Here is a 72,089-nt window from a genome sequence, read left to right as displayed (position 1 = left end):
GCATATTTTTTACCACTGAACCACAAGGGAAGCCCCTATTTTATTCTTTTTTTTTTTTTTGGACCTAATCAAATTTATAAGCTTTTGCAAAGCAAGGGAAACTATAAACAAAATGAAGACAACATATGAACTGGGAGAAGTTATTTTCAAACAAGGCGATGGACAAGGGCTTAATTTCCAAAATATACAAATAGCTCATACAACTTAACGAAAAAATAAACAGTCCAATTAAAAAAAATAAGCATACGGTATAAACGGACATTTCTACAAAAAAGGTATACTGATGGCCAGTGTTCTTGCCTGGAGAATCCCAGGGACGGGGAAGCCTGGTGGGCTGCTGTCTATGGGGTCGCACAGAGTCTGACATGACTGAAGTAACTTAGCAGCAGCAGCAGCAGCAGCAGCAGCAGTAGGTACATGAAAAGATGCTCAATGTCACTAACCATTAGAAAAATGCAAATCAAAACCACATTGAGGTACCACCTTACACCAGTGAAAATGGCCATCATTATAAAGGCTACAAATAATAAATGCTGGAGGGGGTATGGAGCAAAGGGAAAAGGGAACCCTCCCACGCTACTGGTGGGAATACAAACCGGTGCAGCCACCATGGAAAACAGTATGAAGGTTCCTTAAAAAACTAGAATTGCCATGTGAAATAGCAATCCCACTCCCGGCTATATATTTTGAACGCATCCTCCAATTCCATGGATAGGAGATCCCCATCAAAAGGAATAAGAACTAGGCTATACTCCTCCCTATGAATAAAGAATCCCAAAACACCCAGATCCTTCAACCGCTGTTCGCACAATAAGCTACGTCGTGGCACGAACAAAAGGTGGAAATCTCTTGCTGGGCCACGTCTGTCTTCACTGAGCACATTTTCAGCAACGATATCCATCAATTCTAGCCTGGGTCTGACAAAAAAAGTTATATTCTTGACATCGGCTGCTGGCAAACGACTTCCTTTAAACGTAAACATTTTTTCCACTTCATGTTCCTTCAACAGTGAATACTGTGCAATCAGGCCAAAGGGTCCAGTGAGATACTCATCCCAAACTATTGCCTTGCTTCCCACGCACTTGTCCAGGAACTCGCGCAGCTCGCAACGCACTGCCTCGCGCAGCACGTTGAGGTTCACTCGCCGGTAGGACAAGTGTGCCGCCATCTTGCCCCACCGCCCCTTTAACCCCCTACTCGAACCAGATCTACATTCCCCTACGTGTCCTATTTTGTTCTTTTTTATTATTGAGTAGTAGACCATTGTATATATGTACCACATCTTCTTCATCCATTCATCTATTGATGGACATTTAGGTATTTCCATGTTTTCTGAATAGTGCTGCTAGGAACATCTGGGTGCATGCATCTTTTTGACTTACAGTTTTGTGTGCAGAGGAGTAAGATTGCTGGATGACATGGTAATTCTGTTTTCATTTTTCTGAGGAACCTCCATACTGTTTGCCACAGTGGCTGTACCAACTTACATTCCCACCAACAGTGTAGGAGGGTTCCCTTTTTTCCCATATCCTCTCCAGCATTTGTTATTTGTGGAGTTTTCGTTTTTATTTATTTGGCTGTGCTGCACAACCTGTGGGATCTTAGTTCCCTGACCAGGGATTGAACTCAGGACCCTGGCAGTGAGAGTGTGGAATCTTAATCACTGGCCCACCAAGGAATTCCTTGTAGTTTTTATTATTTTATTATTTTATTTTTATTTTTTTAAATTTTATTTTATTTTTAAACTTTACATAATTGTATTAGTTTTGCCAAATTTTTAATGATGGCCATTTTGACTGATGTGAAGTGGTACCTCATTGCAGTTTTGATTTGCATTTCTCTAATAATTAATGACGTTGACCATCTTTTCACGTGCCTATTAGCCTCTGTATTTCTTCTTTGGAGAAATGTCTAGTTAGGTATTCTACCCATTTTTTGGTTGGGTCTTTTTTTGTTGTTGTTGTTGAGTTGTATGAGCTGTTTGTATAGTTTGGAAATTAAACCCTTGTCAGGCAGATTGATTGCAAATATTTTCTCCCATTCCATAAGTTGTCTGTTTTGTTTATGGTTTCCTTTGCTGTGCAAAAGCTTGCAAATTTGATTAGGTCTGATTTGTTTATTTTTGTTTTTCTTTCTTTTTTTTTTTTTTTTTTCTATTGCCTTGGGAAATTGACCTAAGGAAACATTAGCACATATTACGTCAGATAATGTTTTGCTTATGATCTCTTTTAGTTTTATGGTGTCCTGTCTTATGTTTAAGTCTTTAAACCATTTTGAGTTTGTTTTGTGCACGGTGAGAGAGTGTTAACTCCAGTGGTTTACATGCAGGTATCTGTCCAACTTTCCCAGCACCACTTGTTGAAGAGACTTTCTTTTTCCAATTGTATATTCTTGCTTCTTTTGTCAAAGATAATTTACTGTAGGTGTGTGGGCTTATTTCTGGACTCTGTCCTGTTCCATTCATCCATAATGTCTGTTTTTATGCCAAGATCACACTGTTTTTTCTTCCTTTCAGATTTTTTGGGGGGGGATGTAGATAATTTTTAAAGTCTTTATCGAATTTGTTACAATATTCCTCCTGTTTTATATTTTGGTTTTTTGACTGCCTGGCATATAGGGTCTTACTCCTCAATCAGGGATCAAACCTGCACCCCCTGGATTGGAACTCAAAGTCTTAACTACTGAACCACCAGGGAAGTCCCTGTCACACTGTTTTAATTACTGTAGCTTTGTAGTATTGTTTGCAGTCTGGGAGGGTTATGCCTCCTGTTTTGTTCTTTTTCTTCAGGATTGCTTTGGCAATCCTGATTTGGTTCCATGTAAATTTTGGATTGTTTGTTCTAGTTCTGTGAAAAATGCCATGGGTAATTTGATAGGGATCACATTAAATCTGTAGATTGCTTTGGGTAGTATGTCCATTTTAACCATCTTACTTCTTCCAACCCAAGAGCATGGACATCTTTCCATTTCTTTGAATAATCTTCAATTTCTTTTATTAATGTCTTATATTTCTCAGCATATAAATCTTTCACCTCCTTGGAAACATTTATTCCTAATTATTTTATTTTGGGGGGAGCAATTTTAAAAGGTATTGGTTTTGGAAATGAACAAATGTTTAATTCAATTAAAAGTATAACATCATTTATTCTATTACTTGTTAAATTTCTTTTATTTATTTATTTTAATTGGAGGCTAATTACTTTACAATACTGTAGTGGTTTTGCCATACATTGACATGAATCAGCCATGGGTGTACATGTGTCCCCCATCCTGAATCCCCCTTCCACCACCCTCCCAATCCCATCCCTCAGGGTCATCCCAATGCACCATATTTATTTATTTTTAATTGAAGGATAATTACTTTACAATATTGCTTTGGTTTCTGCCACACATTAACATGAATTAGCCATAGGTATACATATGCTCAGGCTTCCCTGGTAGCTCAGATGGTAAAGAATCTGCCTGCAATGCTGGAGACCTGGGTTCAATTTCTGGGTTGGGAAGATCCCCTGGAGGAGGGCATGGCAACATACTCCAGTGTTCTTGCCTGCCTGGAGAATCCCCATGTTCAGAGGAGCCTGGTGGGCTACAGTCCATGGGGTTGCAAAGAGTCAGACATGACTGAGTGACTAAGCACAGCATAGCACATACATATGTCTCGACTTCCCAGGCAGCGCTAGTGGTAAAGAACCTACTTGCCAGTGCAGGAGACATAAGAGAAGTGGGTTTGATCCCTGGGTCAGGAGGAGGGCACGGCAACCCACTCCATTATTCTTGCTTGGAGAATCCCATGGACAGAGGAGCCTGGTGGGTCCCATAGGGTCACAAAGAGTCAGACACGACTGAAGCAACTTAGCATGCATGCTGCACATACATATGTCCCCTCCCTCTTGAACCTCCCTCCTACCCCCCGACCTTTTCCCAACCCCTCTAGGTTGTTACAGAGCCTTAGTTTGAGTTTGCTGAGTCATACAGCAAATTTCCATTGATTATCTATTTTACATATTGTAGCGTATATGCTTCCATGCTACTCTCTGCATTCATATCGCCCTCTCCTTCTTTCCCTGTACCTGTGTCAATAAATCTATTCTCTATGTCTGCATCTCCATTGCTGTCCTGCAAATAGGTTCATCAGTACCATCTTTCTAGATTCCATATATATGTGTTAATATATGATATTTGTTTTTCTATTTCTTACTTACTTCACTCTGTATAATAGGTTGTAGGCTCATCCACATCATTAGAACTGACTCAAATGTGTTTCTTTTTATGGCTGAGTAGTATTCCATTTTATATATGTACCACAGCTTCTTTATCCATTCATCTGTCGATGGACATCTAGTTTGCTTCCATTTCCTAGCTATTGTAAATAGGGCTGCAATGAACATTGTGGTACATGTGTCTTTTTCAATTTTGGTTTCCTCAGGGTATATGCCTTAAAGTGGCATTGCTGGGTTGTATGGTAGTTTTATTCCTAGTTTTTAAAAGAAATCTCCATACTGTCTTCCATAGTGGATGTATCAATTTATATTTCCACCAACAGTGCAAGAGGATTCTAAAAGGTATTTTTTTTTACATTCCCTTTTTGATATTTTATTATTAAAGAAATGCAATCAATTTTTGTATGTTAATCTTATACCCTGCTACTTTGCTGAATTAGTTTATCAGTTCTAATAGTTTTTGTGTAGATTCTTTAGGACTTTCTATATATATACTAGCATGTCATCTGCATAAATTACAATTTTGCCTCTTCCCTTCCAATTTGAATACTATCTATTTCTTTTTCTTGTCTGATTATTGTGGCTAGGACTTCCAATACTATGTTAATAGAAAAGGTGAGAGTGGGAACCCTTGTCTTATTCCAGATTTTAGTGAGAAGTCTTTCATCTTTTCACCATTAAGTATTATATTGGCTGTGGGTTTGTCATAAATAGCTTTTACTATGTTGTGATATGTTCTCTCCATATCCACACTGGTAAGAGTTTTTTGCATGAATTGACTTTGAATATTCAGATAAAATAGACCTTAAATCAAAAAAAAGTTACAAGAGAAAAAGAAAGACATTCTATAGTAATAAAAGGCTCAATACATCAAGAAAATATATTAACTATAAAAATTTTCACGTGTACTAACAGATGCAAGCTATATGAAGCAAAAGCTGACAGAACTGATGGTAGAAATAGATAGTTCTTCAATAGTAGCTGAAGACTTCAATACCCTACTCCCAATAATGGATAAACAACCCAACAGAAGATAAAAAAATAGATTACTTAACACTATAAACCAACTAGATCTAACAGACATCTATAGAACACTCTGCCAAAGAATAATGGCATACATATTCTTCCCATTCTTCCCACCTGGACATTTTCTAGGGTAGACCATTTGTTAGGCCACCAATTAAGTCACAATCGACTAAAAAGATAGACATCATAAAAAGTACCTTCACCAGTCACAACAGGATAAAGTTAGAAATCAGTAACAGAAAAATATCAGAACTTGTAGAAATGAAGCCACACTTTGAAACAAGCAATAGATCAAAGAAATAAGCAAAGTCAGAAAATGCTTACAGATGAATGAAAATGAAAATTCAATACACCAAAACTTATGTGATGCTGTGAAGGTAGTGCTAAGGGGGAAAATTACAGCCTCAAATCCTTATGTTAAAAATCAAGAAAGATTTGAAATCAACAACCTACCTTTGCAACTTAAGAAACTAGAAACAAAGAACAATTGAACTCAAAACTATCAGAAGGAATGAAATATTATATTACAGGAGAGATAAAGAAATGGAGATAAACAGTGAAGATAAACAGTGGAGAAAACCAGTGAATCCAAAACTGGTTCTTCAAAAACACTGACAAAATTAACAATGTTTTAGCTAGAGGGACTAAGGGGGAAAAAAAGAAGACTAAATTACTAAATCAGAAACAATACTGCAGACATTAATTACCACCAATTTTATAGTAATAAAAAAATAATGTGAGTACTGTGAAAAAACTGTATACCAACAAGTTGGCTAACCTAGATGAAATGGACAAATTCTTAGAAACACAAAATGTACCAAGACTAAATCTTGAAGGAATAGATAATCCAAATACACATATAACCAGCAAGGAGATTAAATCAGTAAACAAAAATCTTCTAGTAAAGAGAAACTCTGGATCTGATGGCTTCACTGGTGAATACTACAAACACTTGAAGAAAACAAATACCAATGCTACTCAAAAATTTCCAAAAACTGAAAGAAAAAGCACCACATCCTAATCTATCCTACAAGGCCAACATTATCCTGATACCAAAGTCAGATTCTGCAATGAAAAAAACAAAACAGAACAAAAACCCTACCGTCCAATATCCCTTATGATCATGGATATAGAAATCCTCAACAAAATACCAGAAATTGAATTCAGCAGCACATTAAAAAGACTCTATAACATAACCAAATGAGATTAATTTCTGGAATGCAAGAATTATTTGAAATATGAAAATTGATGAATTAGTTACTCCACAGGAAAAGAATGATTGGAATAAAATGCACATGCTTATCCTCAATGATACAGAAAATGTATCTGGAAAACTTAACACCCTTTCATGATAAAAAAACTTTCAACTAGGAACAGAAGGAAAGTGCCTCTACGTAATTAAAACTATATATGAAAAACCCAACAGTAACATTGAGTATAGTGTTACTATACTAACTATACTCAAAAATGAAAAACTCAAAGCTTTCCCTCCAAGATCTGGAATAAGATTCCCACCAGAAACCATAAAACTCCTAGAAGAAAACATACTCAGTAAACTTGATATTGATCTTAGCAATATCTTTCTAGATATTCCCAGGCAAGGGACACAATAGCAAAATTAAACAAATGGGACTACATTAAACTAAAAAGCTTCTGCACAGCAAGAGAAATCATGAATAAAATGAAGAGACAACCTACTAAAAGAAAGAAAATATTTGTAAATTATATATTGAATAGGGATTAATATCCAAAATCTATAAAGCCTCACAAACTCAATAGCAAATAAAAGAGGTGGGGGAGAGAAGATCTAAATAGATATTTTTCCAAAGAAGAAATATACATGCCTAATAAGTACACGAAAAGGTGCTCAGAAATTCTAATCAGAGAAATGCAAATCAAAACCACAGTGAATATCACATCACACCTGTTAGAATGCCTATTAGAAGAAGCCAAGAGGCTTCCTGATCTGATGGTCTGGTGGTTAAGAATCAGCCTTGTAATGCAAGGGACACCGGTTCATTTTCTGGTCTGGGAAGATCCCACACTGTGGTAACAACTAAGTCCCCACAGCCAAACTACTGAGCCCATGTCTGCAAGTAAAGAAGCCCGTACCTTGAGAGCACATGCTCTGCAACAAGTGTTCACTTGGTAAAACAGGGATGGGCTCAGAGGAGAATGGTTTTATGTCTCATAGTAAGAGACTCTAGACTTAAAAAAAAAAAAAAAAAGAACAAAACCCTAGGGTTAACCTTCCTTTCCTTGTCTCATTACTGGAAACTTTGATGGGGAAACCAATTCTGCATGTTAAATAAAATGTCTCTGAAATGTGTGAGCTCACAATTTTGAAATCGGTTGAAAGCTGCGCTACCTAAGTAGGTCTGGTTTCTCGGCTGACTGGGACTAGAGTCCTATAATAGCATAGAGACTGGCTGGTAAATCTGCCACAGTAAATTAATTTCCATTATTTAACAAACATTGGGTGAGTGCCACCTGGTGTGCAACACACTCTGCTATGTTTCAAAGGAAGGACTTGGGGTTTTGTTTGTCAATTTGTTTTTGAACCTTGCCCCAGCTCAGCATCAGCACACCTTAGAAATTCAGAGTACTTGATGGATGAGTTATCTTAATCCCTCTCTATCTGGACAGACTGACTTTTCAAGAAAAGCTGGACTTGCTGGAGGCTGTGTTAGCACCCTCTTGGAGCGGACCTTGAAGATTTCAAGAGTGGAGAATGAATGTGAGCTTGGAAGACTGACAGTACACGTGGAAGCCAGGAGTAGAGTTCTGAGCCCACATAGTCACAGCGTTATAAATTTGGCTTTTGAAGTCCTCCTTTCTTAACCATTTTGCATCACCATTGCACTGGTGAAGACAATGGTTCTCTCCATAGGAAAAGGCAATCCAAGAACACCCATACTTAGAAATGACTTCAGATCAGAAACCTCGGGTCTTGGAAGTCATTTTGGCAAAACTGTTTTCCACCTGAGTTTTAAAGCCTTTCCTACAACAGTCTTAAGTGGCAGAGCCCACTTAAATGCCGCAAAACATCTGCATTGCCGCGGTCGTCAATTTGGTCTTGGGGCCGAGCCCCCAACCCCCTGTCTGGGTGTCAGCCCACGATTTCTGCTTCTAGACACCAGGATAGAAGGAGCCCGCGGTCCGCCATCCTGAATCCTTCCCTTGCACATCTTCCCTTTCCCGGCTCTGTGTCCAATCGCACTCGCGCGCTTCTGACTGGTTAAGCCCCTACTGCTGCAATCCTGCCAGAGGAGAGCTAGTTTCAGACACCCAGTTCCCCTGCCCCAAGACTTTATTCCCTTGTACCAGTGCCACCCCTGGGTTTAAGAAGCAGAAAATTGGAATAAGGGCATCTTGGAAGTTGGATGTCCTGAACCTTGAGAGCACCAACCTGAAGGGGAAGAGATGTGCCGCGAGGCAGGCGTGTCGAATGGAACACTGAAGCTTGACACTGAGGTCTGGGGTGTGAACCTGTGGCTCGGTCACTCGTGTCTCATTTCAGCTAGTATCAGTTCTCCCCGAGAAAAGAAGCTACCTGGGATCTGTGTCCCCCCACCCCCTCCCTCCCCCCGCCACGCTCTGCAATGCCGCTGCAGTGCTTGCGGCGCTGGAGGGTCTCTACAGGCTGCTTGGATCATCTGCTGTGTGTTCAGACCCAGCGATCCTGTGTACAGGGAGAAGCGTCTTTCTCTGCGTTCCACCTGCTGAGGACAGCAAGTCAGGACCTCAGACCTTCCTGGAAGGCTTAGAGCAGTCGCTCCAACAGAGAGATCCAGAAACCTGTTGAGCAGGGTGTAGGAGGGTCGAGGTGCTGGGCAATCGGGTTTTACAGAGCACGTTTATTCCAGAGAGTCATGGAAGCAGGGCGTAATTCTGCTCCTGTGTGCTGCACGCTTGCTGCCGGACTGTGAACATCACCTGGATGCCCCGGTGCACCAGTGTCATTTTGTGAGTGCCTGTGGTTAGGGAGCGCGCACCTGTTTGGAGTCAGTACTGAGTTTGTGAGTGTGTAAGAGTAGACAGAAGCCAGCATGGGATTACACTCCTGCAGGACTCTTCAGCACCATCAATCTTGGCGGGCTTTCTAGCAGAGGACTGAATTGCAGTAGATGAGGGTGCAGGGTCACTGGAACATCTTGGCAAACAGCAGCCGGAAGCAAGGGGCAGCTGGGCAAATGGTTGGGAAAGGAGGGTGAGCATTAGGTGATGAATGGTAGGGGAGGAAGCGTGGGGCTAGAGGTCCGCTTGGAAGCTGGGAGGCATCTAAGCCTTGCACTTCCCTGCTCATGCTCAGCGGGGCATCCAGCCTCTCCTTACCCAGTGACGGACCACCCAGCATGACTCCAGGTAGCTGCGGAGGGTGTTGATTGGGAATGTGTATCATGATCCCACGGAATCTCCTATGAATTTCCCTGGTAAGCTCTTATAGATCCCTAACTGGGAGGAAAACGGGTACATGGTTAGTAATGATAGCATTCCTTCAAGACTGGAATATGATTCCCATTGCAGAGATAAGTATGTTGAGACTTTACTAGTTTCTAGCCCACAGTTCTACCACCTGGCAAACTTATAGCTGGAACAGAGTTGAAATCTGACAAAGTTCCTGGACTTCTATCCTTTTATCTCCACACGCCCTCTCTTCTGTGTGCGCTTCCTGCCGACTGAATCCGACTCCCCGCTTGGGCACAGAATCATCAACTCTGCTGCGCATTAACCCTGAAGCGCTCTTGGACGGGGGTCTATGGTCAAATCTAGGGGAGTCAGGGTTCTCTCTAATGCTGGATTCTATTCTACAGAATAGCACGGCTGGGGATGGAGTGGGACACGTGCCTGTTCAAAACCCTTGAAAGCAAACAGGTAAAACTGTCCTCAAATTTCAACTTACTTTTCCTGTGTTTTTCTTTTGTCCTCACCAACCCCCCTCTGTGCCTCCCTCCCACCCCCGCCATCAATGACCTCAATGCAAATACAAGTGGGGTGGTACTTCTGGATGCTCCATGTTCTGGACGCAAGTGGTGACACAATCCTTCTGGGGCTCACATCCTTCCCCTCATTGGTTGCCCGGAGCTCCTGGAACCCCCCTGGACCCAGAGCAGCGGGAATAAAAGCAGCTGCTCATGCTGGGAGGATTCAGAGGCATTCAAGTGTCTCTGCCACTTCTGCCAGATTGCCACTGCCTGCTGCCAAAGCTACTGCTGCTGCTCCTTCCTCTGCTCCCAGCCACCTGGTGCCGGCTGTCAGGTAAGCCCGGAGATTCCTGCTTAGCTGAGATTCTGTTTCTCTCCCCTCCTTTTTCTCTCTGTCTCTCGAGTACTTTTTCTTAGCGGATCTCTTCCCGTCTGAATGGCTCTGTCCACTCCTGTCCTGGTGTCTTCACACAAGCTGAGTTACTCTGCAAGGCTCCTTCCACAGGTAACACTGGATGGTCTCAGTTTGCAAACTCTCTTCACTCTTCTTGTGCCCAGGCGGGCTCCAGTCTCTTTCCCACGGCTTACGTGCTTAGGTCAGTTTGGGATGCTGGAGCTTCCGGGTACAGCAGGCTGATCCTGATGCAGGAATAGCTTTGTGCGGCCAGTGCTGTCACAGGTCACATCTCATGCCTAGGGGACCGGGGGAAATGTGTTTGGAACCCAGGACAGTGCAGGCAGGTGGGAAATAGGCACAATGACTGAAGGGCAGACAGTCATTAAATGAAACCCCCTGTTGTGGGTTCTGGGAACTTTTCCCCCAGTTTTTGTCCTGGGTCCCAATTTGAGGCTCTCCCAGCTTGCTTCTTACAGGGTCCTCTTTGCAAAGTGTGGAGTGACTGACCGGTAGAATTTGGTTCTTTAATTTCTCAAGGATTCCAACTTCAGTGATAAATCATCTCTAACCCCCTCCCCCAATCAGGTATGAGGGAAAACCCAGCACTGGGATGACAGCTTTGAGTTGTACAAGGGGAAAAGGTGTGGTGACAGGTACAGACAGACCCAGTCTGTCTTCCAGGAGTCCTGGCCAACAGGTTGTATGTGAGAGTGTGTGGGGTGCTGGGGAGGGGGCTATGGTCAGAGATTTCCTCACCCAGTTCTCCTGGAAGGTTTCTTTTTCTAAACCACGCATCCTACAGGCTTACTGGATCATCCAGAAGTCCACTTCGCCAAGGAGGTGAAGGGGAGTGAAATGACCCGCCTGAAGCCAGGATGCAAGGGAATTAGAGGCACAGGCAGGAGCAGAGCCCAGATCTGTGGGCTCAGGGAATTTGGACCTGCCACAGGTGCTGACATTATTCTTCCTTTACAGAGAGGTGTCATGGGCTTCTGGAAGTTCCCCCCATTCTTGGTCCTCAGCATCCTGGTCTTGTACCAGGCAGGCATGTTTCATGCAGCACCATTCAGGTAAGACAGCCCTGCTAGGATTCTCTCACCCCCCCTGGCCCCTGGTTCATAAAATTCTGTGTTCCCAGTTGTACCATGCTGTATCTGGCTTTCACGGAGGGGTTGGTAATGTATGAATGTAAACTATATATAAATTTATCATTTTTATGAGGCAAAGATATGTAGCACGCAGTTACAAATAGACATGACATATACGTTACACTGTTATTGTAAACTTCATATAACTTATTTCTTCTTATCAAATATTTGCATCTTTAGGAAGTCTATTTATTAATTTAACCATAATTTGAGAAATGGATCGCATCCTAATCTGCTAATTATTTTGCCAACAAATTTGTTATTTAGATGTATGGGACCTATACATCTAATTTCTCGTCTTCATTTAGAATACACTAAACTGAAACCATTTTCAGATTTAAACTATCATTATCATTTAATTTTTAATAATGGCTGTATTTAACACTAAGTTCATAAAATTCCTGAAAATCTAACCATCAGTTTTCCCAAGCCTAGATAATCCACTAGAGGTTTGGAGCAAACCACTTCTTTGAGGTGACACCAGAGCCTAAATTCTGGAGAAGCCGCAGTTTTGGATGGATTACTGGCCTCTTGCCCTCTCCATTGAGAGATGGGGCAGTCACATCCTCAGGGGAAGTCGCAGAAACCAGGAGACCTAGCTGCTTATCCTGGACGTGGGGGTATCGGGCGGCGAGGCTCAGAGCTGGTGTTGAGCTTGCTTCTCCTCCCTAGGTCTGTCTTTGATGGGCGTTTTGATCCTGCTACCCTGGATGAGGAGGAATCGCGCCTCCTACTGGCTGCGATGGTGAATGACTACGAGCAGATGAGGGCCCGGGAGTCGGAGAAGGCTCAGAAGACCGAGGGCTCCCGGTGAGACGCCCTGCCCCACCCAGCACAGGGCATCCTCTGCCTCCTGTCCTGCCCAGAAAGGCATATCCTGGAGCCACCTTTGGGTTTTCTGACACCCCTAAAAATGTCTATGGGAAGTGATTGTGGCCCTTTCTCTAACGGCCTGTGGTATTCTGCTGTCATGACCATTTCTAGCAGAAATACTTAAGGTTTATTGGTGCCTCTCAGAGCAGTAATTTTCCATGATGATTCTGAGGGGCAGCACCCACTTTCATTAATAGCCCTTTTCTTTTCCTCTATGCTGCAAATCAGCATCCAGAAGAGAGCCTGCAACACTGCCACCTGCATGACCCATCGCCTGGCAGGCTGGCTGAGCAGATCTGGGAGTATGGTGAGGAGCAACTTGCTGCCGACCAAGATGGGTTTCAAGATCTTCAATGGGCCCCGCAGGAACTCCTGGTTTTAAACAGTGAAATGACTCTGGGAATAAGGTGACTGCTCTTTGTACTACTAGATGGGAGGATAACCGACTGGGTACTTCAGGGTACAGTCCACACTCTAACCCTTCATGGGTTCCCATGGGTGAAAAATCCACAGGGGAAGGAGCCCACACCAGTGTCTGGAGAAAGAACATAGAGTCCCAATAGCTGAAAACCCTAAAACTTGGGTTCATTTTTCTCTATTTTTTCAGTCTCTTCTTGTGACACTGAGATCCTCTGCCAGGAAATATCAATTGTGTTTATTTAAAACATGGGTCTCTGGATTATAACTGTGACTATTCTAGCATTTGAGTTTGAAAGGCAATTATTCTTTCCTTTTAGAGTATGCCCTACTATGTCACGTACATCTGAATTCAGAGTATAGACTTGGGTTCAAGTCTGTCTGTCTGTCCCCTACTAACCATATGATTATGGTCCTGACCCACTCTGAGCCTCAGCTTTCATCTAACTTGAATGCAACAACAGTATCATCAATATAAAAAAATAATTGTGATAATACATGACAAGAGCCTCTTAACTAATAAGTAATATTTGTTACATTTTTCCCCCCTCCTAGGTCACCAGGAAGCTGAACTCTCCTTTTAGTTTGCATGAAGGCACCTTACAAAAAAAGAAAATAGCATGGAAGATACCCATGTATGCATGCTTCTCGATATTGAAAACATTCTTCTTTTCCCTGAAATAAACTAAATGCAGAATAAAATAATTAAAGTTATCTAGTGTGCATCTTTTTTTTATATCAATATATTTGATTCTGTATTCAATAAGTATGACACATATCTCATTGGCTTATCTGGTAGCAAATCTGGGCCCTGTCAGCCAACCTGTCAGCTGTTCTGCTAAACCTCAGGGGCATATGAGGTCACTGCCTTCTGGGTATCTGGGGGTACATAGTAATGCTGAGCCTCAGTGGGTCTCTTTGTTTAAAGAAATGTTCTCATTTGTACACTTCATCAAGATAAAAAATATATTTTCAATACACTTAAAAGGAGTGATGCTGTTTTTCCCATGAGAACCTCAGAGACCTGTGAACAGTTTGTGACCAGGCTGGCTCAAATGAAGCAATGATCCCATGCTTGGGGTACGCTCAGTGTCTAGAGACACACCCTTATTAGAATCAGAATACTCTGCATCTCAAGAAGATATTCACATTTATTTTCAGAGAGTGCCCTAGTCCCCTGCCCCAGGAGTTACCTGTTCTCTTCTCCTTGACTCAGGTTTGTCCTTACTCATCCCTGTCTTCCCTCCCAACAGCACCCCTTCATTCACTTCATAGCCTGCAAAGCCCTTAAGAATAAGGGCTCACAGTTTACAAGGGGATCACAGACTGGCAGACCTGGAAAGACCATCAGATACCATCTAATCCAACTTTTTACTCAGAGATGCAGAGAAGACCCTTGCATTCACAGAGCTCATATTCTAATGGGGTCGGGGGGAGATTTAGGTGATACATGCTCTAGAATCGGAGATACTTAGTATTGGAAGGAATATGGGATGTCATAGGAGGTAAAGGCTTATTCTATATAGAAATTTTCAGCATTAACATCCCTAGTATCTGTTGGAAATGCTGGTGACAAGCTGTTGACTATAACATTCAAGGTTACCAGGGAAGCCAATTCTACCGGTGGGCAGTCGGTTAAGTGGGATTCTTTGGTTGGAAAAATCATCCCCTCTTACCCAATTGACTATTATTTCTTCAGAAGCACACAGAATTATGACTCTTGCTCCCATTCAGTCTGTACTCAGCCAAGTAGCCCAGTGTTAGCTGCAAAGGTAGATCAGACCATGTCTCCCTTTGGTACAGAATACTCCACTGAGTCCCCATCTCACAGAGAAGAGACCTGGGACATCGCAATGGCTTACAAGGCTCAAGTTCATCTGCCCTTCCTCTCCCCTCACCAATAGTCTCACTACCACCTGGTCTCACATCCTACTTCTCCCTCGCACTAGCCTTCTTATGATTCCTCATTTTATATCCATCAACAACAATCCCCTCAAGTATTTGCACCTGCTGGTACCTCTCTGCAGAATGCTCTTAACCTGTGGCCCTAACTCCTCTGGATATTTATTCAAATATCACCTATCCTGGCTATCTTTTCTGATATTGTCCCTCACCTGCCCACCCTAACACTCTTTGCCTCTTTCTTTTTACTTCTTTACTACTTATTACCTAACATCATAACATGTATTTTATTTAGCTAACTTATTATGTATATTCCATCCTTTGTAAACAATTTAAGTTCCACCTATATAGGAATATGGCTATTTCATTAATTGCTGAAATGCCTGGCACGAGGCAGCATTCAGTAAATATTTGTTAAATGAAAAGTCAAATCCTCTTGTCTTTTGCGCTTGTTGTCAGCTCTCTGGTTCCCTTTCAGTCTGAGGTGCTCAGGATCTGACCCTTATCATGCCTCTGCCCTTGTAAACTAACCCATTGCTTGTTTTACTCCCAACTTTCTCAGGGTTTTTGCACTTATTTATTTTGATTTTTTGCTTCAAATATTGTTCCCCAAAAGTCTGCATGCTTGATTCCCTCTCTTCCTTTAGAACTCTGATGAATTATCTCAGAGAAGACTTTATTATTATTATTATCACAGAGAACCCACCATACACAAAATTACACTCCTTCCTCAGATTATTCTCTGTCACCTGATTATTCAACTTAATTTTTTTAATTCATAGAACTTACCAGTAGCTACGATATATTTATTATTTTTCTGTTTTTGTTTATGTCATCCCACAGCATGTAACACTCTGAGGAAAGTTACATGTATCCTTGGAGCTTAGAAAATTCTGTAGAACATTATAAGCCCTCAATAAATATTGGTTGAAAGTGAAGTGAAAATCTCTCAGTCGTGTCCAATTCCTTGCCGCCCCATGGACTATACAGTCCATGGAATTCTCCAGGCCAGGATACTGGAGTGGTCGTCTTTCCCTTCTCCATGGGATCTTCCCAATCCCAGGCATTGAACCCAGGTCTCCTATGTTGCAGGCGGATTCTTCACCAGCTGAGCCACGAAGGAAGCCTGAGAATACTGGAGTGGGTAGCCTATCCCTTTCTCCAGTAGATCTTCCCGACCCAGAAATTGGACCGGGGTCTCCTGCATTGCAAGCAGATTCTTTACTAACTGAGCCATCAGGGAAGTCCTGATATTTGTTGAGCTTTTAAGTGAATTATAATGCTCTGATTTGTTCTCTGAGTTCATCTTTAACTATTGCCCTGTTTATGAGATGTAAAGATCTCATATTTAAAACGGTCTATAATTTTTGTTTTGATTTTCACTTTGAAAAGTAACATAGAAGAGTACTTTAAATTTTAAATTAGCATTCAAAACTATACTTCACTTATTTAGTTCCAGGTTTTACACTGAGGTTTGAGAAAGTATTGATAGAATTTATTAATTTTTGACTTCTGAAATTTACTAACATTTTCAATTAGGTTTGTTATTTGATCCTTTCCCATAAATGATTAAGAGATTAAAAAGGATTAAAAGGAGCCCCTGAGGGCAAGTCACCTCCATGCTACAGGAAAGTAAGTGAAGCTTTCTCATTTTCCAAGAAGCCAAGAAAACCCCATGGATACAATACCTTTCTCATTTCTTGTCTAGCCTAAAATCCACTAAGGTTGTATCCTTGGTTCTAGGCTCTAATGGCACCAGGGAACCCTATATTAAAGCTCCATAAGTCTGATGCCTAAATAATGGTCAAAATGTCTTGGGAGCAGAGACAACATTAGAAAGTTTCTCCAAGCCCAGGTGGTAAAAAGTCCCTGGATCGGGTGCACCTTCCGTGTGTTAACAATGCCCTTTTGCCTGCCCAACCTGCATGCATCATTAAATACTGCTGCTAAGGTTTAAAAAAATGAAGGGGCTTTTTTCAGGTGGGTTTTAATCCAATCTTCACTTAATTAAAAGCCTTCCTTAGTTTTTGGCCAAGGAATCTAAGGCATGCACACAACATTCAAGCACCAACTTCAGGATTTAACTGCATCTTAATAACTCATCAGGGGCTTCCCAGGTGGCTCAGTGGTAAAGAATCTGCCTGCCAATGCAGGAGATGATCCCTGGGTTGGGAAGATGTCCTGCAAAAGGAAGTGGCAACCCATTCCAGTATTCTTGCTGGGAAATCTCATGCCCAGAAGAACCTGGAGGGCTACAGTCCATAGCGTTACCAAGAGTTGGACACGATTTAGTGACTAAAGAACAACAACAATAACCTGTCAAGGCCTGGAGTTATGTGATGGAAAGCAGTCCGTTTCCCATCTCTCCTGGAGTTTCACCAGTTCACTCAATAACTTCCCTTTCTCTGGAGCTCATATGAACAGGAACATTGAAGAACACAAACTGGAAGTTGCTAGAGGAGGAACATCTCATATTTGAGATTTCATGATTCCCAGACACAACTGCCAGGGAGTGAACACAGTCAGACATACGGGCAGTAAATTCAGGGTGGGTGCCATTCCCAGCAGAAGAGGCACAGAGGATGGCCCCTGATATAAAGAGTGATCTCCTCAACCCCCTGCCCCACACCGATCAGGTGCACTGTCTTTTTAGACACTCTGTTACTTCCCCTCTAGCCACTTGCTGGCTCTGGCCCACCTGCCCTGGGAGACTTCCTCAGTGCTCCAGCCCACAACAGGCTCTCTCTCAAAGCCCCAGCACTTACTGTCCCTGCCAATCAGCCGGGCATTTACTTATTGTGGTAGGTAGAGTAAGAACTCCTCCACCCCAAGAAGTCCACACCCTAATCCTTGGAAATGCAAATATGTTACTTTGCATGGCAAAAGAGACTTTGAAGACGTGATTAAGCTGAGGACTTTGAGATGGGGAGAGTATCCTGGATTTATACAGGTGAATCCAATAAAATCACAAGGCTTCTTCCAGGTAGAAGGGGGAGGCAGAAGAGGAGGCTGGGGTGAGGCGAAAGGAGGACTCAACTCGCCAATACTGAAAATGGAGGAAGGGGCCCTTGAGCCAAGGAATGTGCTGGCCACTAGAAACAGGAAATAGAAAGGAAATGGATTCTCCTCTAGAAGCTCCAGAAAGGACCCAAACCTGCCAAGATTTTAGTACACTGAGAGCCCTGTTAGACATGGGACTTATAGCCACAGAAGTGTAAGTTAATAAACTTGTATTGTTTAATGTCATTAAAGTAGTAATAATTTGCCATGACAGTAATAGGAAAATAGCGCTTATTCTCTTTTATTGTTCTTGATTTTTATTTATTTTTAAATTGAAGTATAGGTGATTTACAATGCTGTGTTACTTTCAGGTATACAGCAAAGTGATTCAATTATACATATGTATCTATTTTGTATGTATCTATGGCATCTGGTCCCATCACTTCATGGCAAATAGATGGGGAAACAGTGGAAACAGTGTCAGACTTTATTTTTGGGGGCTCCAAAATCACTACAGATGGTGACTGCAGCCATGAAATTAAAAGACGCTTACTGCTTGGAAGGAAACTTATGACCAACCTAGACAGCATATTAAAAAACAGAGACATTACTTTGCCAACAAAGGTCCATCTAGTCAAGGCTATGGTTTTTCCAGTGGTCATGTATGGATGTGAAAATTGGACTGTAAAGAAAGCTGAGCACCGAAGAATTGATGCTTTTGAACTGTGGTGTTGGAGAAGACTCTTGAGAGTCCCTTGGACTGCAAGGAGATCCAACCAGTCTATTGTAAAGGAGATCAGTCCTGGGTGTTCATTGGAAGGACTGATGCTAAAGCTGAAACTCCAGTACTTTGGCCACCTCATGCGAAGAGTTGACTCATTGGAAAAGACTCTGATGCTGGCAGGGATTGGGGGTGGGAGGAGAAGGGGATGACAGAGGATGAGATGGCTGGATGGCATCACTGACTTGATGGACATGAGTTTGAGTAAACTCCAGGAGTTGGTGATGGACAGGGAAGCCTGGCGTGCTGCGATTCATGAGGTTGCAAAGAGTCGGACACGACTGAGCGATTGAACCGAACTGAACTGAATCTATTTTTTTGGGAAGGCTTTTCTCTTATAGGTAATTGCAAAATATTTAGTATAACTTTTTGTGCTATACAGTAGGTCCCTATTGGTAAATTATTTCATTTGTGTGAGTCTTACCTTCCTAGGAAACCAGAATCATTCTTAGGAGATTGGTCTTTATTCATCTCCCCCTTCTTTTTAATTCTCAATTAGATATATGCTTTAGGTTCTAGGTGAACTCACCAAGCAGCCATATTACAAAGCTTCTGCTGACAACCTGCAGAAAGCGTGGCTTTTAGGCAAGGACCTGGAGTCAGCTGTAGACCCATTTTTAATAAGTAGAGAAAGATCTGGTGCTGCCAGTCCAGGTGGCAAGCTCTCTCTCTGCTGTCACTGTTACATACTTTACTGTCAGGGATATAAGGGCAAGGTATCTGTCCTTCCTTCCTCCTATCTATTTTGAAAATCCTTCCCTCCTCATTTGAGTAGCTGGTGGTAGGAGCAGCCTTTTCTGATTGCAGAAATCACTTAGAGTGATTTTCCTTACTCGTTCATGTTGACCCCTTCAGCAGTTCTTTCAGAAGACAATGGTGCCTTCAGGGCAAGTGAAGAGGAGGTCAAATAGTGAGTATCTTGCTGTTAAATAAAGATACTGTAAAGACAGCATGACATTTACAGTGTATTTGTAGAATGTCAGATTTAGAAAGACACTCCAAAATCTCCCAACTCAAGAGATCTGTTTGACAAATGTGGAAGTAGAAGTCCAAATGATTTTCTCAAAGTCACGTCATTTAGAATTAGGGGTAGGAATTAGAACCTTATTTCCTGGATCCCAGCACTCTTTCCCTTGTCTCTACTGCTGCTGCTGCTGCTGCTGCTGCTGCTGCTGCTGCTGCTGCTACTGCTGCTAAGTCGCTTCAGTTGTGTCCAACTTTGTGCGACCCCATAGACAACAGCCCACCAGGCTCCTCTGTCCATGGGATTCTCCAGGCAAGAATACTGGAGTGGGTTGCCATTTCCTTCTCCAGATGTCTCTACTGCATCCACTGGCAAAATAAAACACAACAGAAACAGTTCAGATGAGGTGAAACAGTGCATAATACCAACCTAAGAACTTAAGTTATTGGATTTTCGTTTCTTTGAACTTTGAAGCATTTAAAATTGTTATTTTGTGAATGTTGTTATGGGTCTGATTTGTTTTCTTTTTTTTTTAGCAATTTACTTAAGTGGCAGCACTGACATTTTCCTGCTGCAAAATTGTCAATCTCCTAGATATTGGTACAGGATTGTAAATAATTCATGCCTGGTCATTGAGCTTCTGACTACAAATCACGTTAGCCCTGAAACAGGATGACATGCCTATGTCCTCCTCTGACTCAGCATCATGTCTAGAGGACCAGACCTCTTACCTGATATTGTAGCAGATTAGCCAGTTTCCAGCATCTCAGAGCCTCAGTGACACCTTGAAAATACAATCAATTCAAGCCGACTTCTCTTACTATTTCTTCATCTATAAAACAAAGATAATGAGACCTATCTTATTAAAATGTTGAGAGTTTAAGAGAGAATGTATACATAGTGCTTGATGTAGAGCTGGAACTCAATTGTTCATAGTTTTAATTTTAATATTTTTTTGCTTTGTTCTATCTCCATATGATTTTTACAAAATCTTTCAGACTCACAGTACCTACAACATTTTCCAGGATGTTCCTCTCCTCCAATGTTGCAGAGATTCACTTGTACTAATCACTGATGGAAAGCTTGGGATTCTCCCCATCTTTACACAGTACACGTAATTTTAAAAAATCACTTTAGGTTTTTAGCATGGTCTTAGATTCACAGCAAAATTGGGAGGAAGGTAAAGAGATTTCCCACATACTCCTGCCCCGACACATGCATCATCTATCTCTCCCATTATCAACATCCCCTAGCAGAGTGATACATTTGGTACCAGTAGTTTTCTGTTAATGATTTTTAGTTTAATTCCACAATGATCTGAGAGCAGAGATTGCATGATTTCTTTTCTTTTAAATGTGTCAAAGTTTGCTGTGTGGCCCAGAATGTGGTCTAACTTGATGAACATTCCATGTGAGCTAGAGAAAACTGTGTGTTCTGCTATTGTGAAAGTCTCTACAGATGTTGATTATAAACAGTTGATTGATGTTGTTGCCTAGCTCAACTGTATCCTTACTGATTTTTCTGCCTGCTGGATCTGTCCATTTCTGACAGGGAGTGTTGAAGTCTCCAGTTATGCAGTAGGTTCATCATTTTCTCTGGACAGTTCTATTAGTTTTTACCTCATATATTTTGTCTCTTTGTTTTTAGGCACAAACATGTTAAGGAGTGTGGGCTTCCCAGGTGGCATTAGTGGTAAAGAACCCACCTGCCAATGCGGGAGATGAAAGAGATACAGGTTTGATCCTTGGGTCCAGAAGATCCCCTGGAGGAGGGCATGGCAACCCACTCTAGTATTCTTGTCTGGAGAATCCCACAGACAGAGGAGCCTGGTGGGCTACAGTCCATAGGGTTGAAGAATTGGATAAAACTGAAGTGACTTAGCATGCATACATGTTAAGGAGTATTATGTCTTCCTGGAGATTGTACCCCTTATTATTATACAATGCCCTTCTTTATCCCTGTACCTTTTCTTGAGGTCTACTCTATCTGAAAATAACATAGCTACATAGTTACTTTCACAGCATGGTATATTTTTCTCTACCTATTTACTTTCAATCAGTGTCTATATTTAAAAGTCAGTTTCTTGCAGACAACATGTAGTAGGTCCTGATTTTTGATACACTCTGACAGTTTCTGCCCGCTAATTGGTACATTCAGAGACTACTGGCATTCAAAGAGTTTATTGACACAGTTGGATCAATATCTACTGTATTTGTTACTGTTTCTTATTTGTTGTATTGTTCTTGTTTGCTACTTTTATCTTCCACTCCTTTTCTGCCTTTTGAGGTTTTAATTAATCATTTTATCAGTATAAGATTCCATTTTTCTCCTTTTTTAGCATATTGGCTATATTCCTTTAAAATTTTTTTGTTGGTCTCCTTAGAGTTTGCAATTAACATTTACAACTAATCCAAACTGACTCTGAAATAACACTATACCATTTTGTGGGTAGTGTGAAAACCTTGTAATAGGAAAACAATCATAACTCCTTCCTTCTGATCCTTATATCATTGCTGTCATTCATTCTATTGATGTATATCATACTGAAGCATAAAGATAGATGTAATTATGTATATCAATATGCATATTATTTAATACATCATAGTTATAACTATTTTGAACAAACTGTTTTCTGTTAGATCAGCTAAGTATAAGAAAGGGCTCCTCTGGTGGCTCAACAGTTAGGAATCTGCCTGCCAATGGAGAAGATGCGGGTTCAGTCTCTGCATTGGGAAGATGCCCTGGAGAAGAAAATGGCAAGCCACTCCAGTATTCTTGCCTAGGAAATCCCATGGACAGAGGAGCCTGGAGGACTATATAGTCCATAAGGTCGCAAAAGTCAGATGAATTAGTGACTAAACAACAATAAGTATGAGAAAAAGAAACCAATCTGATGCTTACTGTGTATTCATGCTGTGTTTTTTGCCTCTTAGTATAATTTACAATTTTTGGATAGCTGAAGAGGATATGCCAGGTCAAAGGAATTGCTGGAAATAGGCCTCTGGTATGGTGATGGTGATCTACATAGTCAAAGGCTTTAGCTTAGTCAATGAAACAGAAGTAGATGTTTTTCTGGAATTCTCTAGCTTTTTCTATGATCCAATGGATGTAGGCAATTTGATTTCTGGTTCTTCTGCCTTTTCTAGATCCAGCTTGTACATTTGGAAGTTCTATATTTACATACTGTTGAAGTCTAGTTTGACGGATTTTGAGTGTTACTTTGCTAGCATGTGAAATGATTGCAATTGTGTGGTAGTTTGAACATTCTTTGGCATTGCCTTTCTTTGGGATTGGAATGAAACTGACCTTTTCCAGTCCTGTGGCCACTGCTGAGTCTTCCAAATTTTCTGGCATATTGAATGCAGTACTTTCACAGCATCATCTTTTAGGATTTTCAATAGTTTGCTGGAATTCCATCACTTCCACTAGCTTTGTTCATAGTGATGCTTCCTAAGGCCCACTTGACTTTGCGTTCCAGGATGTCTGGCTCTAGGTGAGTGATCATACCATTGTGGTTATCTGGGCCATTAAGATCTTTTTTGTATAGTTTTTCTGTGTATTCTTGCTGCCTCTTCTTAATATCTTCTGCTTGTATTAGGTCCATACCATTTCTGTCCTTTAAAGTGCCTATCTTTGCATGAAATGTTTCCTTGGTATCTCTAATTTTCTTGAAGAGATCTCTGGTCTTTCTCATTCTATTGTTTTCCTCTATTTCTTTGCACTGTTCACTTAAAAAGGCTTTCTTATCTCTCCTTGCTATTCTTTGGAACTCTGCATTCAGACGGATATATCTTTCCTTTTCTTCTTTGCCTTTTGCTTCTCTTCTTTTCTCAGCTATTTATAAGGCCTCCTCAGACAACCATTTTGGCTTTTTGCATTTCTTTTTCTTGGGGATGATTTTGATCATTGCCTCCTGTACAATGTTACAAACCTCTGCCTATAGTTCTTCAGGCACTCTGTCTATCAGACCTAATCCCTTGAATCTATTTGTCACTTCCACTATACAATCGTAATACATTTGATTTAGGTTATACATGCATGGCCTAGGGGCTTTCCCTACTTTCTTTAAATCTGAATTTTGCAATAAGGAGTTCATGATCTGAGTCACAGTCAGCTCCCGGTTTTGTTTTTGCTGACGGTATAGAGTTTCTCCATCCTTGGCTATAAAAATACAGTCAATCTGATTTCAGTATTGACTATCTGGTGATGTCCATGTAAAGAGCTGTCTCTTGTGTTGTTGGAAGAATGTATTTGCTATGACCAGTGCATTCTCTTGGCAAAACTCTGTTAGCCTTTGCCCTGATTCATTTTGTACTCCAAGGCCAAACTTGCTTGTTATTCCAGATGTCTCTTGACTTTCTACTTTTACATTCCAGTCTCCTACGGTGAAAAGGACATCCTTTTTTTGGTATTAGTTCAAGAAGGTCTTGTAGGTCTTCATAGAACAGTTCAACTTTAGATTCTTCAGTATTAATGGTTGGGGCATACGCTTGGATTGCTGTGATATGGTCAAAAAGGCAACGGTTAGAACCGGACATGGAACAACAGAGTGGTTCCAAATTGGGAAAGGAGTACATCAAGCCTGTATATTGTCATTTTGCTTACTTAACTAGTATGCAGAACACATCACAAGAAATGCTGGCTGGATGAAGTATAAGCTGGAATCAAGATTGCGGGGAGAAATTTCAATGACCTCAGATATGCAGATGACACTACCCTTGTGGCAGAATGCCTGGTGGCTCAGCTTGAAAAGAATCTGCCTGCAATGTGGGAGACCTGGGTTCAATCCCTGAGTTGGGAAGATCCCCTGGAGAAGGGAATGGCTACCCACTCCAGTATTCCGACCTGGAGAATTCCGTGGACTGTATAGTCCATGGGGTCGCAAAGAGTTGGACATGAGTGAGTGACTTTCACTTCACTTCACTTCACTTATGTCAGAAAGAGAAAAGGAATTAAAGAACCTCTTTATGAAGGTGAAAAAGGAAGCTGAAAAAACTGGCTTTTTTAAACTCAACATTCAAAAAATGAAGATCATGGCATTGGGTCCCATCACTTCATGGCAAATGGGAGACAATGGAAACAGTGAAAGACTTTATTTTTGGGGGCTCCAAAATCACTGCAGATGGTGACTGCAGCCATGAAATTAAAAGATGCTTGCTCCTTGGAAGAAAAGCTATGACAAATACATAGACAGCATATTAAAAAGCACAGACATTACTTTGCTAACAAAGGTTCATCTAGTCAGAGCTATGGTTTTTTCAGTGGTGATGTATAGATATGAGAGTTGGACAATGAAAAAGACTGAGCACCAAGAATTGACGCTTTTGAACTGTGGGACTGGAGAAGACTCGTGAGAGTCCCTTAGATAGCAAGGAGATCATATCTGTCAATCCTAAATGAAGTCAACCATGAATATTCACTGGAAGGACTGATGCTGAGGTTGAAGCTCCAATACTTTGACACCTGATGTGAAGAGCCGACTCACTGGAAAAGACCCTGATGCTGGGAAAGATGGAAGGCAGGAGGAGAAGGGGACGAGAGAGGATGGGGTGGTTGGGTGGCAACACCTACTCAATGGACATGAGTTTGAGTAAACTCCAGGAGATGGTGAAGGACAGGGAAGCCTGGCTTGCTGCAGTCCATGGGGTCACAAAGAGTCAGACACGACTGAGCGACTCAACAACAACATGGTTGTGGTGAGGTGGTAGGGGGGCAGAGGAAACTTTCCATAGCCCTGTAATTAGATCTTGGTCTTATAGGGAGCCTATTCCTCCAGAGAGTGAACTTCAGAGGTGTTTCTCAGTTTTTTTCCTTCCCCCTTAGATGAGTGAGGTGATGAGAGGGCCATGAAGCTAAATGTTGCGCTTCTCCCACTTGGAAGTCTAGAACTGAAGTTAACTGGGAATTTCCCTTCCTCATCAGAGTGTTTGTTGTTGTCCTTTAGTCACTAAGTCGTGTCTGACTCTTTTGTGACCCCATGGACTGTAGCCCACCAGGCTCCTCTGTTCATGGGATTTCCCAGGCAAAGATACTGGAATGGATTGCCATTCCCTTCTCCAGGGGATCTTCCCAACCCAGAGATTGACCTTGTGTCTCCTGCATTGGCAGGTGGATTCTCTACCGCTGAGCCACCAGTGAGGTCCCAAGTAACTACTTTTATATCAGTATTTTCCTTGATAACTCTCTTGATCATGTTCTATTCAGAGCTTCAGTTAAAAAGAAGTCTCAAGGAGATGCAGTCTAAGCAATCTGCATGGGAAGCTCTAAACTTTTAGTTCACTCAGTAAAGCTGGAGAATGGTTTTTTGTCTCAGTAGGAGACTATAGACTTTCAAAAAAAAAACCTCTAGGGTTAACCTTCCTTTCCTTGTCTCATTCCTGAAAATTTTGATAGGGAAACCAATTCTGCAAGTCAAATAAAATGAGAGGATGTTCCTCAAATGTGTGAGCTCACAATTTTGAAATCGGTTGAAAGCTGCGCTACCTAAGTAGGTCTGGTTTCTCGGCTGACTGGGACTAGAGTCCTATAATAGCATAGAGACTGGCTGGTAAATCTGCCACAGTAAATTAATTTCCATTATTTAACAAACATTGGGTGAGTGCCACCTGGTGTGCAACACACTCTGCTATGTTTCAAAGAAAGGACTTGGCGTTTTGTTTGTCAGTTTGTTTTTGAACCTTGCCCCAGCTCAGCATCAGCACACCTTAGAAATTCAGAGTACTTGATGGATGAGTTATCTTAATCCCTCTCTATCTGGACAGACTGACTTTTCAAGAAAAGCTGGACTTGCTGGAGGCTGTGTTAGCACCCTCTTGGAGCGGACCTTGAAGATTTCAAGAGTGGAGAATGAATGTGAGCTTGGAAGACTGACAGTACACGTGGAAGCCAGGAGTAGAGTTCTGAGCCCACATAGTCACAGCGTTATAAATTTGGCTTTTGAAGTCCTCCTTTCTTAACCATTTTGCATCACCATTGCACTGGTGAAGACAATGGTTCTCTCCATAGGAAAAGGCAATCCAAGAACACCCATACTTAGAAATGACTTCAGATCAGAAACCTCGGGTCTTGGAAGTCATTTTGGCAAAACTGTTTTCCACCTGAGTTTTAAAGCCTTTCCTACAACAGTCTTAAGTGGCAGAGCCCACTTAAATGCCGCAAAACATCTGCATTGCCGCGGTCGTCAATTTGGTCTTGGGGCCGAGCCCCCAACCCCCTGTCTGGGTGTCAGCCCACGATTTCTGCTTCTAGACACCAGGATAGAAGGAGCCCGCGGTCCGCCATCCTGAATCCTTCCCTTGCACATCTTCCCTTTCCCGGCTCTGTGTCCAATCGCACTCGCGCGCTTCTGACTGGTTAAGCCCCTACTGCTGCAATCCTGCCAGAGGAGAGCTAGTTTCAGACACCCAGTTCCCCTGCCCCAAGACTTTATTCCCTTGTACCAGTGCCACCCCTGGGTTTAAGAAGCAGAAAATTGGAATAAGGGCATCTTGGAAGTTGGATGTCCTGAACCCTGAGAGCACCAACCTGAAGGGGAAGAGATGTGCCGCGAGGCAGGCGTGTCGAATGGAACACTGAAGCTTGACACTGAGGTCTGGGGTGTGAACCTGTGGCTCGGTCACTCGTGTCTCATTTCAGCTAGTATCAGTTCTCCCCGAGAAAAGAAGCTACCTGGGATCTGTGTCCGCGCCCCCCCACCCCGTGCCCCGCCCCCTCCCCCCCCCTCCCCCCGCTCCGCAAAGCCGCTGCAGTGCTTGCGGCGCTGGAGGGTCTCTACAGGCTGCTTGGATCATCTGCTGTGCGCTCAGACCCAGCGATCCTGTGTACAGGGAGAAGCGTCTTTCTCTGCGTTCCACCTGCCGAGGACAGCAAGTTAGGACCTCAGACGTTCCTGGAAGGCTTAGAGCAGTCGCTCCAACAGAGAGATCCAGAAACCTGTTGAGCAGGGTGTAGGAGGGTCGAGGTGCTGGGCAATCGGGTTTTACAGAGCACGTTTATTCCAGAGAGTCATGGACGCAGGACGTAATCCTGCTGCTGTGTGCTGCGCGCTTGCTGCCGGACTGTGAACATCACCTGGATGCCCCGGTGCACCAGTGTCATTTTGTGAGTGCCTGTGGTTAGGGAGCGCTCACCCGTTTGGAGTCAGTACTGAGTTTTGTGAGTGTGTAAGAGTAGACAGAAGCCAGCACGGGATTACACTCCCGCAGGACTCTTCAGCACCATCAATCTTGGCGGGCTTTCTAGCAGAGGACTGAATTGCAGTAGATGAGGGTGCAGGGTCACTGGACCTTGGCAAACAGGATCTTGGCAAACAGCAGCCGGAAGCAAGGGGCAGCTGGGCAAATGGTTGGGAAAGGAGGGTGAGCATTAGGTGATGAATGGTAGGGGAGGAAGCGTGGGGCTAGAGGTCCGCTTGGTAGCTGGGAGGCATCTAAGCCTTGCACTTCCCTGCTCATGCTCAGCGGGGCATCCAGCCTCTCCTTACCCAGTAAGGGACCACCCAGCATGACTCCAGGTAGCTGCGGAGGGTGTTGATTGGGAAAGTGTATCGTGATCCCGCGGAATCTCCTATGAATTTCCCTGGTAAGCTCTTCTGATCCCTAACTGGGTGGAGAACGGGTACATGGTTAGTAATGATAGCATTCCTTCAAGACTGGAATATGATTCCCATTGCAGAGATAAGTATGTTGAGACTTTACTAGTTTCTAGCCCACAGTTCTACCACCTGGCAAACTTATAGCTGGAACAGAGTTGAAATCTGACAAAGTTCCTGGACATCTATCCTTTTATCTCCACACGCCCTCTCTTCTGTGCGTGCTTCCTGCCGTCTGAATCCGACTCCCCGCTTGGGCACAGAATCATCAACTCTGCTGCACATTAACCCTGAAGCGCTCTTGGACAGGGGTCTATGGTCAAGGGGAGTCAGGGTTCCCTGTAATCCTGAATTCTTCTCTATAAAATAGCACGACTGGGCTTGGAGTGGGACGCGTGCCTGTTCAAAACCCTTGATAGGGAACAGGTAAAGTTAACCATGACTGTCCTCAAATTTCGACTCACTTTTTCTGTGTTTTTCATTTGTCTTCACCAACCCCCCTCTGTGCCCCCCTCCCACCCCCGCCATCAATGACCTCAATGCAAATACAAGTGGGGTGGTACTTCTGGATGCTCCATGTTCTGGACGCAAGTGATGACACAGTCTTTCTGGGGCTCACATCCTTCCCTTCATTGGTTACTTGGAGCTCCTGGAACTCCCCTAGACCCAAAGCAGCGGGAATAAAAGCAGCTGCTGGTGCTGGAAGGATTCGGAGGCTCTCAAGTGTCTCTGCCACTTCTGCCAGAGTGCCATCACCTGCCGTCAAAGCTACTGCTGCTGCTGCTGTTTCCTCTGCTACCAGTCCCCTGGTGCCCGCTTTCAGGTAAGTCAGGAGATTCCTGCTTAGCTAGGATTCTGTTTCTCTTTCTCCCCTTGCTTCCCCCCGCCCCTCTCTCCAGTACTTTTTCTTAGTGGATCTCTTCCTGTCTCAATGTCTCTGTCCACTCCCGTCCAGGTCTCTTCACACAAGCTGCATTACTCTGCAGGGCTCCTTCCACAGGTAACATTGGATGGTCTCAGTTTGTAAACTCCCTTCTTCACTCTCCCCATGCCCAGGTGGGCTCCAGTCTCTTTCTTGTGGCTCTAATGCTTAGTCAATCTGGTATGCTGGGCACAGCAGGCTGATCTGGATGCAGGAATAGCTTTGTGTAACCAGTGTTGTCGGTCACACGTCACTCCTAATTGACTGGGGGAAATGGGTTTGGAACCCAGGACAGTACAGGCAGGTGAAAAACAGGTGCAATGCCTGAGGGGCAGGCAGCCATTGAATGCAAGCCCCTGTTTTGAGATCTGGAAATATTTTTCCCAGTTTAAGTCCTGGTTCTCAATTCAGGACTCTCCCAGCTTGCTTCTTACAGAGTTCTCTTTGCCAAAGTGTGCATCAGCTGACCAGTAGAATTTAGTTCTTTAGTTTCTCAGGGATTCCAACTGCAGTGTTAAGTCCTCTCTAACCCCTTTTCCCAATCATGTATGAAGGAAAGTCCAGCACTAGGAGAACAGCTCTGGGTTACCCAAGGGGAAAAGCTGTGGTGACAGGTACTCTGTCTGTCCTCCAGGAGTCCTGGGCAACAGGTTGTATGTGAGAGTGAGTGAGGTACAGGTGTCAAAACTGAAAGATCACTAAAAGATCCCCCATACCACAAGTAAATATCCCGCATGCTACAACAAAGATCAAAGATTCTGCATGCTGCAATTAAAACCTGGCACAGCCAAATAAAAAAATAAAGACAAATATTTTAAATAAGTTGTATAGAAGTGTATTTTAAAATTTAAATTATTATTTTTTTTTCTTTTATTAATTTTTTAAAAATCCTGAACCCTCCTTCCTCCTCCCTCCCCATACCATCCCTCTGGGTCGTCCCAGTGCACCAGCCCCAAGCATCCAGCATCGTGCATTGAACCTGGACTGGCATCTCGTTTCATACATGACATTTCACATGTTTCAATGCCATTCTCCCAAATCTTCCCACCCTCTCCCTCTCCCACAGAGTCCATAAGCCTGTTCTATACATCAGTGTCTCTTTTGCTGTCTCGTATACAGGGTTATCGTTACCATCTTTCTAAATTCCATATATATGCATTAGTATACTGTATTGGTGTTTGTCCTTCTGGCTTACTTCACTCTGTATAATAGGCTCCAGTTTCATCCACCTCATTAGAACTGATTCAAATGTATTCTTTTTAATGGCTGAGTAATACTCCATTGTGTATATGTACCACAGCTTTCTTATCCATTCATCTGCTGATGGACATCTAGGTTGTTTCCATGTCCCGGCTATTATAAACAATGCTGCGATGAACATTGGGGTACACGTGTCTCTTTCCCTTCTGGTTTCCTCAGTGTGTATGCCCAGCAGTGGGATTGCTGGATCATAAGGCAGTTCTATTTCCAGTTTTTTAAGGAATCTCCACACTGTTCTCCATAGTGGCTGTACTAGTTTGCATTCCCACCAACAGTGTAAGAGGGTTCCCTTTTCTCCACACCCTCTCCAGCATTTATTATTTGTAGACTTTTGGATCGCAGCCATTCTGACTGGTGTGAAATGGTATCTCATAGTGGTTTTGATTTGCATTTCTCTGATAATGAGTGATGTTGAGCATCTTTTCATGTGTTTGTTAGCCATCTGTATGTCTTCTTTGGAGAAATGTCTATTTAGATCTTTGGCCCATTTTTTGATTGGATCATTTATTTTTCTAGAGTTGAGCTGTAGGAGTTGCTTGTATATTTTTGAGATTAGTTGTTTGTCAGTTGCTTCATTTGCTATTATTTTCTCCCATTCTGAAGGATGTCTTTTCACCTTGCTAATAGTTTCCTTTGATGTGCAGAAGCTTTTAAGTTTAATTAGGTCCCATTTGTTTATTTTTGCTTTTATTTCCAATATTCTGGGAGGTGGGTCATAGAGGATCCTGCTGTGATGTATGTCAGAGAGTGTTTTGCCTATGTTCTCCTCTAGGAGTTTTATAGTTTCTGGTCTTACGTTGAGATCTTTAATCCATTTTGAGTTTATTTTTGTATATGGTGTTAGAAAGTGTTCTAGTTTCATTCTTTTACAAGTGGTTGACCAGATTTCCCAGCACCACTTGTTAAAGAGATTGTCTTTAATCCAAAAGAAAAAACAAATAAAAATTCTACCAAAACCAGTTTAAAAGTTTTTTAAATAATATGAATGAATAAATAACTTTTAAATTTTTTCTAGGTTTTATTAATCTATCTAAAGAAGATTTAAAGAAGGACCTAAATCATATCATATATTTAAAATCATGTATCTGTGTGTAGATATAAAAATATACATTAAATTAGTTAATTTTAAAATTTTTTTAAAAAAAATAAAAAAAAAAAAAATTTAAATTAGCTTTTAAAACTATACTTCACTTATTCAGTTCTAGGTTTTGCACTGAGATTTGAGAAAGTGTGTGTGCTGTGCTTAGTCATGTTGACTCTTTGTGACCCCCTGAACTGTAGCCCAACAGGTTCCTCTGTCCATGGAACTTTTCAGGCAAGAATACTGAAGGGAGTTGCCATTTCCTACTCCAGGGTATCTTCCCAACCCAGGGATTGAATCTAAGTCTCTTGAGTCCCTTGCATTGGCAGGCAGATTCTTTGCGTTGTGCCATCTGGAAAGTCCCCATACTACAGTTGATCTTAGTCAAAAGACTGAGAAATGAGAAAGTAGTATCCATTAATTTTTGACTTGTGAAACTGAGATTTTTCTATGAGGTTTATCATATGATCCTTACCCATAAATGACTAAAAATATCTGAAAGTGAAGTATTTTCCCTCAGTTATAAAATTTGGTAGCTATATCTATCTGCATATATATCTTTGTTTACATGTAATTCAAGTGATTATGTTACTCATACGTATTCTTTTTGTCTGAGTACAGGGCAATAGAGTTTCCAAGTATTATTCAATCTCTGTGAAATATCCCTTGCAATTCTAGAAATTGTTAAGTTTACATATTTTGAACTTTTTTCTTATTTTAAAATTCAAGTTACATGAGGTATAGATTCCATGATCATGATGCATGATCATCCAGCTTGCTCTGCACATCCTTGACAATGCTTGGTATTTTTAGTCTTTTAATTTTAGCCATTCTTATGACTCTGAAATAGTATCTCACTGTAGATTTTAATTTTTGTGTCCCTAATGACTAGTGAAAATTAAATATCTTCTCATGTGCTTATTGGTTATTTGTTTATCTTCTTTGGTGTAATTTTTGTTCAAATCCTTTGTCCATATTTTATTGGGCAGCTTTTTTTTCTTATTCTTGAGTTGTAGGAAATCTTTCATATTCTAGATGGTATATACGACAGAATATTACAGTCATAAAAAGAATGAAATGCTACATTAGCAGAAACATGGATGGATCTAGAGATTATCATATTAATACTAAGTGAATTCAGATAAAGACAAATACCATGTGACATTGCTTACATGTGGAATCTTAAAAAAAAAGTTACAAAGGACCATACTAACATAATAGATCCACAGACATAGAAAGCAAACTTATGGTTACCAGAGGGGAAAAGTTAGAGTGAGGGATAAATTAGGAGTTTGGGATTAATATATATACAATGCTATATATAAAATAGATAATCAACAAAGACCTATGTATAGTACAGTGAACTCTACTCAAGAGTCTATAATAGCCTATGTGGGAAAATAATTAGAAAAATAATAGATATATGTATATGTATTACTGAATCACTTTGTTGTACCCCTGAAACTAACACAACACTGTAAATAAACTATACTCCAATATAAAATAAAAACTAAAAAATAAATTAAGTGAATTCTCTAGCTCCATTTGAGCCTAGAGATGACTACAGACCTAGCTAAGAGGTGGACAGCAACCTCAAGAGAGACTGTGAGTCAGAAACATCCAGCTGAGCTTCTCCCAGATAAGCTATCCTCAGAAACTGTGACATAATAGGCATTTGTTCTTCTGAGATGCTAAGTTTTTAGGTGGTTTGCTATACAACAATAAATAACCAATATCCATCCAAAACATGATAATTTTAGTTCATTTGAAAAATCTGGAAAGTACTTTAAAATTTTTTTATTTTTAATTGATGGAGAATTGCTTTACAATTTTGTGTTGGTTTCTGCTGTACAACAAGAATCAGTCTTAATTATACATATATCCCCTCTCTCTAGGGCCTCCCTCCCCTCCCCCATCCCACTCCTCTAGGTCATCACAGGCGGGGCTCCCTAGGTTACACAGCAGTTTCCCGCTAACTATTTCACACATGATAGTGTATATATGTCTGCTGCTGCTGCTGCTAAGTCGCTTCAGTCGTGTCTGACTCTGTGCGACCACATAGATGGCAGCCCACCAGGCTCCCCCATCCCTGGGATTCTCCAGGCAAGAGCACTGGAGTGGGTTGCCATTTCCTTCTCCAATGCATGAAAGTGAAACGTGAAAGTGAAGTTGTTCAGTTGTGTCCGACTCTTCGCGACCCCATGGACTGCAGCCTACCAGGCTCCTCCTTCCATGGGATTTTCCAGGCAAGAGTACTGGAGTGGGGTGCCATCGCCTTCTCTGTATACATGTCTATGCTACTTGAAAAGCACTTTGAAGGGAAGTTCACTAGATGGGCAGACCTGAGTTCAAATTGGAAGTCACGGCTCCCAGAAAAGATACATTGTCAGATTTCTTTCCCCTGGTTCCCAAAGCCAGATCATATTAGGTGCAATGGCATAAGCAGCTCCTTCTGTTCCTCCTCATTATTGAATGCTTTTTTTAAAAAATGTTTTTATTGGAGTTCAGTGGCTTTACCAAGTTGTAGTATTTTCTGCTGTACAGCAAAGTGAATCAGCTATACGTATACATATATCCCTTCTTTTTTTGGACTTCTTCCCATTTAGGTCACCACAGAGCACCGAGTAGAGTTCCCTGTGCTATACAGTAGGTTCTCATTAGTTATCTGCTTTATACATAGTAGTGATGGTGTGATGAACTGGGACATTGGAATTGATATATATTGAGTGCATTTTACCAGCAACCTCTTTCTCTGAGTTAGTGCTCTCCATCCCACAGCTACTCTCACATCATTCTTTCTGCCTCTAAGTTTCTCATGGTGGGAAAAAAACCATTAAGATCATGTAGACCAACCCTCATGCTTGACTTACTTTGTCACATCCCCAACTGATCTAACTTAGTTTCAAAAATTGGATGTCACTATCTCCTGAGGTAGCACATTCTATCTTTGCATCACTTTGACTCTTAGGAAATTTTTCCAAGTGTGAGTAAAATTCATATTCTCTTCTGATTCACTTGGTAAAGAGAAAAAAATCAAGAGATCCATACTTGTGTTGATTGTCCAGGGAGAACTGGCTGAGTGAAACATGTCTTCATCCAAGACTAGGTATTAGTCATTGCGGTTTTAAAGAAATCATATTTTATTATGAAGTCCCATAGTTGGACTTCCCCCTTTTTCATCCCAATCAGATTCCCAGTGGTCAAGCCCCACAGATTCCCCCCAATCCCTGTGAGCAAGACGAGAGTAGAGGCTCCCAGGAAGGGACTCTTAATACCAGGAGATCTGGATGGCCATCGTGGGCTCTCTTTTCCCACTGGCGGAACTGTAGGCTCAGGGGAGACCTCTCAGCCTGGGGGAGGGGCAAGGCAGTTGGCATGCAGCCATTCCTCTTACCCTTCTGATGCTATCTGTCCTTGCCTCTGTGGCACAGTGAGGGTGTATCAGCCTCACCTCAAGTGCTAGGATTCTCTCAGTGCTATCGTTCGTGAATAGTTGCTAGTTGTTCTTGTGAGGGGGTAACAAAATCAGAAATGATTTATGTCGCCATTCTGGTGATGTCACTCTTATCAATGACATCAATGCTGAAAGCTTTTTTTTAAAATTAACATTGTTTATTTATTTGGCTGTGCTGGGTCTTAGTTTGGCTGTGCTGGGTCTTAGTTGTGGCATGCAGGATCTTTGATGTTTGTTGTGGCATCTGACATCTTTAGTTGCAGCAGTGGAACTCTTAGGTGTGGCATGTGGGATTTAGTTCTCTGACCAGGGATCGAACCCAGACCCCCTCAGTACTTAGAGGATGCTAATAACTTAGTACTTGTATTTTACCAAAAAAAAAAAAGGTAGAGAATGATGCACAGATCCCTTATACAAGTTGTTAGAGGTAAGTGTGCCTGTTTGAATTTCACAGTGAAAAGAATTTGGGAAACTGTACACTGAGATTGAGCAGAGAGAAGCTTGGAATCAAAAAGGAGGTCAGGGACAGGAAAGGGGGCCTTAAGCCAATCTCTTAGATGAAGATCCAGAAAAGCGCTGGGATTAAGAATTACCTCTTTGTGTGTGTTTGTTTTGCATTCTAAAGATTTTTATTCTTTTTATAAGAAAGAAGTCTCAGGTCAGTGCTAAACTTATCTTTAATACCTAACACTGGTAACTCTTCCATTTTAAAAAGATTTTTAAAAAATTGTGGTCAAATACACATAAAATTTACTATCAACTGTATTTAGTTATACCATTCAGTGGTATTATATGCATTCATAATTTTGTGCTACCCTAACCTCCATCCATCTCAATAACTATTTTCATCTTGCAAAGCTCAAATTCTGTACCCATTAAACCCTAAATTCCCCCTTTCTCCTTATGCCTGGCCCTTGATAATACATCATTCTGTTCTTTGTCTTTATGAATTTGACTATTCTAATTACCTCATATATGTGAAATCATACAATATAGTATTCATCTTTTTGTGACTGGCTTATACACTTAGCATAATGTTCTCAAGATTCATCCATGGTAGCATATATTAGAACTTCCTTCCTTTTTAAGATTGAATAATATTTCATTGCATGTGTTGAGTATATTTTGTTTAGCCATCCATCTATCAATGGACACTTGAGTTATTTACTCACAGTATTGTGAGTAATACTGCTGCAAATGTGAGTGTACAAATATCACTTTGAAATTTAAAAAAAGATTCAGTCACCTTAGTAGTTATAGGAATATTAAGATTTCCTATTTCTTTGTGGTTTAGTCTTATAGATTTTATGTTTCCAGGAATTTGTTCATTTCATCTGTTATCCAATCTGTTGGCATACAATTATTCATAACACCCTGTTACAATCTTTTTCACTTCTGTAAAATTGGTAGCAGTGTCTTCACTTTCATGTCTGATTTAGTAATTTGAGTCTTCTCTCTCTTTTTTTTCTTAGCTTGTTTGGCCAGTGGTTGGTCAATTACGTTGCTCTTTTCAAAGAATCATCTTTTGGTTTTATTAGTTTTCTCTATTCTCTATCATTTTGTGTAATTTCAGCTTTCTCTTCTTTAATCTTATTTCTTCTATGCTAGCTTTGCATTTAGTTTGTTTGTTTTTTTTTTGGCTGTGCTGTGCGGCTTGTGGGATATCTCAGTTCCCCAACCAGGGACTGTATCCAGGTCACAGCAATGAAAGCCCAGAATCCCAACCACTGGGCTACCAGGGAACTCCCTAGTTTGTTCTTATTTTTAGTTATTTGAGTTGTAGAATTAGTTTATTATTTGAGAAATTTCTCTTTTTTAAATTTAGATATTCCTGACATGCACCATTGTGTAAGTTTGAGGCATACTACATGTTGATTTGATACATTTATATACTGCAATATGACTGCCATTGTAGTGTTAGCTAACACCTCTACCACATAATTGTCATTTCTTTTTTAAGCTAGGCTGATGTCTATAATACAGTATTGTTGTCTATAATCACTACTCCGTACATTAGCTCTCGAGCATTTTAGCTCCTAGTTGCAAGTTTGTACACTTAAACATCTTATATTCCTCCACAATCCAGCCCCTGGTAATCACCATTTTACTCTGTTTTTAAGGGTATGGCTTTTTCAGATTTCTACATATAAGTGATATCAATAGTATTTGTGTTTCTTTTAATGACATCTCACTTAACATAGTGTCCTTGCCTTCAAGGCCCAGCCTAAGTCTTTTACCCTTTTCAAGTTAATTTTTGTGATTGGTTTAAGATAGGGGTCCAGTTTCATTTTTCTGCCTGTGGTTACTCAGTTTTCCCAATGCCATTTGTTAAAGAGAATTTTCACATTGGATGTCCTTGGCACTCTTGTCAAATATTGGTTCTCTGTTTATGTGAAGATTGCATTCTGGTCTCTATTCCATTCCACTCATGTATTTGTCTATTTTTAATGCCAGTATTACTAGAGCTTTGTAATGTAGTTTAATATCAGGAAGTATGATGTCTCTGGCTTTGTTCTTTCTCATGACTGCTTTGGCTATTTGGAGTCTTTTGTGATGCCATAAAAATTTTAAGTTTAAAAAAAACCATTTCTGTGAAAAATGCCATTGGAACTTTGATAAGGATTGCATTGAATCTATAGGTGGTTTTGGGTAGTATGGACATTTTAATAATATTAATTCTTCTGATCCATGAGCACAGGATGTCTTTCTATTGTGTTGCCTTTGATTTCATTCAACAAAGTCTTGTAGTTTTTGTTATACAGATCTTTCCCCTCCTTGGTTAAATTTATTCCTAGGTATTTTATTGTTTATGATGCTATTATGAATGGGATGAAAAAAGTGAAAAGTGAAGTTGCTCAGTCATGTCCTACTCTTGGGACTCCATGAACTGTAGTCCCCTAGGCTTCTCCATCCAGGGGATTGTCCAGGCAAGAATACTGGAGTGCATTGTATTTCCTTCTCCAAGGTATCTTTCTAACCTAGGAATGGAACTTGGGTCTCCCACATTGCAGGCAGACTCTTTACTTTCTGAGCCACCAGGGAATCCCTATGAATGGGACCTGTTTTGTAACATTTCAGATGTGTCATTGCAAATGATTTCTGTATGTTGATTTTTTTATATCCTGCAACTTTACCAAATTCATTGATTAGTGACAAAGGTTTATTGGTTGAGTCTTTGGGATTTTCTACTCATGCGCTCATATTGTTTGCAGATAAGATAATTCTTTTTTCTGAATGGAAAATAAAAAGCATTTTTATTTTTTGTTTCTTTGTATTGCCTAATTTTTTTTTCTTTGTATTTCTTTATATTGCCTAATTGTGCTGGCTAGGAATTCCGGTACTACATTGAGTTTGAATGATAAGAGTAGGCACCCTTGTCTTATTCTTGGCTTAGAGGAAAACGTTACAGTTTTTTACCACTGAGTATAATATTAACTGTGGGTTTGTCATATATGGCCCTTATTTTGTTGAGGCTTTTTCCTTCTATGCCCAACTGTTGTAAATTTTTATCATGAAAGGGTGCTGTATTTTGTTAAATGCTTTTTCTGTATCTTTTGAGATAATTTTGTAATTTTTATCTTTTATTCTGTTACTGCATTATATCACATTTATTGGTTTGTATATGTTAAGACATCCTTTTAGCCCAGTGATAAATCCCACTTGGTGTGTAATCCTTTTAATGTGTACTTCAATTTGGGTTGCTAATTTTTTGTTGAGAATTTTTGCCTCTATATTCATCAGGGATATTGATCTATAGTTTTTTCTCTTGCAGTGTCCTTATCTGGCTATGATATCAGGGTAGTGCTGGTTTTGTAGAATGTTTTGGGAGTGTTCCTTCCTCTTCAAATTTACTGGAAGAGTTTGAAAAGGACTGGCAATAATTCTTCAAATGTTTGGTAGAATTTGCCAGTGTTGCTAGATGTTCTGGTGTTTTCTGTGTTGGGAAGGTTTTTGATTACTTGATTCAATCTCTTTACTCATTTGTTCAAATTTTCTATTTCTTCATGATTAATTCTTGGAGGCCATATGTTTCTAGGAATTTATTCATTTCTTCTAGGTTATATAACTTTGGGATATATAATTACTTGTCACAGTTTTCTGTGATCCTATATATTTCTGTAGTATTAGTTGTAATGTCTCCTCTTCATTTCTGATTTTGAGTCTTCTTTCTTTTTTCTTTGACTCACTAAAAGTATGTCAGTTTTATCTTTTGGAAAAATTAACTCTTAGTTTCTTTCATTTTTTTAAATTGTTTTTCTGGTGTCTATTTCATTTATTTCCACTCTGATCTGTGCTATTTTCTTCATTTTGCTAGCTTTGGGCTTGACATGTTCTTTTTCTAGTACCTTGAGATGTAAAGTTAGGTTGTTAATAGAGATGTAATTTTTTAATATATGTATTTATTATTATAAACCTCCCTTTCAGAACTTCTTTTACTGCATCTCATAGGTTTTGGTATATCTTGTTTCCATTTTCATTTGTTTCAAGATTTTTTTTGGCTGTGCCACGTGGCATATGGGATCTTAGTTCCTGGACCAGGGGTCAAAACCTGCAGTGGGAGTGTGGAGTCTTAACCACTGGACTGCCAGGGAAGTCCCTCGAGATATTTTTTATTTCCCTTTTGGTGTCTTCTTTGACTCACTGTTTGTTCAGAGAGTATTCTTTTGTATCTACACATTTGTAAATTTTCCAGCTACCCATTGTTGATTTCTAATTTTTTACTATGGTGGTTAGAAAAGATTCTTAGTATGATTGTCATGTTCTTAAATTTGCTAAGACTTGTTTTCTGTCCTATAATATGATATATCCTGGAGAAAGTTCTGTGTGCATTTGAAAAAAATGTATATTCTGCTGTTGTTGAATGGAATGTTCTATAGATATATGTTAGGTACATTTGGTCTAATGTATGGATGACCCGTCAATCTCACTGCTGGGCATATACCCCAAGAACACCACAATTCAAAAAGACACTTGCATTCCAGGGTTCACTGCAGGACTATTAAAAATAACCAGGACATGGGAGCAACCTAGATGTCCATTGACAGATGAATGGATAAAAAAGTTGTGGTACGGATATACAATGAAATGTTACATGAATTTGAGTCAGTGCTAGTGAGATAGATGAAACTAGAGCCTGTTATATGTGTGAAGTAAGTCAGAAAGAGAAAAACAAATACCTTATATTAATACATATATATGGAATCTAGAAAAATAGTCCTGGTGAACCTATTTACAGAGAAGAAACAGAGATGCAGATCTGGTGGACACAGCAGGGGAGGGAGAGGGTAGGACAAATCAAGGAAGTAGCACTGACATATATACACTATCAAGTGTAAGATAGATAACTTGCAGGAAGCTGCTGTATAACACAGGGAGCCCAGCCTGGCGCTCTGTGACAACCTAGAGGGGTGGAATGGAGGGAAGTGGGGGGCTCAAGAGGGAGGGGAGATATATATATATATATATATATATATATACAGATATGTGTGTGTGTATATATATATATATATATATATATGACTAATTCTCATTGATGTATGGCAACGCTATAAAGAAATTATCCTTCAATTAAAAAAAATCCATAGTTACCTTGATTTTGTCTAGATTATCTATCTATTGCTGAAAGTGGGCTATGAAGTCCCTTACTATTTTTGTATTGTTTATTTCTGGCTTCAGATTTGTTGGGCTTCCCTGGTGGCTCAGATGGTAAAGAACTGCCTGCAATGCAAGAGACCTGGGTTCAATCCCTGGGTTGGGAAGGTCCCCTAGAGAAGGAAAGGGCTACCCACTCCAGTATTCTTGCCTGCAGAATCTCACGGACAGAGGAACTTTGTGGGCTACAGTCCACGGGGTTGCAAATTGTTGGACATGACTGAGTGACTAATCATGTCAAGCACATCAGATCTGTTAGTATTTGCTTAATATATTTAAATGCTCTGATGTTGGGTTTGTATATATTTACAGTTGTTTTATCTTCCTGATGAATTGATCCTCTTATTGTTATATAATGACCTTCTTTGTCTCTTGCTGCATTTTCACTTAGTCTGTTTTGTCTGATATAAGCCTGGTTCTTTTGGTTTTCACTCTCATGGAGTATCTTTTTCCATCTCTTTACGTTGAGGCTGTGTGTGTCTTTAGTGCTTAAGTGATCTCTTATAGACGGCATATTGTTGGATCTTCTTTTTTACCCCTTTAGCCACTCTTTACCTTTTGATTGCAGAATTCAGTCATTTTCTATTTAGGCAATTCTTGCTATGAAGGGACTTAGTAATGCCATATTATTGATTGCTTTCTGGTTGTTTTATATTTGCACTGTTCTTTTTTCCCTCTATTTCTGCCTGCCTTTGTAAATTGGTGATTTTTCATTTTGGGGTGCTCTGTTTCCCCTCTTTTTTCTTTTGTGAATTCACTCTAGGTTTTTTTGCTTTGTTGTTACCATGAGGCTAACATGACATCTCACAGATAAAACAGTCCATTGTATGCTGATAGCAACTTATCTTCATTTTCCTTCAAAGAGTCTACCCTTTTACTTCTCCCTTTTAGATTTTTGATGTTACGATTTACCTCCTTTACATTGTGCATTCATTAACAAATTATAGTTGCTACAGTTATTTTAATAATCTTTATCCTTCATGCTATATTAAGTGGTTAACACACTATCCTGTTACAGAATTCATATTTTCTAAATCTGCATATTTTTTTCATTTATACCAGTGTGTTGTATACTTTCATGTTTTCATGTCACTGATTTTTGTCTTTTCATTTCAGCTTTGAGAGCTCCTTTTAGCATTTCTTGCAAGGCAAGTCTAGTGATGATGAACTTCCTTCGCTTTCATTTGTCTGGGAAAGTCTTCATACCTGAAGGATAACTTTGGGAACAGAGTATTTTGGTTGGCAATTTTTAAGTTCTTTGAATATGTCATTCCACTCTCTCTCGGCCTATAGAGTTTCTGCCAAGAAATCTACTGGTACCTAATAGGGGTTCCTTTGTAGGTTACATTCTTTTTTCCCCCCAGCTACATTGAGGGTTCTTTCTTTATCTTTGATTTTTCAGTTTCATTATAATGTATCTTTTGGCACTGACAATATAGGGTGGTCTATTAGCTTCATGAACTTGGATGTCCAAGTCTTTCTCCAGGTTTGGGAATTTCTCAGCTATTACTTCTTTAAATAAACTTTCTTGCCTTTGTCTTTTTTCTTCTGGGACCCTGATTATTTTTATATTTGTCCTTTGGATGGATTCTCATTGATTATGTAGTCTTTCTTTTTACCTTTGTTTTTTTCTGTGTTATTTCAAGCTGTAAACTAATTTTTCTGTCTTCCATCTGCTCTACTTTACTACAGATGCTCTCTATTGCATTCTTCATCTCAATTCTTGAATTATTCAGCTCCAGAATTTCTATTTGCTTCTTTTTTATGGATTTCTATCTCTTTGAAAAAAATCAACTTGATCATATATATATTTTTCAAGATTTCATTGAATTGTCTTACTGAGTTTTATTCTAGCTTGTTGAATTACTTCAAAACAGCTATTTTGAATTCCTTATTAGCTAGATCATGCTATTCCACACTTTTGAGCTCAGTTGTTAGAGAATTATTGATATCTTTGGAGGATGATATATTTCCTTGATTTTCGCAAATGGAGATATCTTTGGGTGACAGTATTCCCAGAAGCTTGTGAGAACACTTCCTACTGAAGTCTTGAAGCAGTCAGCAGGACCTGTGTCTCTTTGATGTTCTTACCTACTTCTTAATCTTTGTCCTCCTTCCCTTCAGTCATGGAGGTCTCACCTCAAAAGTCTGGATGCTGCTGGAAATAAATGGATTTCTCCAGCAGTGACCCACACAACTGAGGTAGCCAGGAATATACCAACTTCCACTTCCTCTGCGGGAGAAGTTGCTCCCTGTGGATAGCATAGCCTTGTGCAGTGTCACCCTGGGTTGTGGGGGGTAGGGGTCTAGTGGGCTTTTTGCCTTTCCAATGCAACCAAACTGGTATCCTTCCCACTCCAATCAGATGAGATCAGATCAGTCACTCAGTCGTGTCTGACTCTTTGTGACCCCATGAATTGCAGCACGCCAGGCCTCCCTGTCCATCACCAACTCCCAGAGTTCACTGAGACTCACATCCATCAAGTCAGTGATGCCATCCAGCCATCTCATCCTCTGTCGTCCCCTTCTCCTCCTGCCCCCAATCCCTCCCAGCATCAGAGTCTTTTCCAATGAGTCAACTCTTCGCATGAGGTGGCCAAAGTACTGGAGTTTCAGCTTTAGCATCATTCCTTCCAGAGAAATCCCAGGGCTGATGTCCAGAATGGACTGGATGGATCTCCTTGCAGTCCAAGGGACTCTCAAGAGTCTTCTCCAACACCACACTTCAAAAGCATCAATTCTTCGGCACTCACCCTTCTTCACAGTCCAACTCTCACATCCATACATGACCACAGGAAAAACCATAGCCTTGACTAGATGAACCTTTGGTGGCAAAGTAATGTCTCTGCTTTTGAATATGCTGTCTAGGTTGGTCATAACTTTCCTTCCAAGGAGTAAGCGTCTTTTAATTTCATGGCTGCAGTCGCCATCTGCAGTGATTTTGGAGCCCAGAAAAATAAAGTTTGACACTGTTTCCACTGTTTCCCCATCTATTTCCCATGAAGTGATGGGACCAGATGCCATGATCTTCGTTTTCTGAATGTTGAGCTTTAAGCCAACTTTTTCACTCTCCACTTTCACTTTCATCAAGAGGCTTTTGAGTTCCTCTTCACTTTCTGCCATAAGGGTGGTGTCATCTGCATATCTGATGTTATTGATATTTCTCCCAGCAATCTTGATTCCAGCTTGTGCTTCTTCCAGCCCAGTGTTTCTCATGATGTCCTCTGCATATAAGTTAAATAAACAGGGTGACAATATACAGCCTTGATGTACTCCTTTTCCTATTTGGAACCAGTCTGTTGTTCCATGTCCAGTTCTAACTGTTGCTTCCTGACCTGCATACAGGTTTATCAAGAGGCAGGTCAGGTGGTCTGGTATTCCCATCTCTTTCAGAATTTTCCACAGTTTATTGTGATCCACACAGTCAAAGGCTTTGGCATAGTCAAAAGCAGAAATAGATGCTTTTCTGGAACTCTCTTGCTTTCTCTATGATCCAGCGGATGTTGGCAATTTGATCTATGGTTCCTCTGCCTTTTCTAAAACCAGCTTGAACATCAGGAAGTTCACGGTTCACATATTGCTGAAGCCTGGCTTAGAGAATTTTGAGCATTACTTTACTAGCGTGTGCTGCTACTGCTAAGTCGCTTGAGTCATGTCCGACCCTGTGCGACCCCATAGACAGAAGCTCACCAGGCTCCCCCGTCCCTGGAGTTCTCCAGGCAAGAACACTGGAGTGGGTTGCCATTTCCTTCTCCAATGCAGGAAAGTGAAAAGTGAAAGGAAGTCGCTCAGTCATGTCCGACTCTTAGCGACCCCATGGACTACAGCCTACCAGACTCCTCTATCCATGGGATTTTCCAGGCAAGAGTACTAGAGTGTGGTGCCATTGCCTTCTCCAACTAGTGTGTGAGATGAGTGCAATTGTGTGGTAGTTTGAGCATTCTTTGGCATTGCCTTTCTTTGGGATTGGAATGAAAACTGACCTTTTCTAGTCCTTTGGCCACTGCTGAGTTTTCCAAATTTGCTGGCATATTGAGTGCAACACTTTCACAGCATCATCTTTCAGGATTTGGAATAACTCCAGAAAGAATGAAGGGATGGAGCCAAAGCAAAAAGAATACCCAGCTGTGGATGTGACTGGTGATAGAAGCAAGGTCCAATGCTGTAAAGAGCAATATTGCATAGGAACCTGGAATGTCAGGTCCATGAATCAAGGCAAATTGGAAGTGGTCAAACAAGAGATGGCAAGAGTGAATGTCGATATTCTAGGAATCAGCGAACTGAAATGGACTGGAATGGGTGAATTTAACTCAGATGACCATTATATCTACTACTGTGGGCAGGAATCCCTCAGAAGAAATGGAGTGGCCATCATGGTCAACAAAAGAGTCTGAAATGCAGTACTTGGATGCAATCTCAAAAACAACAGAATGATCTCTGTTCGTTTCCAAGGCAAACCATTCAATATCACAGTAATCCAAGTCTATGCCCCAACCAGTAACGCTGAAGAAGCTGAAGTTGAACGGTTCTATGAAGACCTACAAGACCTTTTAGAACTAACTCCCCCCCCCCCCCAAAAAAAAGATGTCCCACTCCAGTGGTGTTCTGGAATTTCCTCGCAGGCAGGCTAGACTTTCACAGGTTCTTTCTTTGTTGTGATTATCTGCCCAGGTTAGTACTTTCCAGGTTTTTATCCTGGCCACAGCAAGAGAGGGTGGGGCAACTTTACGGAGTTTGAAATCTTTACCTTCTGAGATCCAATGCCTAGTTTCTAATGCACCTGTGGGCAAGTTAGCATCTGGTGCTGTTTCCCATACCTCCTGTGGAAGCACTTTCATCTGTGGATGGATGTCTAATAGGTTGTTTTAAAATGGGGAGAGAAAAGAGGAATGTCTCATGCTGCCCTAATGCTAATATCATTCTGTATCTTTTTTCTGTTCTTTTTTTAAAAATTGAAGTAGAGTTGATTTATAACATCATGTTAGTTTCAGGTGTACAGTTTATTATTTTCTAATGTATGCATTTACAGCTATACATTTCTCTGTTAGCACTGCTTTCACTGTATCCAATAAGTTCTGGTTTAGTGTGTTTCATTTTCATTGATCTATAATTATCTTTTAATTTCCCTCGTGGTTTCTATTTTGATCCATTGCTTGATTAAAATTATGTTGTGTAATTTTGACTTCTCATTTGATTTTGTTGTGATTGGAGGAATTACTTTGTATGATATCTATCTTTTACAGGTTACTGAGATTGAATTGGCGGCCTAACATGTAGTTTGTACTGAAAAACATCCCACATGCAAATGCCATTGTTTTTTGGTTGAGTGTTCTGTAGTTGTCTGTGAGATCTAGCTGGTTTGTTGTGTTATTTAAGTCCTCAATTTCCTGATTTAACTTCTGTTTGGTTGTCCTATCTGTATTGAGAGCATGGTATTCAATTAATGTAGAAGTATCTATTTCACCCTTTAATTCTGTCAGTTTTTACTTAATATTGTTGATGATCTGTCATTAGGTGGGTATGCTCACTGATTCTTCTGTTTGCTCAAATCTACTTTTAAATTCCTCTAATGAATTTTTCATTTCAATTATTTAACCTTTTAACTCCAGAATTTCTTTTCCCTTTCCTTTTAAGTTTTTCTCTCTCTTTATTGATATTTCCATTATGTTCATATGTCCTTTTATTGACTTTCTCTGCATCTTCTTCAAGTTCTTTGAGTATCTTTAAGATTGTTTCAAAACTTCTGTCAAGTGTATCTGTCATTAGTTCTTTTTCATGGACAGTTTCTGGTTCACTTTTTTCCTTTGAATGGACCATCTTTACAATCTCTTTGCATGCCATGTGACTTTTTGTTGAACCCTGGATATTTATATATAATAATGTGATAATTCTGGAAATAAAATTCTTTCCTTTCTCCAGGAAAAATAATGTTGTTGTTGTTTTTTTTGCTCCTGTTTATTTATTTATCTTGGTGTAATATGCTTTCTCTGTGGCAAAGATCAGCTGAGATGTAAACTTAACATCTTTCAGGTCTTTTATGAACCTGTGTCTTTTTCTGGGCATACACAGTGACTTTCTAATTTTTCCATATATGTATCTATTTTTAAATGTCCTAAATTTTAATATCTGGCTTCCAAAAGGGGGAAAACAGGAGAGAGGGAGAGATCAAAAAGGGCTCTCGTTGTTTACATTTCATGAAAGTCATTTCGCCAGAGTGAGAGAAACTTACAACAATGTGCTACAACAATGGCTATTGGCCTTTTATTATGTAATCTTGTCAGAAGCAGCAATCTGATTGCTGATGGCATCCACTGTGACACCCACAAACCCATGCAAACTGCTCTAGGAACATGTGTAAAGTTGTCTGCTATGAGGATGAGTATAGGGGATGAGTAGCTACTATCCCTTACCAAGATCTGAATTGACCGAAATTAACTACAATTTACCATCTAAAATTCCCCCAGGAATTTGCAAGGCTTTGGTAGCCTTCAGAGTTCCAAGATGGTTACATCAGATAGACTCCACCAGTACAGTTTTTGGCTAGATAGATTCCTAGTGCTCCTTATTTTGCCATAAACTCAAGAATCATCTTTGACAACTAAATGAGGGGACATGAGGTTCCTGAATTCTCTAAGTCACTTTTGGAGCCAGAATGAGAAAGTTCCTTTGAGGAGATACTTGTCTTACCTGTCAGAGAAAATTCTTGAGGATCCCTTTAGCTAGAATTTGGGCATCACTAGGTCCCCAATCCCTAGCCAAGCAAAGAGCCTGGCACTAGTTGCTAAGTGACTTACTTATAAGGCACGAAGAACAGAGACACACTGTCTTTGTGTGTCTGCTGAGGTCTCCATCTTTGCTCAGCACAGTCAGATTTTCTTAGATTTCTGAAGTCCCCAGGAGAGTGGACCTGAGAAGGCTGAACATGCAGGCATGATCAGCCATAGCTCATGCCTAAGCACTGATGGCCTTTTGTCTATAAGCCAAGAAGCCATTCATTCCCTAGCAGATGACACCATCAGAATACGTGCAGTTTCATATATGGAGAGCAGAAATGACCTGTGGTGTGGAGGGGTAGGTCTAGGATCCTGACCTTTTATTCTAGTTCTGTTTTGGCCTCCTGTGAGGTCTTTGCCAAGACACTATTCACTGTCTTAGATTTACCTTCTATTCAATACAAAAATGGGAACCACATGATCTTTTAGATTCCTTCTAGCTTATATTATGTGGGGATGGCCACAGGATATTGAATAATAAAACTGGTAGTTTCTGGATCTTTTACATCTCTTATATCTTTGGACATATCAGTCACTATCATGCTGATATGTTATCTCCATCATAGGATGCAGCCTGCCTGGTTATCAGTACTTTTTGTGCTGGTCTCTCATCTTCATAACTTTCTGTGTATAGATGCTGACAGAAAAGATGATGCTGTCCTAAACTTGGAGATGTACCAAAGCAGAGGGAGCCATCACAGCACCTTCCAAAAGGCCCTCCAAGAGACAGCAGAACTTTCTCACAAGCTGGAAAGGAAAGAGGTCAGATAATGAAAAGATAGGCTGCTTAAAGGAATTACAAAGTTTCTTTCTTTAGAGAGTTTTCAGTAGAAAGCCATTTGAAAATTGGAATTTTGGAAATTTATATTATATTGGAAATTTAATTATGCATGGGGACAACTTTTGACTTTACCTGATTTTTCAGGGTTTGGTCTTGAGTTAGTCCCTCATTTTCTGGGTAAGGTGCAAGTCTATCCAGGTTTCCTGCATACTCTTTTCCCTGTCACTAGGACCCTCCCCAAGGGAACCAGAAGTGAGGGGAGAGCAAGAATCTCAGTAATGGAAGTATCTGGGCCTCAAGTTGGGGAGATTTATGACTGAGGCTTTATTTAAGTTTTTTTTTTATGACTGAGGCTTTAGTCTGAGGCAGGATCCCCCACTCACAAGCCTTGCAGGCACTCGTGGAGCCACACTTGAAACTGCAGGAGACCTCATACTCAGTGCTGTTGGTCAGACCCACAGCTCAACCTGGGTGGAGAAATGAAGCTTCTGGAAGCCTGAGGGCAGACAGTAATCAAGCTGATGTAGCTTTGGCCTAGATGCTAGTTGTGACTATGTGGGACTGAACATAAATGTGTGTGGCTATGCATGTGTGTGTGTGTGTGTGTGTATGCATGCATGCAAAGTAATATAGGGCATGGAACATAAAATCTGAGGTCCTTTAGTTGTCTTTGATTCATCAGTATGGGTCTAGTAGAAGACTTCCTCTGCATGTTTTTTTGCTCTCTTGCCTCACTGTCTTAAAAAAGAAGGTGTGGATTCAACTATGGGCTGATTATTAATTTGGACCATAGGTGAACATCATGAGATATAAAAGAAATATTGGTGTTTCTGTATAAATGTAAATACATAAAGGGAGGAACTATCACTTTCTAAGTAGATGTTTTAATTTTGTTTTCCTTCAAGCCTTCCCCACAAATTTATAGTAATGCTAAATGGTAAACTAGAGAGCAGGATTCAAGTGTGTGGGATTTAGGGTTAAGTAACAAACTAAATCTAGTTCTAGTTCTACAGATTATCATTTATAAATTGTTGTCCCCAGGGCAGGGAAAGACAAAGAGAAGAATTTGGGTGCAGGTAGTGATATTATCTGGCTATGTAATGTTCTTCCAGAATGTTCTGAGATTTTTGGACTGTTAGACTATTATATTAAACCAGTAGGTAGTGGTGTTCTGAAATGGAGTCATATGGCCCCTGAGAGTATTGAAAGTTCTTCCCAGAAATGTTGAGCCATTTATTAAACATCACTGAGCTAATATTAGAATTAACTTATATAAACTAAAAATTAAGTTATATTTTTAAAAAGGTAATAAATACTCAAAACTCATTGATTCGTAAGTACTTTACTACACATTGCTATTATTTATGGTCTTAAGATTATTTATGTCCATTGTTTCTGTAATAGTGTGTGGTGAACATCTTTTCTCAATGTTCATTCATTGATGTTACAATGGTAGTACAAACATGACCATGGTAAGAGAATTTACATCACAGATATTAACAGATAAATTACTAGTCAGGACCTTGTTTATTGTTTTATTGATTACCTAGACTTAAGAAAGAATGGAGAAAATGTTAAAAATGATGATTAAACTTAAAAGTTTATGTTTGGCTGCTATCCAAAAGTATACAAGCAATAAATGCTGGAGATGGTGTGGAGAAAAGGGAACCCTCTTACACTGTTGGTGGGAATGCAAACTAGTACAGCCACTATGGAGAACAGTGTGGAGATTCCTTAAAAAACTAGAAATAGAACTGCCATACAACCCAGCAATCCCACTGCTGGGCATACACACTGAGGAAACCAGAATTGAAAGAGACACGTGTACCCCAATGTTCATCGCAGCACTGTTTATAATAGCCAGGACATGGAATCAACCTAGATGTCTATCAGCAGACAAATGGATAAGAAAGCTGTGGTACATATACACAATGGAGTATTACTCAGCCAGTAAAAAGAATACATTTGAATCAGTTCTAATTAGGTGGATGAAACTGGAGCCTATTATAGAGAGTGAAATAAGCCAGAAAGAAAAACACTAATTCAGTATACTAATGCATATATATGGAATTTAGAAAGATGGTAATGATAACCCTGTATGCAAGACAGCAAAAGAGACACAGATGTATAGAACAGTCTTTTGGACTCTGTGGGAGAGGGCAAGGGTGGGATGATTTGGGAGAGTGGCATTGAAACATGTATATTATCATATGTGAAGTGAATCACCAGTCCAGGTTTGATGCATGATACAGGATGCTCGGGGCTGGTGCACTGGGATGACCCAGAGGGATGGTATGGGGAGGGAGATGGGAGGGGGGTTCAGGATGGGGAACACGTGTACACCTGTGGTGGACTCATTGTTGATGTATGGCAAAACCAATACAATATTGTAAAATAATTAGCCTCCAATTAAAATAAATAAATTTATATTAAAAAATGATGATTAAACTTAAAAAATGTGTCAGATTGGTAGCTGGTACATTGTAAATAGCATGAAAAGTTGAGGTAATAGTCTTTCAATATTTTAACAATTTAACAACAGTCTTTCAATATTTAACAATATTTTAACAATATGTTATCTAATTCTGCAAAGAAGTTACTCATGTCATTGATAAATGAGTGATTTCTAAGATACGTCTTTACTGTTTCACTTTTATCTTATTATATAAAGAAAATACCACACACTCATGTCAAAATTATGCTATACCCTTTCATCAGTTTAAAGTATATTTTGACTGTCAATACAAGAGTTCAACAATAATCAATAAAAGCATCCTTGAAGATAAATTGGGTATGGAATTCAAGAAAGGTTACAGAATATTTATTATTTGTAAATTTTGTGCTATACATCCCTTGTATTAATACAACTTAAACTTATAGACATAATTTATTTTTTAGAGAGCCGGTATTTGAATATTTGTCAGCACTGCGCTGGAGAAGCACCCTTGGAACTCTTGGAAAATTGGAAATCCAGATAAGACACATTACTTGTTGGAGATTGGTTCAAGATCGTGGAGTAGAAGAATGTGCACTCAGCTCCTCTGGTGAGAACACCAAAATTGCAACTAGCTGTTGAGCAACTATTTACAGGAGGATGCTGGAACCCACCAAAGAAAGATAAAGATACCTCCATCTTGTGACAAAGAAGAAGTCACAATAAAATCAAAATCCCATACCCACCAGGTGGGCAACCCAAAAATTGGAGAACAATAATAACCAAAGAAATTCTCCCACTATTGTGAAGGTTCTGGGCCCCACATCACCCTTCCCAGGCTGGGAAAGGGACTGGGAATCCCCAAGGAGTCTGACTTTGAAGGCCAGTGGGATTTGATTTACAGACTTTCACAGGACTGGGGGAAGCAGAGACTCCATTCTTGGAGGGCACAAACAAAGCTTTTCATGCACTAAGACCCAGGGGAAAGGAGCAGAGACCACATAAGAGATTGAACTAGACCTACCTGCTAGTGTTGGGGCGGGTATTTCCTGTAGAGGGGCTCACCACAGGGATGGAGGCACTGGCAGCAGCAAAGTCCTGTAAAGTACCCTTGGCATAAGCTCTCTCAGAGGTCACCATTATTTCTACCATAGAGCCCCAGTAGACCTCAGGCAGGACTGGATCACCTCAAGCCAAATAACTAAGAGGAGGGAGCACAATCCTACCCATCAGCAGATAACTGGATTAAAGTTTTACTGAGCACCTGCTCACAAGAAAAAGTTCCCAGTTTTTCCAATAGCCAGTCTCTACCATCAGAAAGCTTACATAAGCCTCTTAGCCTTATCTACCAGAGGGCCACAGAAGAAACAAGAAGAACTACAATCCCACAAGAGTTAGAACAAAAACCACATCACAGAAAGTTAATCAGAATGAAAAAGCATAGGGTTACGTTCCAGATGAAGGGAGAAGATAAAACCCCAGAAAAACAACTAAATGAAGTGGAAATAGGCAACATTCCAGAAAAGGAATTCAGAATAATGATAGTGAAGATGATCCAGGATCTTGGAAAAAGAATGGAGAAGATGCAAGAAATGTTTACCAAAGACCTAGAAGAACTAAAGTACAAACAAACAGAGATGAACAATACACTTGAAGGAATCAGTAGCAGAATAACTGAGGCAAAAGAACGGATAAGTGACCTGGAATACAGAATGGTGGAAATCACTGCTGCAAAAGAGAATATAGAAAAAAGAATGAAAAGGAATGAAGACAGCTTAAGAGACCTGTGGGACAACGTTAAATGCACCAATATTCGCATTATAGGTGTCCCAGAAGGAGAAGAGAGAGAGAATGGACCTGAGAAAATATTTGAAGAGATAATAGCTGAAAACTTCCTTAATGTGGCAAAGGAAATAATCATCCGGGAAGCATACAGAGTCCCAGGCAGGATAAACCCAAGGAGGGACACACCAAGACACATAGTAATCAAACTGATGAAAATTAAAGACAAAGATAAAATACTAAAAGCAGCAAGGGAAAAACAACAAATAACATACAAGGGAGCTCCCATAAGGTTATCAACTGACTTCTCAACAGAAACTCTACAAGCCAGAAGAGAATGGCATGATATATTTACAGTGATGACAGGGAAGAACCTACAACCAAGAATACTCTACCCAGCAAAACTCTCCTTCAGATTTGATGGAGAAATCAAAACCTTTCCAGACAAAGAGACGTTAAGAGAATTCAGCACCACCAAACCAGCTTTACAACAAATGCTAAAAGAACTTCTCTAGGCAGGAAACACAAGAGAAGGAAAAGACCGACACAAAATAAATCCAAAACAATTAAGACAATGGATATCGATAATTACCTTAAATGTAAATGGATTAAATGCACCAACCAAAAGATATAGACTGGCTGAGTGAATGAAAATACATTCATGCATGCACTTCCACATACCACATAACTCTACTTAACCCCCCAAGTTGTATGTAATTATATTATTAGATCAATCATGTTTCCATTATGGCTTGCAATTATAATTATCTTACTTTTTGTCCAGCTATTGATTGTGAAAACTGATAAATTTTTACTATTGTAAAAATCTTTTACTATTGTGATTATGTAACTATTATTCACTTAATAGCATGGTATCATGATTAGTCAACAGAAAAGAATAGTATTCTATATGACTAAAACTACCATTTAATAGAAAAACTTATAACCACTTTTTAAAATCCAGATGCATATCAGAATTATCTTGGAATTAAAAAAAAATACAAATGCCCATGTATTGCTTTTTTTCCCCTCCAAAGCTCCAGATATGTTCCTAATGAGCAGCCATGTTTAAAAGCAATTGGACTATATGATGATCTTTTACTTTTATCTAGTTTGTTTCACTTCTATTTCGTATTCAGTGCTCCCAATTCATTTAGTTTATGTTTTCTAATTTCTCCATCTCTTGTTGTTGTTGTTGTTCTTTCTCTAGCCTTTATCAAGAGTAGTAGAAAAGCTTTTGTATACATATATAAAAATAGTATGTATAATATAATATAAAATATGTATTTTTAGAAAACATATGAGTTTTTGCCTAGATAAAAATTTTGACATTTTGGTTCCACTTATGTGACTTAGTATGAATAGAATGCTAGATTTCTAACTTATATTCATTCAAAACTTTGATATATTTCCATGTATTTTACCCACTGCAGTACTATTGCCTGGAAAATCCCATGGACAGAGGAGCCTGGTAGGCTACAGTCCATGGGGTCGCAAAGAGTCGGACACAACTGACTGACTCCACTTTCTTTCTTTCTTTCTATTACTGTTAAAAGCCTAGAAAGCTTATTAGAGATTAAAAAAAAATGAGGCCTGAAACTTCTAACCTAATTTTGAAAATATGAAGAAATACTACATTGTAAAATAAAACAGGGAATTAACATGTGATACAGTATTATTAACTTAAGTGAATTTTATTCAAATTTCACAAAATTTTATGTTAGTGTCCATTATTCATTTTCATACCTATTCAAGATTCCAAATTGTATTTAGTTGTGCTGAGCAACTTCAGCTGCATGCAACAAATTCTGGTAAATTCTCTTTTCATTTTTATTCTGTTACAAATATTTTCTAATTTTCCTTGTTACGGCTTCTTAGATACATCCATCATTTAAAAGTGGACATTTAATTTCCAAACACATAGGATTTTAAAAGTATCTTTGCTATTAATTTCTTATTTGGATATTAATTTCTCATTTAAATGCTTTCTTCTCTGTAATCATCCTCTGTGTTTTTTACTCTTCTAACGTTATTGAGACTTTCAATGGTTAAGTCAAAGATCTCTCTTGGTAAATGTCACATTGCACTTGAAAATATGCGTTAGTTTCAAATATCTTCTGATATTGATTTCTAACATAATTCCGTAGTGATAAGAGAACAGACTCTCTATGATTTCAGTACCTTCAGACCATGAAATTTTTCCACATTGTTTTACATCCCTGGATATGTTCCAGTGTCTTCTAGTTTACAGTCTATGGGAACTTGAATAGAATTTTTGTCTTAACTGTTTTGTGAAAATTGTATAAATCTTAATTATGTTGAATTGGTTCATGGTGCTTTTCAGGTCTACTGCATCCTTCTACTTTTCTGTATATTCATTCTATTAATTTTTTAGAGGTTGATATTGTAACCCAACTAAAAATCTTAATTTACTTAAAAAATAACTAATGTATAGTGGAACTATATGCAACTTTGTTCTGTATTTTCCAAGTCTCCTGTAAATGTGCTATCATACTTTCATAATTTAAAAAGTAAAAAAGAGAAAAAGACACATTACTTGTCAAAGATTATACATAGCCAGATGAAGTATTTTTTTGAATTCTTGTAAGATAAGTTACTACATCTTGCTTTAAATTATGCATTGGTGTGTCTTTTCATTGAAGAGTGTTACGGACCAAATGATCACGTTGCCTCAAATTCACATGCTGAAGCCCTAACCCCAAATCTCATGATATTTGGTGATGGGGCCTTTGGGAGGTAATTAGGGTTAGATTAGGTCATGAGGGTGGAGCTTCATGATGGAATTATAAGGGAAAGAGAGAGACCTCTCTGTATAAGCACAAGCACCAAGGAAAGGCTTTGTTAAGATTCAGCAAGAAGGTGGATATCTGCAGTTCAAAGAGAGAGATCTCATCAGGAACTAGTCTGGTTGATACTTTGATCTTGGACTTCACACCCTCCAAGAAAATATCAATATCTGTAAGAAAATATATTTCTGCTCCTCAAGTTACCCACTCTGTAGTACTCTGTTATGGTAGCCCTGGAACTCACTAATACAATTTGTAAAATCATTTTTTATTTATTGAAAAATATTGGACAAAATTGTTTTGAAACCCAGAATTTCTGTTTCTGCATTCTTTCTGGGTCTCACGTGTCAGCTTCTTATTTTTAATGACTTCTTTCATGTGTATTTTGTGATGTAAAATTTTAAGTTTGTAAAAAAAAAAGAAAGGGGAGATTGGGCTCTGATGGATACATATACATGGATATATGTATGTGTCCATATACATGAGTACATGTATATGTATAGTTTACATACATACATGTATATGTGTGGCTGAGTCCCTTTGCTGTCTACCTGAAACTATCACACTGTTAACTGGCCCCAAATACCCTATAACATTATAATTGAAGTAAAAGATTGTTCTTGAAATTTTGAAAGTTTAAAGTTTCAGGCCATACATCTTTCATCTTTTACTTGGAGGCACAGAAATTTTCTCAGTTTGGTCCTATTCATGATTCACAAAGGGAAATAGCTTGCCAAGTATAAACTCTGTGTGTGATTTATAAAACATAATATAAATCCAAGTCCTCCCAATATTTAAATTCAATTTACTCTAATGGTGCTTGTATTAGAGTCAAGTCTATGTACTTTAGACAACACCTGTAAGACATTAGCTTAAAGTGTGTTTCATGTGTGTCAGCTTAAAGTATAATGTTTGCTAATTTTTCACCATTAAAGACTTGGACTTAGGGAGGAAGGCCTCTGAATTCAATGAGTCTATGCTGAAAAGCTGTCCCTCATATTAGAAAATTACAAAGTTAGAAAGTTATAAAAATATATCAAATGTTTCAGTTGAAAGATAAAAAGGAAGAGGGTGAGGTGGTCATAAGTAATGATCCAACATGGTACCATACTGGTCAGCCTCCACCAACTGATCTCTTAACTATTCTTGCCACTATTCCCTGGTCTCAAGAATACCTGCATAAGAAACAAATTTTCTTTCCCTAGTTTCTTGGGTTAGGTTGTTTATTATGTTAGAAGAACAAACTAATCCACAGTTATTGGAAGGAAGGTGATAACAAAGATCAGGGCAGAAATAAACAGAGACTAGAAAGATAATAGAAAAGATCAATGAAAGTAAGAGTTGGTTTCTTGAAAAGAAAAACAAAACTGACAAAACTTTAGCTTGAATAACTAAGGAAAAAAGAGAGAAGATCCAAATAAATAAAATCAGACATAGAAGAAGAAACATGACAGATACCACAGAAATACAAAGGATCATAAGAAATTACTATGAAGAGCTATGTACCAATAATTACATTATCAACACCTAAGAGAAGTGGATAAATTCCTAGAAATATACAACCTACAAAAATTGTATCAGAAAAAACCAGAAATCTTAAAAGAACAATAAGTAAGATAGTAAATTACTTATTACTAATTAATTAATATGAGATTTGTATTAAATCTTGTATTAAAGAAATGTCTAGAAGTAGATGGCTTCAATGGTCATCCTTCCAAACATTTCAAGAAATAGTAATACCAATCCTTTACAAGCTCTTCCAAAAACTGAAGAGAAGGGAATACTTCCAAATTTATTTTATAAGACCATATTTAAGACCTTGTATACCAAGGCATACAAGGATATGACAATAAAAGAAAATTACAGGCTAATAACACTGATAAACATAGTTGTAAAAATCCACAATAAAAGTTTAGCAAAAAAGACCTCAATAACACATAAAAAAGGTCATATAATCAAATGGAATTTATCCCTGGGATGTAAGGATAGTTCAACATATACAAATCAATAAATGTGATACACCACATTGACAAAGTAAAAGGTAAAATCATATGATCATCCCAAAAGCTGCATAAAAATCATCTGACAAAACTCAACACCCTTTCAGGATAAAAATTTTCAACAAATTAGGTATATAAATAATAGACCTCAATATAATAAAGATTATATGTGACAGCCCTCTAACTAAAATTATACTCAATGATGAAGTGCTGAGAGTTGTTTCTTTAAGATTAGGAGCAAGGCAGGGTGCCCATTTTACCACTTCTAGTCAACACAGAACCAGAAGTTTTAGCTAGAGCAATTCAAGGAAAAGAATAAAAAGCATACAAATCAGAAAGGAAGAAGTAAAACTGTCTCTGTTTGTAGAATACATGATCTTGTATGTAGAAAACCCTAGATTCTACAAAAAAACAAACAAACAAAAAAACCCAAAAAAACCTGTCAGAACTGACCAACAAATTCAGTAAAGTTGAAGAACATAAAATCAATATCAGCTGTGTTTCTAATAATAACTGCAAATGGAAAGAAACCTTTAAAAATGATATAAAATAAAAAATTAAAAAAGGAAATGCCAAAAAATCAGTTGTTTCTATATATTAAAAATGGACTATGCCAAAAGTTAAGAAAACAGTCCCATTTACAATTGCATCAAAAAGATTAAAATACATAGGAATAAACTTAGCCAAGTCAGTGAAAGATATGTACAATAAAACTATAAAATATTGTTGAATAAAATTGAAGAAGCAAATAAGTGGACAGATACCTTATGTTCATGGATTGGAAGAATTAATATTGTTAAAATGTTCATATATCCAAAGTGAACTACCAATTCAATGCAATCCCTATCAAAATTCTAATGTTACTTTTCACAGAAATACAAAAACAATCCTGAAACTATATGGACACAAAAAAACACCCCAAATAGTTAAGCAATCTTTAGCAAGAAGTGCAAAGCTGGAGGCAACACACTTCCTGAGTTTGAACTATATTACAAAACTGGAGTAATCAAAATAGTATGATACTGGTTATAAAAAGAGACATATAATCAATGGAGCTGAGTAGAGAATTCAGAAATAAACCTATGTGTACACAATCAACTAATTTTTGACAAAAGTGCCAAGAATACACAACAGGGAAAGAAGAGTCTCTTCAATAATAATGGTGCAAAAACTGGATACACACTTGTGAAAGTATGAAATTGGGACTTTATCATACACAATATATGAAAATCCACTCAAAATAGATTAAAAACTTAAACTCAGAACCTGAAACAATAAAACCCCTACAAGAATATATGGGGGGAAAGTTCCTTGACATTGGTCTTGGCAATGATTTCATGGATAAGATACCAAGAGCATGATCAACAAGAGCAAAAATAAACAAGTGGGACTACATCAAACTAGGCTTCTGGTGGCACAGATTAGTAAAGAATCTGCCAGAAATGCGGGACACCTGAGTTTGATATCTGGGTCAGGAAGATCCCCTGGAGAAGGGATCTTTTCCATTATTTTTGCCTAGATAATTCCTGGACTAAAGGAGCCTGGTAGGCTACAGTCCATGGGGTCTCAAAGAGTTGGACATGACTGAGCAACTAACAATTTCACAAGAAATCAAACTAAAAAGTTTTTGCACAGGAAGGAACTATCAACAAAATGAAATTGCTATCTATAGAATGGGAAAAAATGTTTGCAAACCATACCTCTAATAAGCAATTAATATCCAAAGCATGTGCAGGACACCTACACCTCAATAGCAAAAAAACAAATAACCCAATTTAAAAACATGGGCGAGGGACCTGAATAAACATTTTGCCAAAGAAGGTATACAAAGGGCCAACAGGTATGTGAAAAGATACACAATGTCACTAATTATTAGCCAAATGCAAATGAAGACCATAATGAGATATACTTTACACCCGTTAGGACATCTAATATCAAAAAAAGATAATAAATGTTGGTAAGGATGAGGTGCAAAAAGAACCCTTGTACACTATTGATGGAAATGTAAATTGATACAATCAATATGGAAAACATTATAGAGATTCCTCAAAAAATTAAAAATAGAACTACCATATTCAACAGCAATGTCACTTCTGGGAATATATTCAAAGGAAATAAAATTGTTATCTTAAAGAAATATCTGCATGGCTATGTTCACTGCAAAATTATTCATAATAGTCAAGATATGGAAACAACCTAAACATCTGTCAAGTGGAAGAATGAATAAAGAAAATAGGATACACACACTTACACAATGGAATATTGTTTAGTCTTAAAACATAAGGAAATCCTGTCACTTCAAAAACATGAGTGAATCTTGAGGACACTGTAAGCCTGAGTTAAATAAGCGAGACAGAACAACAAATATTACCTGATTTCACCTATATGAGGAAACTTAAAAAAGGCTGGAATGGAATGGTAGTAACAGAGAGAGAACGATTTTGGGAGAATGGGACATGAGTGTAAGGGAAAGCTAATATTTAAAAACAAACAAACAAAAAAAAAACAAAGAAAGTAGTATGGTGGTGCCAGGAGCTGGCTGGAGGAGTCATGGGGAATCATTATTTCGTTGGTACAGACTTAGTTTTGCAAGATGAAGAGAGTTCTGGAGATGGATGGTAGTGATGGCTGTACAATATGGATGTATTTAATACCATTGAACTGTACACTTAAAATGGTTAAGATTTAAAAAATGGTTAAGATCGTATATTGATGTATTTTGCCATAATAAAAAATTGAGGAAAGAAAGAAAATTTCTTGCTTAAACTTATTCATAATCCTGATACTGAGAGCTACCAAACTGTAGCCACTTTAGAACAGCAGATTAGAAGAAGGTTGTTGTTGTTTAGTTGTTAAGTTGTGCCTGACTGTTTTGTGACCCCATGGACTGGAGCCTGCTAGTCTCCTCTGTCCATGGGATTTCCTAGGCAAAAATACCAGGGTGGGTTGTCATTCCTTTCTCCAGGGGATCTTTCTGATCCAGGGATTGAACCTGTGTCTCCTGCATTGGCAGGGGGATTCTTTACCATAGAGCCATCAGGGAAGGCCTAGAAGAAGGTAGGTTTGGCTAAAACATGATCTCCAAATTTCTTCCCAAAGGCATTCCCTTTCCCTAAAGTGAAGAATAAACTAGCAGGTATCCTATGGTGTTGGATTATGACCCACTTCTGGGACTGTGTTGACTCATGGCAGCTTGCATTCTAGCTTCACTGAGTACCCCTAGTTGCCAGGTCATCCTAGCAGAATACTAGGTCATTCTGGACCCTGTTTCCTGCCTCTGTGTCCACTCCTCTTGAACTCTTTCTGCAGCATGGTCATTGTATCCCAGTGCTAGAATGGGATATCAAACTGTTGTATCTTTACAAAGACACCATGTCTCTTTGAGATAACTTATAAAACAATGCAACTTCAAGAGGATTTTTTAATTATACACACAGAGAGAATCTAAAGTTCACTTAGAAGTGGTAGAGAACTGAAAAGAACTCTGGGATATAGGTCACCTCTAGCAACTGATCATATTAAAAGTCAATAATTGCTTAAACACTGTGGGTATTCTTGCCTGGAGAATCCCTTGGACAGAGGAACTTGGCGGGCTATAGTCTATAGGGTTGCAGAGAGTCGGACACAACTGGAGTGACTGAGCATGCACTCATGACATGCATAAAATTGTATATCTGAAGAACAGAGTGAAAAAGCAAGAAGTAGACACAATTGTTTAGATATATAGACAGAAAAATAGATATACAGACAGATAGATACATAAATAGGTGACAGGTAGAGTTAATTAGCACCAAGAGGTTGCTTTGGAACAAAGATGTACATTCAACACAACAGGCACCTATTCAGTCAGTCAGTTCAGTCACTCAGTCATGTCCGATTCTTTGTAACCCCATGGGCTGCAGCACACCAGGCTTCCCTGTCCATCACCAACTCTCAAAGCTTGCTCAAACTCATATCCATTGAGTTGGTGACGCCATCTGACCATCTCATCCTCTGTTATCCCCTTCTCCTGCCTTTAATCTTGCCCAGCATCTGACTCGGCACTCTTTTCCATGAGTCAGTTCTTCTCATCAGGTGGCCGAAGTATTGGAGTTTCAGCTTCAGCAGCAGTCCTTCCAATGAATATTCAGGACTGATTTCCTTTAGGATTGACTGGTTTGATCTCTTGCAGTCCAAGGGACTCTCAAGAGTCTTCTCCAACACCACAGTTCAAAAGAGTCAATTCTTTGGAGCTTAGCTTTCTTTATGGTTCAACTCTCACACCCATACATGACTACTGGAAAAACCATAGCTTTGACTAGATGGACCTTTGTTGGCAAAGTAATATCTCTGCTTTTTAATAGGCTGTCTAGGTTGGTCATAGATTTTCTTCCAAGGAGAAAGTGTCTTTTAATTTTTGGACCATGAAAATATTTTAATTTTAAAATGAGAAAAAAAATTTAAATAAGAATTAATTGTAAATAATAATGAGCATACAGTAATGAATTCAGTATGGAGTATATCTATCTTTATAAGAGGCAGTTGTAACTCCAAGTTTTAATTTTTTTATGACAGAAGGAGCCCCAAAGTGAAAGTGCCTGGGGTACATGAAAAGCACAATGTAGTCTTAGCTAGGAGAGCATTAGCCTTTCTCTGTTCATAATCTCCATCAAGGTCATCACCATGATAAAGCTACCAAATAACAGGCAGGATCAGTAAAAAAGAAATTGTGCTTGTCATAGAAATGCAGCTTCAGGAGGATTGCTCCCTAAATCCGTCACGTATGGAATATAACTGTCACTGGATTACCAGTTTAGGAAAACAAGTTATATACAAAATGTGTATTTAGGTATTACACGTTTATTAAGCAACTTAATTGTCATAAATTGCAGAAATAGAATTGAGAGTTTCATGTGTTTATTTAAATGATAGAGTTATAATTTTGAATTTTTGAAATAATTCAAAAGGAAAAGATCAAGAAATAGAAAACTTCTGTATAAAAACAAACTAGGGGAGGAGCCAAGATGGCGGAGGAGTAGGACGGGGAGAACACTTTCTCCCCCACAAATTCATCAAAAGAGCATTTAAACGTCAAGTAAATTCCACAAAACAACTTCTGAATGCCGGCAGAGGACATCAGGCACCCAGAAAAGCAACCTAACTCTTCGAAAGGAGGTAGGAAAAAATATAAAAGACAAAAAAAGAGACAAAAGAGGGAGGGACGGAGTTCCATCCCGGGAAGGGAGTCTTAAAAAGAGAGAAGTTAAAAAAAAAAAAAAGAGAGAGAGAGAAGTTTCCAAACACCAGGAAACCTTCTCACTGCCGAATCTGTGCCGAGCTTTGGAAGCACAGAGGGCAACATAACAGGGAGAAAAAATAAATAAACAATTAAAACTCGCAGATTGCGAGCCCTACGGTAACTCCCCCAGCGGAGAAGCAGCGCAGACGCCTACACACGCCATTGGCAAGCGGGGGCTGGGCAGGGAGGCGCGGGCTGCATCGCTGAGAGTAAGAATCTGGCCTGAGTACCCTGAGCGCTATCTGAGCGAAATAATTTGGGCTAGCAAACCAGACTGTGGGATATCTACCACGCGAAAAGCCAGACCTAACCTAAGACCGCCAGGCCCGCTCACGGAACAAAGGACTGAACAGAGATAGCCGGCTGCAGACCTTCCCCCTCCGGTGACAGGCAGCCAGAACCAGAATGGGGCAATCGCAGCCCCAGAGAGACATTATCTATAAAACTGTAAGCAGGCTTCTTTGCTAACTAAAACTTATCGGGGGTCTGGACGGTCAACATCTGCCTGAGAAGGTGTGCCAGTTTTACACCCAGATAACTGAGTGGCGGGGAGGCGCTAAGTCGCAGCATTGGCGCACGCCAAACACCTCATCACCTGAGCTGCTCGGACCTGGGAAGAGCACAAAACGCAGGCCCAACTGAGTCTGTGCCTCTGAGGACTACCCGAGTGCCTGAACCTGAGCAGCTTGGACCTGGAAGGTGCATGCAGCCCAGGGCCAGCCTCAGATTGTTCCCAGTGGAACAACCTAGAGCCTGAGCAGTGTGGGCAGGGAGGCTACACGTGCCAGGCAGACCCAGTGTGGCTGAGGCACTGCGAGCGCACGCCAGTGTTATTTGTTTGCAGCATCCCTCCCTCCCTCCCCACAGGGCGACTGAACAAGTGAGCCTAAAAAAAAAAAAAAAAGTGTCCTCCACCGTCCCCTTTGTGTCAGGGCGGAAACCAGACACTGAAGAGACCAGCAAACAGAAGAAGTTATAACAGAGGGCAACGCCTTGGAAGCTACAGGCAATAGATTAAAACCCTTTGGTTACTATGGACTACATAGGAAGGGGCCTATAGATCTTGAGAAATGTAAGTCGGACCAAGGAACTAGCCAAAAATGAACTGAACCCACAATACTGACAACAAAACCAAAGAAAGTCCTAGATATATTTTTACTATTTTTATGATCATTCTTTCTTTTTTTTTTAATTTAAAAAAAAATGTTAAGTCCTCTATTGTTCCTTTAATTTTCACTTTTATAACCTATTACTTTGCAAAAAAAAAAGACCCTATTTTTTCTTCTTCAGCAAACTTCATATATATATATTTTATAATTTTTTGACCTTGTTTTTTTTTTTATTCTTTAACATTGTATTTTTGAAATTCCAAACTCTACTCTAGATTTTTAATTTTAGCTTTATGGTATATGTTATCAATTTTGTACCTATAGTTTTTTTTTTATAATTTCTGTGACTTTTTTTTTCTCTGTTTCTTTCTCTTCTTCTTTTATATAACACTGTATATCAGAAATTCCAAACTCTACTCTAGAGTTTTAATTTATGCTTTTTGGTATTTGATATCAATTTTGTACCTGTATTTTCTTTATAATTTTTGCGACATTGTTTGTTTTTGTTTGTTTGTTTTCTCTCTTTATTTTTCTTCTTCTTTTTTTAACATTGTATTTTTGAAATTCCAAACTCTACTCTAGATTTTTAATTTTTGCTTTTTGGTATTAGTTATCAATTTTGTACCTGTATTTTCTTTATACTTTTCGTGACCTTGTTTGTTTTTGTTTGTTCGTTTTTTCTCTCTTTCTTTTCCTTCTTCTTTTCTTTAACATCGTATTTTTGAAATTCCAAACTCTAGATTTTTAATTTTTGCTTTTATGTATTTGTTACCAATTTTGTACCTTTAAGAACCCAATCTTCAGGACCCATTTTTCACTAGGGAGCGAGATTACTGGCTTGACTGTTCTCTCTCCCATTGGACTCTCCTTTTTCTCCACCAGGTCGCCTGTGTCTCCTCCCTAACCCCTCTCTACTCTACCCAACTCTGAATTTCTGTGTGTTCCAGACGTTGGAGAACACTTAGGGAACTGATTACTGGCTGGATCTGTCTCCCTCCTTTTCATTCCCCCCTTTTATCCTTCTGGCCACCTCTGTTACCTTCCTCCTTCTTCTCTTTTCTGTATAACTCCGTGAACATCTCTGAGTGGTCCAGTTGTGGAGTGCACATAAAGAAGTGACCACTGGCTAGCCCACTCTCTCCACTATTGATTCCACCTCATCTCATTTGGGTCACCTCTAACTCCCTCCTCCCTCTTCTCTTCTCCATGTAACGCTGTGAACCTCTCTGAGTGACCCTCACAGTAGAGAAACTTTTCATCTTTAACGTAGATGTTTTATCAATGGTGCTGTATAGAAGAAGTTTTGAAACTACTGTAAAAATAAGACCGATAACTGGAAGCAGGAGGCTTAAGTCCAAACCCTGACTCCAGGGAACTCCTGACTCCAAGGAACATTAATTGACAGGAGCTCATCAAATGCCTCCATACCGACACTGAAACCAAGCACCACACAAGGGCCAACAAGTTCCAGGGCAAGACATACCAAGCAAATTCTCCAGCAACAAAGGAACACAACCCTGAGCTTCAAGATACAGGCTGCCCAAAGTTACCCCAAAACCATAGACATCTCATAACTCATTACTGGACATTTCATTGCACTCCAGAGAGAAGAAATACAGCTCCACGCACCAGAACACCAACACAAGCTTCCCTAACCAGGAAACCTTGACAAGCCACCTGTACAAACCCACACACAGTGAGGAAATGCCACAATAAAGAGAACTCCACAAACTGCCAGAATACAGAAAGGACACCCTAAACTCAGCAATTTAAACAAGATGAAGAGACAGAGGAATACCCAGCAGATAAAGGAACAGGATAAATGCCCACCAAACCAAACAAAAGAGGAAGAGATAGGGAATCTACCTGATAAAGAATTCTGAATAATGATAGTGAAATTGATCCAAAATCTTGAAATTAAAATGGAATCACGGATAAATAGCCTGGAGACAAGGATTGAGAAGATGCAAGAAAGGTTTAACAAGGACCTAGAAGAAATAAAAAAGAGTCAATATATAATGAATAATGCAATAAATGAAATTAAAAACACTCTGGAGGCAACAAATAGTAGAATAACAGAGGCAGAAGATAGGATTAGTGAATTAGAAGATAGAATGGTAGAAATAAATGAATCAGAGAGGATAAAAGAAAAACGAATTAAAAGAAATGAGGACAATCTCAGAGACCTCCAGGACAATATTAAACGCTACAACATTCGAATCATAGGGGTTCCAGAAGAAGAAGACAAAAAGAAAGACCATGAGAAAATACTTGAGGAGATAATAGTTGAAAACTTCCCTAAAATGGGGAAGGAAATAATCACCCAAGTCCAAGAAACCCAGAGAGTCCCAAATAGGATAAACCCGAGGCGAAACACCCCAAGACACGTATTAATCAAATTAACAAAGATCAAACACAAAGAACAAATATTAAAAGCAGCAAGGGAAAAACAACAAATAACACACAAGGGAATTCCCATAAGGATAACAGCTGATCTTTCAATAGAAACTCTTCAAGCCAGGAGGGAATGGCAAGACATACTTAAAATGATGAAAGAAAATAACCTACAGCCCAGATTATTGTACCCAGCAAGGATCTCATTCAAGTATGAAGGAGAAATCAAAAGCTTTTCAGACAAGCAAAAGCTGAGAGAATTCTGCACCACCAAACCAGCTCTCCAACAAATACTAAAGGATATTCTCTAGACAGGAAACACAAAAATGGTATATAAATTTGAACCCAAAACAATAAAGTAAATGGCAACGGGATCATACTTATCAGTAATTACCTTAAACGTAAATGGGTTGAATGCCCCAACCAAAAGACAAAGACTGGCTGAATGGATACAAAAACAAGACCCCTACATATGTTGTCTACAAGAGACCCACCTCAAAACAGGGGACACATACAGACTGAAAGTGAAGGGCTGGAAAAAGATTTTCCATGCAAATAGGGACCAAAAGAAAGCAGGAGTAGCAATACTCATATCAGATAAAATAGACTTTAAAACAAAGGCTGTGGAAAGAGACAAAGAAGGTCACTACATAATGATCAAAGGATCAATCCAAGAAGAAGATATAACAATTATAAATATATATGCACCCAACCCGGGAGCACCGCAGTATGTAAGACAAATGCTAACAAGTATGAAAGGAGAAATTAACAATAACACAATAATAGTGGGAGACTTTAATACCCCACTCACACCTATGGATAGATCAACTAAACAGAAAATTAACAAGGAAACACAAACTTCAAACGATACAATAGACCAGTTAGACCTAATTGATATCTATAGGACATTTCATCCCAAAACAATGAATTTCACCTTTTTCTCAAACGCACATGGAACGTTCTCCAGGATAGATCACATCCTGGGCCATAAAGCTAGCCTTGGTAAATTCAAAAAAATAGAAATCATTCCAAGCATCTTTTCTGACCACAGTGCAGTAAGATCTCAATTACAGGAGAAAAACTATTAAAAATTCCAACATATGGAGGCTGAACAACACACTGCTGAATAACCAACAAATCACAGAAGAAATCAAAAAACAAATCAAAATTTGCATAGAAATGAATGAAAATGAAAACACAACAACCCAAAACCTGTGGGACACGGTAAAAGCAGTCCTAAGGGGAAAGTTCATAGCAATACAGGCACACCTCAAGAAACAAGAAAAAAGTCAAATAAATAACCTAACTCTACACCTAAAGCAACTAGAAAAGGAAGAAATGAAGAACCCCAGGGTTAGTAGAAGGAAAGAAATCTTAAAAATTAGAGCAGAAATAAATGCAAAAGAAACAAAAGAGACCATAGCAAAAATCAACAAAACCAAAAGCTGGTTCTTTGAAAGGATAAATAAAATTGACAAACCATTAGCCAGACTCATCAAGAAACAAAGGGAGAAAAATCAAATCAATAAAGTTAGAAATGAAAATGGAGAGATCACAACAGACAACACAGAAATACAAAGGATCATAAGAGACTACTATCAACAATTATATGCCAATAAAATGGAAAACGTGGAAGAAATGGACAAATTCTTAGAAAAACACAACTTTCCAAAACTCGACCAGGAAGAAATAGAAAATCTTAACAGACCCATCACAAGCACGGAAATTGAAACTGTAATCAAAAATCTTCCAGCAAACAAAAGCCCAGGTCCAGATGGCTTCACAGCTGAATTCTACCAAAAATTTAGAGAAGAGCTAACACCTATCCTGCTCAAACTCTTCCAGAAAATTGCAGAGGAAGGTAAACTTCCAAACTCATTCTATGAGGCCACCATCACCCTAATACCAAAACCTGACAAAGATGCCACAAAAAAAGAAAACTACAGGCCAATATCACTGATGAACATAGATGCAAAAATCCTTAACAAAATTCTAGCAACCAGAATCCAACAACACATTAAAAACATCATACACCATGACCAAGTGGGCTTTATCCCAGGGATGCAAGGATTCTTCAATATCTGCAAATTATGTAAAGTTTTAAAATAAAATTAAAAAAAGAAAAAAAAACTAATCATGGTGAAAATGAAAGCAGCAGGAAAGTATTTGTCTCAAACATTAGATAAATGAATTATTATGTATAAAACAAAAAACCTTATACTAATGTATATAAATGTCACAAGGGCCTGGTTAATGGCAAATGACATAAACAGAACAAAATACTGATAGTAAGCAAATGGGAAAATGCTCAGGCTTCAATAAAATTCAGATTAAATGACTATGTTTTTGTATCAGTTAATATGGCAAGGAAGAGGTAATAATATTAGTACCATTGTTTATAGTGAATTGATGAATATCTTTGACAGTGAATATAAAGCAGGAATGTGGCAGTATGTATTGGAGTCATAAAAATATTGATACTCTTCAACTCAGTGATTTGATTCATTGTAATTTAAACTGAGGAGATAACTTTTTTAAAAAGGGCAAATTCCTATGTATGAAGCTCTTCATCACAGCATTTAAAAATAGCAGAAATTGAGAACACTTAAATGTTGGAATATTCTGCATCTCTCACAATAATAATTATGAAGAATGTGAGATACAGCAAGGAGTATTTCAAAACAATGTTTCATAAAACAAAATATCCAATTATGTAGACGCTTTGATTTTAACTATGTAGAATACACCAGAATATAGTCATGGACTATAAGAGAAGAGACAAAATAGATTGCATTTGCTTTTTCTGCTTCTCTTCAAAAAACGAAGTTGGTAAAGTTTCTTTTTAGCATCTACACAACCCTCTAACTTCATTGCCACCTCTTTTTCATAGCTCCTCCTTACCCATTTACTAAGGATTCCATGCTGTTTCAGGATACCCATGTCACTTAGAAAAAAAGGCAACAGATAAATTTATTCATTAATTATGGGGGCTTTTTTTTTATATTTAGCATTGGTATACAATTATAATTAAGACCACTCCTCTCTGCCCAGTGAGCTCACAGTTGACACTCGGTGGGTAAAGAGATATTTGCACTGCACTACAGGAGGCACAAAGTGGTCATGAAAAAAGGAAACTAAGTGAGAACCAGAATCCTTAGGATTAAAATATTTTATCTCAAAACTTTACATTTAAAGGGGGCTTAGGGAATTTGCTTCAGCTATCCCACTTTCCTCCACATAACATATTTCCCTTTTTAGTCTCCTCCCTGAGAGACATACATGTGTTCAAATTTCTCCTCCATGACAAAAATTAAGTTTTGACTCCACACTCCTTTCTTATCATCTGTTCTATAACTCTCCTTCCTTTTTATTCGCAACTCAATACCTCTTGTTTCTAATTCCATAATGACTAGTCACTTCTTTGCCCATGGCCATTAACAGTTGTGACAAAACCATAAGAAACGATAGATTACACAGGAAAATGTAGGGCTCATGCAATCAGGTGGAGGAGATAGAAACTGCATAGGGAAGTATGGACTCAGTGTGTCCTGGCCCAGAAAGCAAGCCATTGATGCTAGAGCACAGTGAACACAGTGGGGAATGACAGGAGTTGAAGCTGGAGATGTAGGCAAGAGTCCTGCAATGGGAATGGGATCTGAGTAGAGTTTGCCCTTTGAATGCAGTTGAGATGGCATGGGAAGCCATGGAGTGCAGAAATATCTCTGCTGTTTCTTTTCTCCCCTCTATACTGTTTTCACAGTATCTTCATGAACCCTGATATTCGTGGCAATAATAGAAAATGAGTAGATTAGGTGACAGTACTCATTTGATGGGTAAGAAAGCAGGTACTTCACCAAGACCAGGTGACAAGTAAGTAAAAAAATAAAAAGGAACTGGAAAAATTAACTGGCCTGGGAATTCAACAGATAAAAGAGAGAAAAAGCTCTTTTTTGTCACTAATGCAGGTAGATGACCTTTCCCTCTTGGCCTGCTGCTTCACCTGAAAACCTTGTTCTGGAGGGCTCCTTTGGGTACTCCACAATGAAATGCTATGATATCTCCATTTCCTTTCACAGCCTTCTCCCCTGGGGAGCTTCCTAAACCTGATGCCCAGGACACAAACCAGATCAATTTAATCAAAATGTGGAGAAAACGGTATCAGCAGTTTGCAAGTGTCCCATGAGATTCATTCAAAGAGCACCCAAAGTTGAGAATCAACATATTAGAAGTCCATGAGGGACATGCATGAAGGAAGAACACCCAATCTGTCTTATTCTGCCAGTTACACTCAACCCCCATCTTCCATCACCTTTTCTCAAGTGCCTCTTCCCTGTCCTAGGGCTGATGCTGAAGGTCAGGCCACACTCCTTAACTGCTTTCCACAATATTTACTGTCCATGTTTTTTTGACAGCCCTAATATAGCCTGCACATTAAATAATCCCAGTCATTTTCAGCTATCCTGAGGTTAGCCTGTCACACAATGGCAGAAGCTGCCCTTGTTCCTGGTTCTAAAACTGAAAGATTTTCTGTCAATACCTCCCTTTTTAGCAAGAGCCCAGGCTCCTTAGCCAAATGGAGATGAGCAAGGGCTGCCTCTAATGGGATAAAGGAACAGAAATGAGCAGTCCAGATGGAGTGGGTGTCAAAGCAGCTGCTGTATTAAGTGAGAAACACTGAAAGCCTCAAGTCCTTCTTGTTAACTAGACACTCCAGGTGAGGATGTGCAGCAAAGAGCCCCGCAGAACCCTGGCTTCAGGCTCCATCCATTTCCTGTTAGGGCCCCAGGGGAGGTGATGGGAGTTCCTCTCCCTGCTCACTTTCTACATCCTTCTCCTCTCCCCGCTTTCCCACTCCTCCTCCGCATACTCACCCTTGCTCTTCCCTATGTCTGAAAAGATTCCTTAGAGCCTTATTCCTCCTCAGTTTAAGAGGCAATTTCTGTTCCAAACCCTTGCTCTGGGCTCCAGTGTCCTCCACTAGTGTGTGGGAGGAGCCAAGATTAAGATGTCTGCTTCCTGGGAACCAGGACTCTGAGGAGTCACAGATCACGAAACATGTTTCATGTCCATAATCTTTCCATCAAGAGGGATGCTACTTAGGATTATCTTTTTTATTGATACATTATAATCCCTCATTCAATAAATATTTATTTTCAACACAAACAAGGTGAATCCCATGTTTCTTCTACAAATTATTTACAGCCCAGCAGCAGAGATAAATGCGTGCGCAAGGCAGGACACTCACTGGAGCTGCAGCTCAGAGAGACCGCCCTGACAAGATCCCCTTGTCACCGTGCTCAGGTTCATTTGCTTGGTCACTGAAGACCACGTCATTGCAAGAAGGAGATTTCTGGGAGGAAAGAGAATTGGATGGTGTCAATCCTCCGGTTGATATCCAAACACATTGTGTTCAGTGGGGCTGTCCAAGTTGAGGCCAGAAAGCAGGAAAAAGTACAATGGGCCCCAAGGACTTGGCCAACAGGAAGAAATGTTTCTTCTGGGAATTGTGTACCGTTGGAAGCGAGAAAATCCCAAACTAGTAGCATAGGTGCATAGTAGGAGAAATGAAGAAAAGTGGCAAGTATAACTCAGAGCTGTTACAGGAGCACCTTAACACTGAATTTCAGAGCAGAACTCTCCCTTGCACTTGGGAACAAGACATCAGTGGCTCCCCAGGGCCTGGAACTGTGAGTTATAACCAAGGCAGCCCGACTTCCCAAGAGGAAGGAGCATGAAGCCCCCACCTAGGAAACATTATTCCTGTCCAGTCTTCAGGTTGAGAAAAACAGCCATGGTGACTCACTTTTAAGTCATGTTTCCTAATGAGAATGCATCAGAATCATTAATTATGTTGTCACAGAAACAGAGCGAGAACCACAAATTAAAAGAGAAAGTCTACTTAGCAAGGCATCCAGATCCCCTCACAATTAATTTCAACCTACCTTTTAGCCTTTTCTGTAGTCTCTGACCAATTTTCTCCCTAATGTCCATTCTTTTTAGGAGCTCTGTGGTTTGGGTGAAAACGATTCCCCCTCCCCCACTGTAAGGATGGGTGTGATGATTTTAAATTATCACAAATTCTTACAGATTTACCCATCAAGAGGTGGGGACTTGCTTTG

At 39.6% G+C, this 72,089-nt stretch overlaps 2 protein-coding genes and 1 pseudogene across 5 annotated transcripts; 2 read left to right on the top strand and 1 right to left on the bottom strand.

The window, feature by feature from the left end:
- Positions 1-49: 49 nt before the first annotated feature.
- On the bottom strand, positions 50-3,142 carry LOC147357690 (vacuolar protein sorting-associated protein 33A pseudogene; annotated as a pseudogene). The gene has a single exon (XR_015142033.1). The product of XR_015142033.1 is annotated as a vacuolar protein sorting-associated protein 33A pseudogene (transcript).
- A 7,095-nt stretch (positions 3,143-10,237) lies between these two features.
- LOC147357689 (calcitonin receptor-stimulating peptide 1) lies at positions 10,238-13,720 on the top strand. 2 transcript variants are annotated; one of them, XM_086339870.1, is made up of 5 exons: positions 10,238-10,505; positions 11,544-11,638; positions 12,389-12,526; positions 12,787-12,996; positions 13,562-13,720. In XM_086339870.1, the coding sequence occupies exons 2-5, from the start codon at positions 11,553-11,555 to the stop codon at positions 13,575-13,577; spliced, it is 450 nt and encodes a 149-aa protein (XP_086195996.1). In that variant the 5' UTR covers positions 10,238-10,505; positions 11,544-11,552; the 3' UTR covers positions 13,578-13,720. The 2 variants fall into 2 exon arrangements, with proteins under 2 accessions (XP_086195996.1, XP_086195997.1); XM_086339871.1 differs by having other exon boundaries at positions 10,240-10,505; positions 12,818-12,996.
- Positions 13,721-17,860: 4,140 nt separating this feature from the next.
- Positions 17,861-53,383, top strand: LOC147357688 (uncharacterized). Of its 2 annotated transcripts, XM_086338373.1 has the most exons (3): positions 17,861-18,122; positions 28,890-29,066; positions 51,065-53,383. In XM_086338373.1, the coding sequence occupies exons 1-3, from the start codon at positions 17,989-17,991 to the stop codon at positions 51,240-51,242; spliced, it is 489 nt and encodes a 162-aa protein (XP_086194499.1). In that variant the 5' UTR covers positions 17,861-17,988; the 3' UTR covers positions 51,243-53,383. The 2 variants fall into 2 exon arrangements, 1 of the variants encoding a protein (XP_086194499.1); XR_015141528.1 differs by lacking the exon at positions 28,890-29,066.
- Positions 53,384-72,089: the final 18,706 nt, after the last annotated feature.

The sequence above is a fragment of the Bos grunniens genome, chromosome 15 (genome assembly GCF_055505025.1).
Source record: "Bos grunniens cultivar Pamir isolate PY7600 chromosome 15, Bosgru_T2T1.0, whole genome shotgun sequence".
Lineage (NCBI taxonomy): Eukaryota > Metazoa > Chordata > Mammalia > Artiodactyla > Bovidae > Bos > Bos grunniens.
Note: the sequence above shows the minus strand (reverse complement) of the source record. Positions and strands in the feature narration are given on the sequence as shown.

Bases quoted from the DNA above. Each gene is read 5' to 3' on its own strand.
- LOC147357689 (XM_086339870.1), top strand. From the start codon at position 11,553: ATGGGCTTCTGGAAGTTCCCCCCATTCTTGGTCCTCAGCATCCTGGTC. The intron at 11,639-12,388 runs GTAAGACAGCCC...TCTCCTCCCTAG, and splicing joins TTTCATGCAGCACCATTCAG to GTCTGTCTTTGATGGGCGTT. The intron at 12,527-12,786 runs GTGAGACGCCCT...TTTCATTAATAG, and splicing joins CAGAAGACCGAGGGCTCCCG to CCCTTTTCTTTTCCTCTATG.
- LOC147357688 (XM_086338373.1), top strand. From the start codon at position 17,989: ATGTGCTGGCCACTAGAAACAGGAAATAGAAAGGAAATGGATTCTCCT. The intron at 18,123-28,889 runs GTAAGTTAATAA...GGTTACTTGGAG, and splicing joins GGACTTATAGCCACAGAAGT to CTCCTGGAACTCCCCTAGAC. The intron at 29,067-51,064 runs GTAAGTCAGGAG...TTTATTTTTTAG, and splicing joins CCCCTGGTGCCCGCTTTCAG to AGAGCCGGTATTTGAATATT.